This window comes from Myotis myotis, unplaced genomic scaffold, assembly GCF_014108235.1.
Source record: "Myotis myotis isolate mMyoMyo1 unplaced genomic scaffold, mMyoMyo1.p scaffold_m19_p_1, whole genome shotgun sequence".
NCBI classification, from domain to species: domain Eukaryota; kingdom Metazoa; phylum Chordata; class Mammalia; order Chiroptera; family Vespertilionidae; genus Myotis; species Myotis myotis.
This window is the reverse complement of record NW_023416313.1, coordinates 14,171,551-14,243,639: the sequence shown is the minus strand read 5'-3', so window position 1 is coordinate 14,243,639 and position 72,089 is coordinate 14,171,551. Positions and strand designations below refer to the sequence as shown.

The 72,089-nt window shown below is 37.8% G+C and overlaps 1 protein-coding gene and 1 pseudogene across 1 annotated transcript; one reads left to right on the top strand and one right to left on the bottom strand.

The window, feature by feature from the left end:
• Positions 1–14,457: 14,457 nt before the first annotated feature.
• DHX15 (DEAH-box helicase 15) lies at positions 14,458–70,743 on the top strand. Its single transcript, XM_036330187.1, has 14 exons — positions 14,458–14,685; positions 20,937–21,372; positions 26,919–27,112; positions 44,975–45,134; positions 46,396–46,614; positions 52,366–52,533; positions 55,861–55,947; positions 56,886–57,035; positions 57,436–57,544; positions 58,055–58,246; positions 61,082–61,204; positions 65,006–65,196; positions 67,975–68,144; positions 69,583–70,743. Exons 1-14 carry the CDS (start codon positions 14,615–14,617, stop codon positions 69,698–69,700), a joined length of 2,388 nt encoding a protein of 795 aa, XP_036186080.1. The 5' UTR covers positions 14,458–14,614; the 3' UTR covers positions 69,701–70,743.
• Positions 66,825–67,749, bottom strand: LOC118665059 (annotated as a pseudogene).
• Positions 70,744–72,089: the final 1,346 nt, after the last annotated feature.

Genomic DNA, 72,089 nt, shown 5'->3' with positions numbered 1-72,089 from the left:
ACCAGGCCTCTATCCTATATAATAAAAAGGTAATATGCAAATTGACCCTAACAGGAGAATGACTGGGAGTGACTGGTCACTAGGACACACACTGACCACCAGGGGGCAGACGCTCAATGCAGGAGCTGCCCCCTGGTGGTCAGTGCACTCCCACAGGGGGAGCTCTGCTCAGCCACAAGCCAGGCTGATGGCTGCCAGTACAGCGGTGGTGGTGGGAGCCTCTCCTGCCTCCTCAGCAGCACTAAGGATGTCCGATTTCAGCTAGGCCTGCTCCCTGCTGGCAAGTGGACATCCCCCAAGGAGTCCCAGACTGCGAGAGGGCACAGGCCAGGCTGAGGGACCCCCACCCCAAGTGCACAAAAATTTGTGCACCAGGCCTCTAGTCGACCTATGAAACAGGAGATCACGGTTTGATTCCTGGTCAGGACACAAGCCTAGCTTGCGGGCTTGATCTCCATTGTAGGGCATGCAGGAGGCAGCCGATCAGTGATTCTCTCTCATCATTGATGTTTCTACCTCTCTCTCCCTCTCCTTTCCTCTCTGAAATCAATAAAAATATATTTTTAAAAAATTAACAATTTCTGAATATAATTAAATGTCTATTTCAGATGAGCTGCTTTCCGTGAATCCTCTGAAGGTGACCACTAAGTTTTTGTTCTGTGAAGAACTTGTGTACATAAACAGATTGGATGTGTCTCAGTCTATTATAGTAATTATTTTTATGTTTCAGTGGCCTGTGGGAGCCTCTTCAGGTTGGCTTGTGAGGCCATTGGACACAGCCCCGGGGATCTCTGAGGTCACAGCAGAGAGCAGGAAGCTGAGATGCTCATGGCAGGCAATGTGTTCCCTGCCCTCAGTCCTGTCACAGCTGAAATCCCTGGGGCCTGCTGCCTTCTAGAAGAAATGGGATTTGGGACAACCATCTGGGCACTCGATATTACTGGTTTAGCCACTGTTTCTGGACTTTTTTTCACTGGACAAAGTACAAAGTGGAGTTTGCTGGTAAGATTACATATGTCATGAGTTTATACTAATGATTGCAATTCAAATTAAAGACCACAGTGTTTTTACCTAGCTCATTGTTCTGCCTTCTGTCACTCTGAAAAATGTTGGTTGTTGGCAATCCCAACAGAACTACTGTTTACTTTAAGCCTCTGGTATAGCACAGTCTCAGAAATAATGACTCTACACTGTCTTTCACACATGAGATTTCTGAGCTTCAGATCTTTTCCGAAATTCTTTTTATGCCCTTAGGGCATATCCCACTAGGGAAGGGATATCAAATTACTGTGCTTTAAAAGTCACTTTAAATTGGTTCTCTCTGTGTAGCTGGGCCACCAGCCTGATTCCAGGTGGGTTAAGTTCATTTGCTTTCTTTTACTTTTAGTGTTTAGGGAGTGCTCTTTAAAAATGTAAGTTTGATGTATAATTGTGTAAAATGTATGTAGTTTTAACTCAAATCTAAAAGTGAGGTAGATAGTCAGAAAAGTCCAGCATCTGTCTCAGCCTGTGCACTACTTCCCACAGAGGAAGGAAATGGCTTTATAGTTAATAAACACTGCATTGTTTAATTTAGGTTGTTATAGGTATATGCACATACTGTGTCTATGTGCATGTGTATCTCCTCTTTGTTATTGTAGAAAACCACATATACTTCTCTCCATCTTGTTTTCTCATATAATAAACTGTCTCAGAAATCACTCTATCTCCTTAATCGTGACCATTTTAGTGTTTTTAGCCATTGGAGTGCTCCTTCTTCCCCCACCCCCCAACCCCTGCCAGCTTCTCAGCCTTGACTTGGCCAGATGTTTTTCCATTGGGTCGTGTGTGTGTGTGTGTGTATTGTTTATATTTCATTTTTTCTTTTTTTTCTTTATTGATTAAGATATTACATATGTGTCCTTATTCCCCCATTGCTCCCCCACCCCCACCCCCACTCATGCCCTCACTCCCCTGGTGTCTGTGTCCATTGGTTATGCTTATATGCATGCATACAAGTCCTTTGGTTGATCTCTCCCCCTTACCTCCACCCTCCCCTACCTACCCTCAGGTTTGACAGTCTGATCGATGCTTCTCTGTCGCTGGATCTGTTTTTGTTCATCAGTTTATGTTTTTCATTATATTCCACAAATGAGTGAGATCATGTCATATTTATCTTTCTCTGACTGGCTTATTTCGCTTAGCATAATGCTCTCCAGGTCCATCCATGCTGTTACAAATGGTAAGAATTCCTTCTTTTTTACCGCAGCTTAGTATTCCACTGTGTAGATGTACCACAGTTTTTTAATCCACTCATCTGCTGATGGGCACTTAGGCTGTTTCCAATTCCATTGGGTCTTCAAATGCACATTTCCAATCATATCATGTGTCCTCGCTTTCAGGCCATCAACAACACTAGCAGCTGAGATGTTATTTTATAATATCAACTTTTCCCATACAACAGCAAGGTATATGAAAATGTAAAATATTAGGGGCCAAAGATCATGGAGCCATAATCCTGCCTATTACACTGGGCTTCTTAGAAACATTTAACATTTCCTTCTTACTATGCTAATTATTCTTGACTTAAGATACCTGGTTTTGACAGTTGGTTCCTTTGTCATCTTTGCTGGTTTTGGTAGTTGATTCTTCTTAGTTGCCATTACTGACAAGTCAAAGGAGGACACCAGAGCCTGCTTCTCACTCTCCTTCTCAATGTGGATGAAATGATCTCACTTAGTTCCATGTTTGTATTTTTTATTATTTTTATTTTTGATTTTTTGAATATATTTTTATTTATTTCAGAGAGAGGAAAGGAGAGGGAGAGAGAGATAGAAACATCAATGATGAGAGAGACTCATTGATTGGCTGCCTCCTGCACGCCCTCCACTGGGGATGGAGCCGGCAACCTGGGCATATGCCCTGACCTGGAATCGAACCCTGACCTCCTGGTTCATAGGTCGCTGCTCAACCACTGATTCACGCCAGTTGGGCTCCATGTTTTTAAGTAACATTTTTTTGCTGATGACTCCAAAACTTACATCCCAAACCTAAGCTCTAGACACTTGTTCAGTTGCCTACTTGATATCTCCATTTGGATGTCTAATAAGCATCTCAAATTTACCATGACCAAAATAGAACTCGTGATTCATTCCCTCCAAGCCACCCATCACAGTCCCCCCATCTTAATAAACATCCACCCAGTTGATCAGACATCCTATATTCTTCTCCTTTCTCTCTGCAATCCTGAACTTCTGCTGGACAATCCATTAGCATGTCCTGTTGGTGTTGTCTCTAAAATATATCCCAAAGCCAATTGCATCTTATCTGCATTATTGACACCATCCTAGGTTTAGTCACCATCATTTCTCACTTGGGCTACATCAATAACTTCTATACCAGTCTTCCTGCTCCCACTTTTGCCTTTTTCCTCATAGTTGAGTCTCCAACAGCAATTAAAATGATTGCCCACCCAGCATAGCTCAGTGGTTGAGCGTTGACCTGGGAACCAGGAGGTCTCAGTTCGATTCCTGGTCAGGGCACATGCCTGGGTTGCGGGCTTGATCCCTAGAGTGGGAGGTGCAGGAGGCAGTCAATCAATGACTCTCTCTCATCATTGATGCTTTTATCTCTCCCTCTCCCTTCCTCTCTGAAATTAATAAAAATATATTTAACAAGTACAACATAATATTGCTCACTTGTTTAAAATCTTCCAATGGATTTTCATCAAGATTCGTATAAACCCAGCCCTAGCCTGTTTGGCTCAGTAGATAGAGCATTGGCCTGCAGATCAAAGGGTCCCCGGTTTGATTTTGGTGAAGGGCATGTACCTTGGTTGCAGGCTCCTCCCCTGGTCGGAGCTTGTGCAAGAGACAACCAATCAATGTGTTTCTCTTATATTGATGTTTCTCTCTGTCTTTCCCTCTCTCTTCTACTCTCCCTAAAAATCATTGGAAAAATATACTCAGGTGAGGATTAATAATAACAATAAAAAGATTAGTATAAATCCAAACTACTTAGAATGACCGATGGGCCCTACACAGTCTGGCTCCTGTCTCCCTCAATGACCTCAACTTAGCCCACTCCCTGTTGTTCACTACCTCCATCCACTCTGGTCTTCCTTCTTTTTTACACTCATGCTCATGTCCTTTCTCATACATGCTCTTTTCTCTGCCTAAAATATTCTTCCCCAGTTCCTAAAAGGCTGAGTTCTTCTTATCTTGGCTCAAATGCCATCTTCTAACCAGCTTATCAGTGTAGCCTCTCATACTTTCAGCACTTCTAGTCACTCTCTATCATCCTATCCTGTTCTATTTTCTTCATGGCACTCACCAATATCTGAAATTATCTTATTTGTTCCATACTTATTATCTAACCTCCGCCAGAATATAAGTGCTACAAGGTCAGGAACCTTTCTATTTTGTTCCCCCTTGTAGCTTAGCATTTAGAATAGTTCTTGATGTATAGATGGTGCTAAAAAAAAATTTGTTGAAATGAATGCATGTATACATTAAACATTCAAACTTTCTGATAATTTATCAAAAAAATTTTTTAAAAGCTGTTTATATTGAAAATAAAGATTCCAACCATAATATCTTAAATTGAGTTTCCCAGGAAGCAGACCCTGATACTGAGATTAACATACAGGATGTTTATTAGTAAGTGTTCCAGGGATCAATGCCAGTAGAAGGGAAGAAATAGAATTGGGCAGAAAGAAAAGGTTGGCTGTGAGAGTCCCCAAAAAAGCCTAAGTCAATCCCAATAGGAACTCTAAAGCTAAGATAGCCTTTTCAATTTGGCCCAGCTTATGAAGGGGACCAGAATTTATACACCCATGATGATCAGTCATCAGATATAGGCTACCCTGGGAAGGAAGTGTGTCATTGGGGTCATCCACAGACACCACCACTGCAGTAGGTCTCAGTACTTTTAATTAAAACTCATCATCTTTCTCCTCTACTAGCCACCTATCTTACCCTCACACTCAGCAAGCATGTCTGGTGCTCCTGGTCACTTGCCTTGTAGAATGACGTGAACCCTCAACTTTTAAGGGTCTGAGTCCCTGGTCACTATGCTATTCCCAGGCTATAGCTGTGACATGTGTCTTCTACTATCAAAATTGCACAAGAGAGTAAGCACTAAGAGATGCTCAGCTGGATCACCTATGTGGAAAACATATTATTATTTTTGTCACCATTGTATAACTACAGCCTTACCTTCTCCTTGTGACCAGGACCAATTACTTCTGTCAGGCTTGTTCTTTTGCAGTATGTGATATGAACAGTGGATCTCATGGTCATGTGCCTGTTCCAGCACTTCCTTTAATGTTAAGTTCCTTTATCTGACACAACCATATGAAGAATTTTATACTAGAAGGTTAAACATTCTATATGCTCTTGGATAATGGTACTGGCTGAGGCCCTGCATGCAGAAAAGGCAAATCCATAGAATATGAGTCTATTTTTGTCATAATGAATGATTACCCCTTCCAGGGTAAATGGTATCTGATATATGTAGTTAACTTATCACCAAGTGGTTGCTTGATGTCTCTGAGCAATTGTATCATCTTGGGCACTCAGCAGTGATTTTTGTTGCTAGCAGGTTGAACATTCATTCAGGGACCCTTGCTTTTGCATCAATGTATAGCCTCAATCCCAGCTACCAAGGGAACAGTGGTGGATGATATGAGCTACCTGCTCTTGCAGCTTGCTGTGCCTCTTGTCTTACTGTGCCTAGGTACACCTCTTCCATCTGAGTCTACCCCTATATTATGGCTTGGAGAGTGTAATAGAACATAGCTCATAGAGTATGATGCTCTCTGATGGTCATTAAAATGTGAAATAAAGGCCCATACATTCTATGCCAACTTCCATATATTCATCCACATAGTTTTACTGTTGTCTTCATTGTCCCCCAATCTTCCAAGCTTTCTGCTTCCAGACCCCTGACAAGGTGGCCCAGCTATTCAGTACTGCCCATGAGGCACTGTGTGTTATAATTTCAGGCCACTTCTCTTTCTAGACAAAGTGGCTGACCAGGTGGGAGGAGTTCCCCTTACCACATCTTTCAAGACCATACTGAGCAGGGCAGCAGGGCAGCTGTTATCCATTTCTAGCTTACACAAACAAACCATGTTGAGCCATTTGTGAATCAAACTCAGGCTTCTTCCTCTGATATCAACTGATGATCAAGGATCCCCCCATGCACTAAGAGATGCGAGCCAAGCAGTGATGTACTGGTAAATATTTAACAACCAGTTTTCTGAAAAGGAGAAAAATATCTAATTTGTAGCATTATCTAATTTTCATGGTGTAAACGCTTCCACTATGGTCAGTTTCAAACTACCAATGTGATGTCAATGTCCTGAAGGTTTAGCAATGAGTTATCATGAGCTGGTACAGACTGGCTCGAGCCCACCACTAGAGCTGAGGGAGAGGTGCTGTGTGACAGTGGTGGATGAGATGAGCTACCTGCATGCCATCTGCTCTTGCAGCTTGCTTGTGCCTCTGATCTTATTGACATTTAATCCTAGGTGCATCTCTTCCATCTGAGCCTACCCCCACATTATGGCTTGGACAGTGTGATAGAACATAGTTTATAGCGTAGTTCTGGTGTCACAGTCACTTGATGTTCTATGGTGAGGCATTTGTCTTTATCAGGGCCTAGTAGTACTCTAAGAACTGCCTTCTGAAAGGTGGTTAATTCTCTGTTGCAGTGGTATGGCTTTGAATCCTATGGATGTACACTGTGAGTCTCCTATTGGAGCTTGCATAAAATCCACATGTCATCTTTTTCTACTACTGATACCCCTAATGGTCTGCTGGTCTGTGTGCAAGAAGCCAGCTGCTTGCCTGGCATCCTAGACCTGTTACAGAGTCTTTTTCTGCTATGCCCCCCCGCCCCACACACACACCCATGGCATCCTTTGCTGTCACGTGGTATTGAGCTAGAGCAGTACTTCTGGAAATATATTGCTTCCAGAATCTGATGAGGCCTATGTAAGAGGCACTGTGCTGCCTTGCTCATGATAGAAGCCACAAGATGCAGTAATTACTCCCTTATTTTGGAGGGGCTGTTATGGCATACCCAAGATCACTGGACTCCAACCTTCCAGTGACTTCTTGTTCATTTGGTCCATCTAGCATGATGTCATCATTTTACTGGACCAGTGTGATATTCTGTGGGATGTACAGCTGGTCCATGTCTCTTCAGACTATGTGGTGACAGAGGACACCAGAGTTAACATAGCTCTGGGGCAAGGATATAAATGTGTACTGTTGCACAATCCAATGGAATGTGAATTGTTTCAAATTCTCTTTTTGATAGGGATAGAAAAAGAGTTGATTTGTCAGGTCATTGGCCATGTTCATGCTCTTGAGTCCATGCTAATCTGCTCTAACAAAAGTAACACACCTGACATACCTACTGCAATTGGGGACACTATTTGGTTAGGTTTACGATAGTCTATTGCCATTCTCCAGGATCTGTCTGGATTGTGAAGAGGCCAGACTGATAAAGTAAAGAGAGGTATGATGGGGACTACCACCAATCTTTTAGGTCTTAAGGGAGGCAACCATTTTTACCTTTTTTTAATGTGCCAAACACATATATAACATAAAATGTACCATTTTAGCCATTTGAAGAACGCAGTTCAGTGGCATTAAGTACATTCATGTTGTGCAAGCACCACCACCATTTATCTCTAGGACTCTCAGCATCTCATTTCACTCAGCATAATGTCTTCATGGTTCATGTAGTTGTACATGTGTCACATTTTAATTCCTTATTAGAGTTAAATAATGTTCCATTGTATGTATATATCACATTTTCTTTATTTATTCATCTGTCAGTGGACATTTAGGTTATTTCCACATTTTGACTATTGTGAATAATGCTGTTATGAACATGGGTATACAAATGTCTGTTTCAATTTTTTTGACTTAGCTATATGTCTTTTGTCACCTCTGTATCCTGCATTCTTTTAATGGTACATAACAAACTGAAAGTTCATACATAAACTGATAGCCTCAGGTAATTCAGTTTGCAAAAGAAATATAAACAGCTAAATGGCAAGAACTGTCAGGGCTCTACTAAATGTATTGCAGTATTAACAAAATAAAACCAGATTGTTTAACTTAATTTGGAAGGAAATACATCACATCAGAATTTATGATTAAAGATACTTCAGAACAACAAACATTACTAAATACCTCCTGTGTCTAGGCACTATACTTGGCTCTTAGTTCCAATAATGAATATGACAGTTTTCAATGAGTTTAGTCTAATGTAGGAGACAGTCAAGTAAGCAAATAATTTCATTGTAATCTAGCAGGTACCAAATCAATAGGAAATGGTATTTGCTTCATACAGGTAATTTTCTTGAAGACTTGTTTTCTTGAAGGGATGAGTTCCTTATACTATATCAGAAGGTCCCTGTTGGGGTCCAGCCTCAGCAGGTCCAGGGATTCCCAAAGGTGTGGATGGAGTCGGCGAAGAAGGAAGCACATGGAGGCAGCGTTCAGTTGATCAGCATAGCCAGGGTCTCTAGCCAAGTTCAGTCTGTTTCAATTCTTTTGGGTATATACTCAGAAGTGGAATTGCTGAATCATATAGTAATTCTATATTTAATTTTTTGAGGACTCATCACACTTCTTTTCATTGTGGTTTTTCACTTTATATTCCCAATAACAAGGCACTTAGGTTCCAATTTCTCCACATCCTTTCCAACACTTATTGTAAAAATGGTCTTTCACTTTTACTTATTGTAAAAATGGTTTTGATTTGTAGTTATCTAATGATTTGTGATATGGACTATCTTTTATGTGCATATTGGCCAATTCTTTACCAATTTTTTAAGTGAGTTTTTTTTTTCTTTTCTGCCTTCCCTGGTTTTAATTGAGCATTTTATGTGATTCTATCCTATCTCTTCTCTTACCATATCAATTATACTTTAAAAATTTACAAACCTAATTGGCTCAGCTCAGTGGATAGAGCATCGGCCTTCAGAGTAAAGGCTCACAGGTTTGATTCTAGTCAAGGGCATGTACCTCGGTTGTAGGCTTGATCTCTGACTGTGGTCGGGGCACATGCAGGAAGCAACCAATCCATGTGCCTCTCTCACATTTATATATCTCTCTCTGCCTCTGTCTTTCCCCTTCCCTTCCACACTCTCTTAAAAAAATCAATGGAAAAATATCCTTGGTTGAGGATTAACAAAACAAAAAAATTTTACAGATTGCCTTACATTTTAACTTATTTAAGTCCATCTTAAATAACACTATATAGCTTCATGCAATGTACAGGTAACTTAAAATATCCCAATTCCTCTCTCTCATTATCCCTTAAGACTCTGCTGTTATTTATTTCCTTTATCCATTTGCTACAATCACCCAATACATTATTCTATTATTACTTTAGCAATAAACTGTTATCTGTTAGATCAATTAAGAATAAGAAAAATAAAAAATATTTTACCTTCATTTATTCCTTCTCCAGTGTTTTCTACTTGTAGATGTGAGTTTCTGACTTATATCATTTCCTTTTTCCTAAAGCACTTCTTTTAATATTTTTTGCAAGGCATTCTTCATTTCTGTTACAGTGTTTTAAAATTCTAACATTTGCTTTTGACTCTTTTGTAAAGTTTCTATCTCTACTTATATTACCCATCTTCTCTTGTACCTTATCTACTTTTTCCACTAGAGCCCTTAGCATATTAATCATAGTTATTTCAAATTCTCTGTTTGAGCCCTTCTTTGTGGTTTGGCTCCATGGATAGAGTGTCGGCGTGTGGAATGAAAGGTCCCGGGTTCAATTCTGGTCAAGGGCATGTACCTTGGTTGCAGGCACATCCCCAGTAGGAGGTGTGCAGGAGGCAGCTGATCGATGTTTCTCTCTCATTGATGTTTCTAACTCTCTATCTCTCTCCCTTCCTCTCTGTAAAAAAAATCAATAAATTCTCTGTTTGATTCCAATTCCAAATTGATTGGAGTTTGGATTGGAATTAGAAATCTGGCCTTAATTCCAAAATATGTCATATCAGAGTCTGGTTCTATTACTTGCTTTGTCCTTCAGACTTTGTTTTCTCTTGTCTTTTAATCTGCCTTGCAATTTTTTGTTGAAAGCCTGCAGGATGCATTGGGTTATAGAAACTGAAATCAACAGTTGGCTTTATGTTAATGAGGTTTTATGTTAATCTGGATAGAAGTTGGGCTATGTTTAATGTTTGCTGTAACTGTAGGTGCTAAAGTTTTCAATGTCCTTATTTAATCTCCCCCCATTGATGGTGGGTTTTCCTAGAAATTTGTCCTCAGAGTCTCCATCTTACAGCTCTTTCAGCTGTAATCCACTGTTATTATACTGGAACCCTATTGGTGTCTGGTAAGGAGTGGGGAGGGAAAGTGTTATGGTGTTGTAGACTCCTTATTCCTAGGAACATGGCTTCTCCTTTAATCAATGTATTCCAGATCCAAAAACTTGTTGTAGAACCAGTACTAAAATGGAGTCACTTTGAGGACAAAGTGGAGTTTGCCCATGCAGGTGTATTAAAGAGAAATGAAACTCAACCTTACCTAAGGAATTCACAGCTCTCCTCAGAAATCAGCAGAAGACTCCAGCCAATTTCCAATATCAAGTCTGTTCATGCCATCTTTGGATTTCCTTGTTCCTCTGACTCAGCTACCCTGATCCAAACAAGAAAGGAGACCACTAGGCAACCAATCAACTAAAAAGCCAAGTAACTTCTGCATTTGTCCCATAAAAAACTCTTTGCTAGTCTTTGAGCAACTCAGAACTCATTGCTCCAGTAGTCTTGAGTTTTCCAGCTTGCAGGTCAAAATCCTTGCCATGAACACATCTTTCTGCTTTGTTTTACTCAGTGTGCAGGCTTTTGTCATGGTTCAAGCACAGAAAATGCCAGTTTTCATTAGAGCAACTGTTCTCAACCTTTTGATCATCCATTCCTAACTTATTTTGGTTATTCAGATAGAGAACTTGCTTTGATGGTTGCTCATCCAATTTGCCCCAGAGGCCATGTTCTAGTTACCATCTCTAGTTCCTCTGTGGGACAGGGCTCTTTGACTATACTCCCACCTTAAAGCATCCACCTGGCTTCTGATGTTTAAATGTTGCCATGTCACAGGCCCCTATCATCTCTGCTGATCTCAAGGAGCCCACTTCTGAAATGTCATCTTCTGTCTTCATCCTGGACTACAGGGTGAGCCACTGCTGAATTTCTGGGTGATATTGATACCTCCCTCACTAGAAAATTCCTTTTTGCTTTGGTAAGTGGTATATTCTCTGAACTTTCCTGTAGAACATATTCATATGCTGGGTTTTCCACTTTTATATAGGTATTTTCACTCTAGCACGTTCACGTCTTTGAGCTACTACATTAACCACAGAATGTCTGTCATTTCTACCTAACTTGGTGTACCTGACCATTGCTTTTGCCACGCTTCTAGATGACATCCTAAGCATGTTTTCACCATCGCCTGGGTTTCTTGTGTATGTTAAATCAGGTATCCTGTGCTACTGCCAAATTGATAAATTCTCTTATTCAACTTTATGTTCCACCTTCCCCCTCTTCTTTATCCAGAACCTTCAGAATTCATTCCCATGCATACTTTCCTGGCATCTGCTGCTACTTCTTGGCTAGGTTCTACAGCTTCTTTGTGGTTGCTTTCCAATATTATCAGCCCCAGGAAGTCCCTGGAATACCCTATGTTGTGACTTAAACCTAATTATGCCCTGGTGTATCCTGAGAAAGGTGACTTTCTCCCAGAGAGGAGTCCTCTGACTATCTCACACAGAAGGGGAACTAGCTTTCAATAGGGAGGAGTGGGGCATTTTGGCAGGTTCACCAGGTGGAAGGGAATTTAGGGATTTAAGATTTTTCAGGTCTAGCAAACTAAATGTCCCCATCCCATGTGTCAGAGGCCCACTCTTTCCCAACCAGGGTGCTAACCTAACATTTCATGCCTGCCTATGTGGAGAATTTAATCTTCTTTGGAAGTTTCCTCTTGGCCTTCTGCTACTGTTATATTTGAATCCTGGGAATGGCCATCAGATTTCTCTGTCTTCCCACCACAGGAGATGAGAACCTGTTTATGTGCTTCCCTGAAGGTCTTCTGGCTTTCATACTTAACTTTGAATTGCAGATTAATCACTCTCAGACTTTCATTATCTCTCTCCAAAGTATCAAGTCCACTTATCAATACTCAATCAAATTCCAATATTCTTAGCTATTATTCCCTCCATACTTTGACAACAGTGCATGCTCTTTCCAAGTACACCACTGGTGAAAGTTTTAACAATTGATCTGCTTTCTTGTGGCGATTATGTTCTACCTGCCACCAGTGAGTCATTGCCAGCCAGCAGTGGGTGGCCAACTCCAGAATCCAAATCATAGTGCCTGCTTTTTTGGACCATTCCTCGCACCAAATCTTTCAGGTTGGGTTCCATGAAGAGTAGAACCTGAAGCAAAGATTAGTGCACAGAAAGTTTATTAAAGAGTACTTAGGGTCAACACCTGTGGGAAGACATGAAAGTAGGATCACACAGAGGGGGAAAACTGGGCTGTGATGCTGTAGAGGGGCTGGTGGATGGCTCTTCTCTATTCTCGAGACCATTCTACCTGAAAATCTAAGAGGATCACCTAGACCCAGAATTCTGCCCCTCCATAGAGGGAGTGTGAACATCCTGGAAGATTCTGGCCCTTTGTTACCCTTGTAGATTCCAGAAAAGGCAATATTACAGTTTTCTATAGATAAGCACTGGGAACAAGGAGAAAGTCTCGCCACCTTGATTTCAGTTCCTCCTTTACCAAGTCTTCTTGCCACTTATGAGAGACTGATGCCTCTAAGGGTGGAGAGCTTCTACAGGTAGAATTCTAACCTTCCCCCTCATTATCTCCCCAAAATTTTAGAATACTTTATAGTTGTCCTCAAACTGGGAACCTGGAATATTTAGACTGGAATCTGAATTTTATTTTTTTTAAAATATATTTTATTGATTTTTCACAGAGAGGGAGAGAGATAGAGAGTTAGAAACATCGATGAGAAAGGAACACTGATCAGCTGCCTCCTGCACACCTCCTACTGGGGATGTGCCCGCAACCAAGGCACATGCCCTTGGCCGGAATCAAACCTGGGACCTTTCAGTCCGCAGGCTGACGCTCTATCCATGGAGCCAAACCGGTTAGGGCGGGAATCTGAATTTTAATTCTGACTTTGGCACTAACTGGCTGTATGAGCTTGGGCATGACCTGGGGCTCAGGTTTACTCATTTTAAAATGACTTAAAAAGAGAAAAATCAGGTGGCAACTCTTTTCTAGGTTTACAATTCAGTGTTTATGTATCATGACCTCTGATAAAAGTCAATATACTGTTAATTAGGGTAGAAAGTTGTACTGTATAACTGAAGTTATGTCACTTATGTCATAAGTGAAGATACTCACTTTTCTTTGTGCTGACTTTGAAATGTGGTACAAAGATTTTTTTAAAAACTCTTTTATCAGCTACAATATTAAGGGTGTATTTAACCTTAGCAATTGCCATTCTGAGGATTGGATACGATCCTGTTTATGGTCTTCCCAGGCATCTGAACATTCATTTTCCATACTACATAGATCACCCAGCTTGGGTTGGTCCACAGATCCTTTTCTTGTGCATTTTTTTTTTCTGGGGATGAATGCAATTGAGCAAGCAGATAGGGTTTCGGGGAGAGGTCTACAAAAGTCATGAATCATCTTACCCCAAAAACTTGCTACGACTTTAGGGACAGCTCTAATGGCTGTGTGACTTCTGAACCTTCCCCTGGCTTAGAGTCCACATCCATAAAATAATACCTATCTTGCAGGGTTACTGTAAGAACGAGGATAGAGGTAGGGTTAACATCAGGGCAGTGTATTAAAAAAGCACACGGGGAGGGGCGGGGAAGCCAATTATGTCCTTACTACCAATTTCCTCTATTCCATATTAATTTAAAAATATCAAGAGGTTGAGCCTATGTAGTCCGGATCGGGTAAAAGAAAAGAAGGGGGGAAAAAAGGGTTATAGCTAGTTTTGACATTTTTCTCAGCTCATTTTCTTCACTGCAATTGAGAGTGTCTCGTGGGCGGCTTCAAGTTCTAGAACTGGAGTTATAAAATAGCTGGGTTCCAGTCCCGGCTCTGCCCCTTACCAGCTGCATGATCTCGATTGGTTTCTCAAACTCTCCTAATGCCAGGCTACTCCAGATAGGTAGGATTTCCTAGCTGGGACTGAGCATTTTCCTCTCTCAGTTTCCAGATCAGAGGGACGTGAAGGCCTTCGGGGATGCTCCGGCCCAGCACCCGCTCCGGTGCCATAAGAGCCTGGAAGAGAAGGAGGCCAGCGGAAGGAAGTAGGGCGGGCCTGGAATTCCCGCCTCCGGAGCGTGCGCGCTCACGCACGCACGCACGCACGGCACGCTGCGGAAGCGCGTACGCAGGCCCAGCCCTCGTCGCCGCCGCCATTTTACCTCCTGGTTCCGGCCGCACGGTGTAGGCTGTTGTAGCGGGAGGGGTGGGGGCCCTCCAGAGTTAAGTAGCTGCCGTCGACTGTGCCGATAAGGCCGCCGGCTTCTCTTTTTCACTTCCTTCGCAATCGCACGCTCGAGGATGTCCAAGCGGCACCGGTTAGACCTGGGGGAGGATTACCCCTCCGGCAAGAAGCGTGCGGGGACCGATGGGTAAGCCAGGCCGGGGGCGCGAGGCAGCGGCTCGGGCTTTGTTGGGCGTCCCGGCGGGGAGCGGGCCAGGGCCAGTTTGGCGGAGTGGGGCCCGGAGCTCGGCCCTTTGTTTCCCTTTGGGCTCGGCTTACTAGCGGCGGGTCGGGGAGAACGGCGCCACTCCGGGCACTCGGCCGGGCAAGGGCGCGGGGAGATGTGTTGCGCTGCCACCGCCCGACCCAGTCAGGAGGGTGAAGAGGCCTGTGGTGGCCACGAGGGCGCCTCTCTCCCCGGATTGAGCCAAGCAAGAGTCGCTCGGAGGGGAGCGGGCGGGAGGAAAGCGCGGACCTCGTGGCCTGGGTTCCCGGGTGAGGCCTGACGCCCCGGGCGGGGCTGGGGGTGGGGAGTGCGGCGGGAGTATTGGCTTCCGAGGGCGTCAGGCACTTCCCGGGCGGAGCGGCCGGGGAGAGGGCCGCGGGGGCCGGCGGGGGCCCAGCCGGGAGAAAGGAGGGCGGGCGGGAAGTGAGAGCCGCGCGTGGGTCCTTGGTGGCTGGTGTGGGGGTGGCGGGAGTTGAGTGAGGCATGCGGGCGGGGCAAGGGCGAGGAGAGGGCCTGCGGGGAGAGGGGAAGACGTGGAGTTGACCCGAGGGGCAGGGAGGCTGGTGGTTCGGGGCCCCTGCTTTCACACTTTGGCGGGAGAGCGCGTGCCTCCGTCCATTCAAACCGTACAAAGTAGGCACTAGGCAAACTTCCGCTTTCTGCCCACGCTCCCGCCATCTCCTTTATTTCCTGCCTTGGCCCAAACAGTGGCTGTTGGGCATTCCTGGGATAGGAACTAGAAGGCATCGTTTTTGCCCATAAGTTCTTTTTGATTTCCACCCGTCCCGCCTTCGTTCTTTTGAAACAAGAAGACCCTTTGCAAAAAAAAATGTTTTTTAGTATTTCTGGCAGAATATCGCCAGTGGAGAGTTTGAGAGTGGAAATACCACAGAGACTCGTGGTGTTTCAGATTCCTTTCCCCTTGAAAGGTACCGATGAATTTAACAGTTGGATCAAAATCATTTCTTGTTCAGCATGAGCTTTTGTTCCTGAAGTAAAGGTATTTATTTGGATAATTCAAGCGAAAACACAGAAGTCTGGGTATCCAACTACTTTGCATAGTTTTAGGTTTTATTGTTTGTATGTGTTTCAGATCACATACAAACCTGTTTCAGGTCATCTGTGTAACTTTCGTGAGTTTTTGTTCATCCAAAGCCGTGTCTAGAGTATAAGCCCGGGCAGGTTAAGGGTGTACGTTTTGACACCCTCCCTTATATTGGATATTGGATACGGGAAGCAGAAGTATGTAGCATTTTAACCTTGTACATTTCTTAGTTTACAATGTTAAACTTTAGTCTTTCTCTCTAGTCTGTCCCTCCCCCCAAAAACACACACAAAACTTGAGAGTATTAGAGCTGCTGGTCATGGACTGTTTAGAATTGGCAGTGATTTTAAAAGAGAGTGCAGTCAACTCCACTTCAGGGATGAGAAAGGGAGACCCAGAGTTGTTAAGGTGGCTTATGCAAATTTACACAGTTCACAGCCGGATTTAGATCCTTGATTGTTTATTTTCATTCTTAGCCTCTTTTTCTATTACAGCACACATACTATGACTAGTTAAGAGTCATTAAAGCCTATTTTAGGGACATTTATGATGTGGATCAGTAAAGTGGGGAACACTTGGTTTTTGGTTCCTGTGAAGCAAAATTAATTGTCATCTGGCTCAGATGCAATTGATGTCTGTCTGTATGTGCACCATTAAAATGCTTTTCTTGACATTAGTGGTCCCATTCTACATGGCTTGCTCCCTTTCTCTTGCAGAACAGGTATCTTCCTAGGTCAAAGGTGGTGTGACCTTTTGGTTGACTCCCTTGGTTATTATATGACTTCTACCTGTAATAAAGCCCAAGTTCTAAGATATTTTGGAGGGACATTTGTATAGTTATTTCTGTGTCACCTGAATATCATCTCATAAAACGAATTTTCTTTAGCAGTGAGCTTACCACGTTTATTAGTGCTCGGTTTTCCCCCCTGTATATTTTATAACTTAAAAGTCACTTTTGCCCTAGCAGGGATGGAGTATCAGCCCTCGGACTGAAGGGTCACAGGTTCGATTCTGGTCTGTTGCAGGCTGGATCCTTGGCTCTGTTTGGAGTGCATGTGGGAGGCAACCAATCGATGTGTCTCTCATATGGATGTTTCTCTCTCCCTCTCCCTTCCACTCTCCCTAGAAATCATTGAACAAAATGTCCTTAAGTGAGGATTAACCCCCAAAAAATCGCTTTTGTTGACTGTCGTGCAGTCTTGGAGATTTTTTTTTAAGCCTTGGTATTATTAGCAGTTGGTTTTATCTGAGAGGGTACACTGCCAAACATGGCTGTACCATTTCCCCAGTACTGAGAAGGGGAGGTGATTGATTCAGGGGAGATTTCACTCAGATTCAAGCTCCCAAACTATATACAGGATGGGGCAAAAGTAGGTTTACAGCTTTGAACATGCAAAACAGTTTATTCTTGTATTACTTATTAATTATTGTATTATTTTCCGTACAAAAAACTGTAAACCTACTTTTTCTCCATCCTGTATAGCTTTATTTATTCCTGGTATATTTTAATTTCTTGGTCAGGTGGATAAGTTAAAGGTTTATGATATAAACTGACCTCATTTTTTCCCCCATCGTCCCACAAATTTATACATATAACCGAAAAGACAACCTACTGTTGAAGTAGGGGGGAAATTTTTTGAAAATAGGGACATTTTTCACTCTGATGTTAGTTTTCGATATTCTTGACGAGAGCATTTTCTGTTAATTTTGGAAATGTGGAACAAATATGCTAATAATATCTGTAGAGTACATACTGTTCTATCGAAACTATTCTAGATGCTTCATATATAAAAACAGCAGTCACTACAATCTGATGTAGGTGAGATTAACTTGCTCCATACATGAAGATATAAACAAAAAGGCAAAGAATGCCATGAAATTTTCATCTGTCTTTAATCCTTTGATGAACTTTTAAAAAATATTTCTGAATATTTGTTCATAAATATGAATTGTAATATTTAATATCAGTGGGATGTTTCAATATATGTTTTTATTTACTTAGAAATATGTCAAACTACAGAATGGGACTACATTAACCTTTTCATTGGCTGCATAGTATTCCACTTGTGAAGGTGTGTCATAACTTGCTTAACCAATTTCCTGTTCTTTGATGCTTTGGTAATTTTCCAGTCTATCATTTTGTAAATGAAAAGTATGGTGAACATCCTATGTGTACATATTTGCACACTTACATCCTTAAGAGAAGTTCCTGGAAGGGAGATTACCATATTAAAAAAGCAATGTTTGTGTAAAATAATTCTCATTTTGATTACTAGTTCATATCTCCATTAGCAATATTCTAGTACCTGTTATTCCATGTGGAATTTTAACATGTTATTGTAAATTTAAAAAAAAATACCTTGAATGATAAGCAGTATTTCATTTAGTTCTTGAAATACCCCACAGGGCATATGAGTAACCACTTTTTAAAAAGGAGGAAATAAATAACTGGTCATCTAGTTAGCCTAAGTGCTGAGCTAGGATTGAACCGAGAGAGTACAGAACCACCTGTTCAACAACTCATATTTTCCCCTTGCCAGTATTGTGGATAAGTGATTATAAAGCACTGTTTTGATAGTTTTAAAGCATTATACCTCAACTAGTATATCTTCATAACAGTGAAACTCCTTTATAATAAAAGAGCCTAATTTGGTCTAGCCATGTTGGCTCAGTGGATAGAGCATCTGCCAGTGGACCAAAGGGTCCCAGGTTCTATGCCCATCAAGGGCATGTGGTTTGCTTGCAGGCTCCTCCCCACCGGGGCCCTGGTTGGCTCGTGTGGGAGGTAACCAATCAATGTGTTTCTCTCACATCAATATTTCTCTGTCTTCCACTCTCTCTAAAAAATCAGTGGAAAAACATCCTCATGTGAGGATTAACAACAAAAAAAGTGCCTAATTAAAATAAAACTTGCATATGAGCAAGTCTACACATACTTATGAAGCAGTGGCTTTGAACCCTCAACTGACATTTAGTTTTTATTTTTCCTTCCCCGTTGACGGTCAACAGTTTGAATCATAAGCAACATTTTGAGGTGATTTAATTTGCCTTCTGCAGCTCAGTGCTTCTTTTACTTTTATATCCCAGTTACCCCCATTTCATTTAATCTTTGTGCCTTCAGAATGCATTTTGTGCTTAATAGGTCCTTTAAAAACATCTTTGTTAGCATAGATATTACTGTAACAAAAAGGTGATAATATGATTTACTTTGTCCATCACTCTCTGCTCCCATATTTTATAACCTTGAAAGGTCAGGTCCATATGTTAAGTGCTTGGTGCTGTGCTAGATATATAGGAGAAAGATGTTAAACTTTATATTGTAGCACCCCCACCCCCAGCGACCTGTGGAGTGCTACAAATGTGAATTGTTTTTACTTAGATCAGTTGTTCTTTAAAGATTCTTTTATGTTCTGTGATTTTTAAAGATATCCAATCTTTGGACCATTTGTGGCTACAGTGCTTCTCATTTTGCTGGGCACGTTTCTTTTATAAACTTCCTCATTCACATTTTGGGGGCAATATAAATGAGCACCTTAGACCAGGGGCAGAATGAGAGAAGCAACGAAAGGATAACTAATGGAATGTTTCAAATATAGGCTAGGAAGCTCAAGATTTGAATTGATACTTCATCTTGTATGTTTATTAAGATTTCCTTTGAATTCCTTTTTGTGCCAGATGGAATGAGAGAATTTCATCCCAGGTTATATGTCCTGTGTTGTGCATTGGGATATATGTATGTGAATATAAATAAATTCCCATGGAATAGACTCTATCTATCTATCTATCTATCTATCTATCTATCTATCTATATAAAGCCAGTGATGGGAACGCCCTAACCACCGTTGCTATGATGCCCACTGCCACCAGCGAACCGGCTCAATTGGGGGGTGGCAACCTCCCGCATCCCCTCCCCCCAGCTTGACCACACCTGTGCATGAATTTGTGCATTGGGCCTCTAGTTTTTATATATTTGGGAAGGACGAGATCAGATTGGCTAGTTTATTTCTGTAATTGGGGAACCATCCTTCCTCTTTGGTTTAGCATTTTAGCTGTGTTCTACGGGGTGGGGGGTGGGCATTACTGTTGCCCAGCTGATGTGCTGTTACAGAGAATTAATGGTCTTGCACTCTGCTTCTGACAATCAGGGTGTAGGAAATTTGTATGTGTTGTGTGTTATGAATAAGGAGCAGTGACATATCTAGTGGCTTGTGTCATAGCTCCATGTGGTCTATTTCAAGTCTAGGTCCAAACACCTGTGGCAAGTTTGTCTACCATAGGACTTGGTCTGAAGTAAACTGGATTTGTAGAATGAATAAGCATAAATTATTTCTAAATTACTGTGTTAGGGATCCTCTGTAGTAACTGGAAGTAGATAGTAGAATTGACTATTTAAAATTGGTCTAGTTTCATATAGTGCACATCTGTATAATTTTAAATAATGTAGTAGTGTACATAAGTTTACAAAGTACTTCCAATGTTTTACTATTGCTTTAGGGATATCATGCAAGAGTAAATGAAACAGAAGAATAAAAAGTGTTTTAATTTTTCTTATACGGCATTGTATGCTTATTGAACAAAATTGGGGAAATGCTGAGAAGTAGAACCCATACTTACATTACTATAATGTGAAGTGGAATTGTCTTTGTGTCTACAAGCAGTATTCTTGCTAAATTTTGAACATAATGTGTAGTGCAAAAAATACCTTTTTACATACTTGAAGAAGACTCTGGGAGTTTGTGATATCATCCTTTCTTTTTATCTTTTTCTTTTTTTTACCTGATTTGCTTCTACCTTTTCCCCACCCCTGCCCTCAGTATTGAACTTCTACCTAGAAAGGGATTTTATTTTACTTGCAGAAGACTGAGTTCTTGTGTTATCTGATGGCTAAAGGTTGTGAAGAGACTGTCCCTTAACAGAATTTGAGGTGTCATCAAGAAAGGTGGAAGGATGTCTATACATTGGTTATAAGTTCTTTTTTATTCTGGTACTTATGTAATTCATTGAGTTTTATATCAGTGTATTTATTTGGTTGTTGCACATTTACTTTGTGAATATAACAGTGCTGTGAACATAAATTTTGCATAAAATTCAGAATGTGAATTCTAAATTTTTTTCTTTTTTTCTTTAGGAAGGATCGAGATCGTGACCGGGATCGGGAAGATCGGTCTAAAGATCGGGACCGAGAACGTGATAGAGGAGATAGAGAGCGGGAGAGGGAGAAAGAAAAAGAGAAGGAATTGCGAGCTTCCACTAATGCTATGCTTATCAGTGCTGGATTACCACCTCTAAAAGCTTCCCATTCAGCTCACTCAACCCACTCAGCACATTCAACACATTCAACCCACTCAGCACATTCAACACACACCGGACATGCAGGACACACATCACTTCCACAGTGCATTAATCCATTTACCAATTTGCCCCATACTCCTCGATACTATGATATTTTAAAGAAACGGCTTCAGCTCCCTGTTTGGGAATACAAGGATAGGTTTACAGATATTCTGGTTAGACATCAGTCCTTTGTACTGGTTGGTGAAACTGGGTCTGGTAAAACAACACAGGTGAGTTACTGTAAATCATGCTACAAGTTTTGTTAATTTTTAAGTTTATTAAATGATGTTTATTTGATCCTCCTGGTCATTCTCATTGTCTGCTGCCTGGTAGGGTATCTTGAAAAATGGCTGCTTTGGTGTTTCATACTTTTTAGTGACTTTCAGAGTGGGAATCCAGTAGGGAGTACCTGTTTTCCTGAATCTGTAAGGGGAAATAGCATTGCTGTTTTGTTTTTGTTTTCTGGTTTTGTTAACATTAAGGATGGCAGAGTGGTGTTCTCCCTCCCACTTTGACTCTGGGGTAGTACAAATTTGGGATTAAGGTTTATTTTCTAGTGCTTGGGTGAAGAAATCTGCACCTTTGAAATGGTTTCCACTTTTGTCATTCTTGCTTTTTTCTTTGCATTGATTTATTTGTGTTTTGTTTTGTAATTGTTTTGAACCATGTGATTATTATCTATTTTTAAAATGGAAGAGCTAAAGTTAAAGTCTCTTTACTCCTGACCTCCATCCACCTAGATACACACACACACCCCTAAACACTTAATTAGTGTCTTGTTAGTAATATATCCAGGACATTTTCAAACATGGGTGAACCATTTTTTTTTTTTTTCCCTGCTGGATCCATGTTATTGATATCTAGGCTACTCTAATGGTTGTTTTGTATGAGCAAGTATTATCTGTAGGATAAATCCCAGAAATGGGAATTGCTGGGTGAGAGGATTATTTGTGTAATTGTGATATATAAAACCAAATAGCTTTCTATAGGTAACATATCAGTTTACCTTTCCATGAACATGCATGACAGCATATATGGGAAACCATTTGCTTGTTCTATTGAACTTGAATCTGATAGGTGGAACATGGTGTATTAGTATGATTTTAATTCACATTTTCTTGCTAAGATTGAGGTTAACCATATTTTCATAGGTTCTAACCTGATCCATCAATTAAAAATTTCAACTTGTAATTCCTGGCCATTGTAGAAAATTTGGAAAATTCAGGGAAGTGTTGAAATGAATTTAATGATTACTTATAATTATTAATATGTTGTGTTTCCTACTGGCCTGTTTTCCATGTTATGTACCTATGATGATACATGTTTATATTTAAGCATACTGCATGTACAAGTTATCCTTATTTTAAATTACATATGCCACAAATATATCAGTTTGAGTATTTCATGGAGGCATTGAAGGCCACAATAGCAATTAAAGTAGGAAGCTTTTATTAAAATCTAAGCCAGTGGTTCTCAACCTGTGGGTCGCGACCCCTTTGGGGGTCAAACGACCCTTTCACAGGGGTCGCCTGAATACATCCTGCATATCAGATATTTACATTACAATTCATAACAGTAGCAAAATTACAGTTATGAAGTAGCAATGAAAATAATTTTATGGTTGGGGGTCACCACAACATGAGGAACTGTATTAAAGGGTCGCAGCATTAGGAAGATTGAAAACCACTGGGCCATAGTGATTTTTCTTTTTAAATGAAGGAAAACTTAGTGTTGATATTAGGAACTGAAACTGTTGGTTTATTTTTATCATCTGATAGAAATTTAAAGAATTAAATTTTAAAGAATGAAAAGATACAACTCTGAAACTTATTAATATATAGTATTTTTAATCCATCTAGCTTATCTCATTTGCATAGTATTAACAGCACCCATTTAATTAGTTAAAGCCAGGCACTGTGTACTTGGTGTGTATTACTTAAGTTTTTCAACATTTCTGCAAGGAAGTTGTTAATCACCATTTTATAGATGAGCAAAATGAGGCTTAGATTTATGAGAATATTAGGTTTAGTGGATTTCCCTGGGTTACATGGTAGATTTAGATGAACTCAATATTTAACTTTTTCCCTTTGTCTCACAGCCAAAGTTGCATTTATTTCATACTGCTATTCTGTGGTCTTTTATGGTTAAATTTTATTTCAAAGATGAGTTTCTGGTGGTAGTTTGTGTGTGTGTGTGTGTGTGTGTGTGTATTTTAGATGAGTTTCTTTAGCAGTGTAGAGAGGTCCAGTCAACTCAAAACAGGTTTATGATTATTTCGATTAATTTTTTTGCTTTTTTAGAGATTTAAAATATTTGGATACTGAGGATTGCAGGGCATTTGGGGAATTTGAGGGGAAACTGAAGAGTTAAATAATGAATTTCACCCAAATGCTCTTTGGTATATTCTTAGTAAACTCAAAACCATTAAGAGTAGTCAGCTATTTTTTGTTTATCTTATTGTGCCTAGCAGAAAAATGAAACTCTCCAAACACAATTAAATAATGCCTAACTTGATTGAGACTCAATAAAGACATTTTACATTACAATCCAGTATGCACATGTGGTTCCCATATATAAGAAACTAAAGCTAGTTCAGCTAAGGGACAGTATGAGCAAGGGCATAGGTTTAGAGAATGGAAAGCATTGTATGCCCTGGACAGAGTGTAGGATGTTTAGAGTGGGGTGCGGTTGGTGAAACTGGAGCAGTAGGTTGAGTCTTAATATATCTTGCTGTAGATTGAGGAGCCATCAGCTTTCCTTTCCTTTTCCTTCCTTCCTTCCTTCCTTCCTTCCTTCCTTCCTTCCTTCCTTCCTTCCTTCCTTCCTTCCTTCCTTCCTCCCTCCCTCCCTCCCTCCCTCCCTCCCTCCCTCCCTCCCTCCCTCCCTTCCTTCCTTCCTTCCATCTTTATTATTGAAAGTATTACATATCCATCAGAGCTTTATAATGACAAGGATTTTTACAAAATGTCTTGTCTGGTAAGAAGGTTGATGACAGACTGTGTAGGAGGTTAAACAAAATTTTGACTCTGTATGGGGTAGTAGAGTGGAGAATTGATAGCTAGGAATTAAGTTGTAACTTTTTATTAAGTAGGGGGCCTGGGAGGAATTAATAAATATTTGGAGGAAGGTGAAATAGTTTTGGTTTTAAACTTGTTTAATTTGGGATACCAATAAAATATTCTTCAGGTGGAAATGACCACTAGGTTAGAGTTAGGATTGACATTTGATGTATTATAGGTAGTATTAGAAGTTAGGAGAGTAAGACCACTTGATATATAAAACAAGAAGACTAGAGGGTTGGGGATCTGTTTTTAGGAAGGAAGGAGCTGAAAGAAAGGAATAGTTCTAAAACATCCGAACCCTGGTGTGAATAGCCAGTAGCCTGCATATTTCAGGGCCTACTTCCTTTCTCAATGCTATTCTTAGAAATATGAATAGATGGATTAACTTAGCGGTTCTTCAAATATTGTCTGGGAACCTGTGAAAGTCCTTGAAGCTGTTAACAAAGTTCCTGGGATTTTATTTGTACACTTAACACTCAAAACAAAAGTATTGCAGAACATTCAAAATAGAAGCAGATAAAAGAATCCAGCCATCTTCTGTTAAGCTAGACGTTAGAAATAAGCAAAAATGTCAAACATGTATTCTTGCTAGACGTTTTTTGCTTTGGAAGATGTAGTTATTTTTCACAGAAAATGTTTATGCTAACGTGGGGTGAATTTTTATTAGGAATTTTAACTATTTCATTTTAATTTCCTAACATATAAATCTATTAGTTGTTTGGCATCCTAAGTTATTTTAAGAGTATAAAGAGTTTCTGAGATCAGAAGTTTAAAATGGCTGAATTAGCCAAAACTGTTTATATTTTAATTTTTAAGTGGGAGTAAGCTATCTATTTCATTGGGGTGAATTTAAAGAATCTATGAGTATTCTTGCCTTAAGAATTTTGAAGTAATTTTAAATAGCTTTAATTGACCAGTGAATTTTTTTTTTTTTCATTTTGTTTGGTTTTCTGAAGTGCTTTTTGTGTTTGTGAGAGGCTTGCTGAAATGAAGATGTATCTATATATATAAAAGGCTAAGCGACCATCCAACTGGTAGCTATGATGTGCAATGACTACCAGGGGGCAGATGCTCCTGCAAGATTCTCTATCTGTCTGCCTATCTATCTATCTCCTTGGAGGAAAACCACTTAAACTTTTTGGCCTGTGGATTTACAGACTCAGAGAGCCACTTCTCTTGTAGTTCAGTATTTTCATTCATTTAAAATCCTTTAAAGATACACATTTCCCTGGCTTGTTTGGCTCAGTGAATAGAGCATCGGCTTGAGGACTGAAGGGTCCTGGGTTCAATTCCACTCAAGGACACAGGCCTGGGCTGCGGGCCGATCCCCAGTAGGGGGTGTGCAGGAGGCAGCTGATCAATAATTCTCATCATTGATGTTTCTCTCTGTCTCCCTCTCCCTTCCTCTCTGAAATCAATAAACATATATATTTTTAAAAAATAAATGCATTGTTGTGCTTCTAGAGAAGCAGTGTAACCACCCCGCCCTCTTTCATACTATTTGTCAGTAACAACACATCCCAAAATTACAGAAGTAACCTAACTAAACCATAATAATAGTACAGCAATCAGTATTCTTCAGGTATTATTGTACAAATTCAATATCAAAAAAATCCTCCCACATGCATTTTTTTTTAGCATTAGAGTTTGATGGGTTTTTGAAAGCTTTGATGGAGACCCATCATGTCCTTGTATGATCAGTGGATTCCCATTTAACGTAGAAAAGTGCTTAGAGTTTTCCCATGTGTTGTTGTTTTTTCCAAGTAATGAGTGAAGAACCATGAAATTATAGACCTAGTAGCTTTTATTGATGTTGAAATAGGGAGGAAATGCCCTGTTCATGGCAGTCAACCAACTTGTGCTTGCTGGTTTTCCTTCCTTTCCCCTTGGCTGCCCTCCCTTCTTCAGGGAAATGCTGCTGCTGCTTCTCTAGGTCCTGTTCTAGTGGACAGTGACTGAAATTGGCTTTTAGTACGTTACCTAAGGTGTTGCCGTTTTGCATACCTCTCCTAGATTCTGCTGGCTTATGAAACAAATTGTGAATTAAGTTAAAAGGTAACAGCTATATAATTATAAGTGTATGTGATTTCTAGTTTCTTGCATTTTGTAACTCAAATTGTATAGGAATTCAAGTTATAGTTTCTTTGATTTTTCTTTTTTTGAAACTAACCTTTGTTATCAAGTAGAGTTTTTCCTTAGTTGGATTTTCCCCCCAGTAAATAGAGAAATGGTCAGTGGTGGAACTGTTGACATTGTACAGCAGGGGTGAGAAACCTTTTTTCTGCCAAGGACCATGTGATATTTATAACATCATCCTTGGGCCATACAAAATTATCAGCTTAAAAGTTAGCCTGCTATATTTGGTCAAACATGTAATTAACTCACCCCTAATACCTTGGCAGGGCCAGATCAAATGATTTTGAGGGCCTGGTGCTGCTGTGAGCCGCATGTTCCCCACCCCGCTGTAGAGCATATTCAGCAAAGCCTCAGTGGACCTAGTCTACTCGGGAGTACAGTTATGTCAGTGTTAGTCAATGACCCTTCCTTGGCTTAGAGTGCTCATACTATTATAAGTTTGAGTCATAAAAAATAATTTGTGGTGTGCCTAATTGAATTTTGTGTTCAATTATTCGAATGTGGTAAAGTACTTAATGTTAAATATACTTGATATGCAGGCAGAGTAGAATTAATTTAAATGTGAAATTATTTGATAGATTCCACAGTGGTGTGTGGAGTACATGCGATCATTACCAGGACCCAAGAGAGGAGTTGCCTGTACCCAACCCAGGAGAGTGGCTGCAATGAGTGTGGCTCAGAGAGTTGCTGATGAAATGGATGTGATGTTGGGCCAGGAAGTTGGTTACTCCATTCGATTTGAAGACTGCAGTAGTGCAAAAACCATTCTTAAGTAAGTACTATCTTTAAAAATGGACACTTTCTCAGTTTTCTGGTAGAGTCTCAAGTCACCCAAATTTAGAGTAGTCCACAGTAGACCTTAGACTTACTAGATAGCATTTTTATTATAGACTAGAGGCCCGGTGCATGAAATTCATGGGGGGGGGGTCCCCTCAGCCCAGCCTGCACCCTCTCCAATCTGGGACCCCTCAGGGGATGTCCGACTGCCGGCTCTCACAATCCGGGACTGCCTGATTGCCCCTAACTGCTTCTGCATGCCAGCCTGATCACCACCTAACTACTCCCCTGCCAGCCTGATCGACGCCTAACTGCTCCCCTGCTGGCCCGATTGCCCCCAACTGCCCTCCCCTGCCAGCCTGATCACCCCCAACTGCCCTCCCCTGCCAGCCTGATCACCCCTAACTGCCCTCCCCTGCTGGCCTGATCACCCCTAACTGCCCTCTCCTGCTGGCCTGGTCACCCCTAACTGCCCTCTCCTGCTGACCTATTCGCCCTCCCCTGCTAGCCACCTTGTGGCGCCCACCTTGTCACCACATGGGGGCAGCCATCTTGTGCGAGGGTGTGGTGGTAAATTTGCATATTACCCCTTTATTATATAGGATTCTGTTTCTTGGTTGTAATACATGTTCAGTAGACATTGAAGTTCAAAGGTTAAATTTTAGTTGGTGCTGAATTTTAGGTGAAATTTTGTATCATTTAAATGTGATAGAAAAATAGACATACCTTAGTAAAGGACAGTTACTTTTAGAAAGAATGATGTGGGATGAAATATGATTTATTTAGGGGAGAGGGCTTTTAATGTTAATTATACAGCTATTACCACACATGTTATGAACTAAAGGGAGAAATCTTTTGTTCTGTAATACACTCTTGGAGTTTCCTCAAAGTCCTCATTCCTCTTCATTATTGCATGGTACACGATTGACTTCCATATTGAGCTTTCTAACATTTTATTTAGCTTTCTTAATATTTTGCTTTCTTCTTAACTTGCATTCTGCATACGTTGTGATATATGTTGCTTGATGGTAATTCTTTTGAAAAATCTTTCCCCTTTATTGCTCTGTTTATTCTGTATATATTTGACATTTAAATCATTTTCTAAAAATGATTTGTCACCATGCAATCTTCCCCTAGAGGTTGTTTGTAAAAGACAATTTTGGAACACATTATATAGGCAGTAACGTGAGTCTTTGATGGCAGAAATATCTATAATGTTATGGGAGGGAACGATATATATCACAAATTTTTTAATGTATGCAGAAGTAGAATAGTGTAATGAACTTCAGTGTATTTATCATGAATCTTTAATCATGGCCAGTCCTGTTTTATGCATATCCCAATCCTTTCCTATCTCATAATTTGAAGCAAATCCTAGACATCATACTGTTTCCTCTGTAAATATTTCTGTGTATGTCTCTCAAAGATAAGGTTTTAAAATATAGTAACTGGTATCACAACTTACATTTTTTTTCTTAATCAAAATACCCAGCTAGTTTCTTTGATATATATTTTTTATTTTATTAGAACTTGAGATTAATAAATTTGGTATCATTTTAATAGCAGCTGAACTTTTGTTTACTTAAATCAATTTGTCTATGACCTAAACCTTCATTGAATAAACCTTTTAGTCTAGTGATAATCATAGGCTGTGGTTTTATATTACTTAAAAATGTGATAATGTCAAGGACTTGTAGATAATAAAGGGCAGCTTTTACTCATTTTTAGGAGGAATACTCTGACATTTGCTTCACTATGCATTGGACTTTTCCCTGCCACAGTGGAGCAGGGAAAACAGAATTTGGAAAATGGGAAATGAGAAAGTTATATGCAGTATTGGGAGAGAGAGAGAGAAAGAATGTGTGTGTAGGAAGTGGTGGGCTTTCAAAAGATGTATGCTTGTGAAAGAATCTGGTTCCATTACTAGATTAACAAGTAACAGGCTTGATAGCTCCAAATGAAGGTGTTTTTGGCATTGTGATTATTTTTTTAATGGAATGGTTTCCAGAGGGTAAAACTAAATTTAAAAAAAAAATTTACTCCGGACGGGGTAAGGTTATTGGGATTTCTTTTCAAATCTTCTGAAGAGCTAGAAGCTAACTTAGCGTAATGTCTTTAAGTGATGTTAAATCCTATTTAATAGTACTGGTCTAGTGGTAGTTTTGACTAACCGTAATGTTCCATCAAAAGTAGTGTTTATGAATCCCTAGATATATTCTATATTGTCATCTATTAACTCATCTTGAGAACATAGATGTTAAAAACAGTTAAAGCCTTAACTAAATGAAGATTGGCTACATAATTAGGTAGGAAGAATGAATACATCAGATAACTATCAATACCTTCCATTAGCTATTTTCATATATAGGTTTTAAATATTTATGTGAAGCCTTTAATTTTTTTTTACCAAAGGAGGATGGTAAAGAGGACTGACTTCTGAAGTTTCTGCCTGATGGACTCAGAATTTAACCATTATCTTTTTTTGATTCATGTTTGATGATAAGTACTATTTGTATAAGTTTGTTTGAGAGTACTTTAGCTAAATTAGGTTCTCTTTAAGTCATCTCTATATAGATTAAGGGTCCAAAGATAGTTTCTTCAGTGTTTGGGACACTATACAAAAATTTTAGGTTCTAGGTCTAATATTGTGTCATTTTCAGAGGATTGGTTCTAGGATAAATTAGCGCACACTGTGTTAGAGTTAGAGTAGCCTTAAATAACTATCCCTTCCCCACAGGCAAGTTAGTTTGCAAAATCACCACTGCTAAATGGTTTTTATGTTTCATTTATTATGTACTTGTCTGCTCTCATCTTTTTTTTTTTTTCTGAAGTGTTTCTTTTGCCAACTTGGAAATTAGGAAACATACAAAAAACCCAGTGAGGTAGCCAAAGAAGAGCAAGACCTGTCAGAGAAAGATAGCCAAATTTGAGACTAGTCAGATAAAAATATCTTAATTTATTTTAATGGAAGAAGAGGTTGATAGACTTTTACAGTGGATTTTAAGAAGCACTTTGTAGTTGCAGTTATGACAATAACTTTCATAAGATATTCTTTTTTTTTTTTTTTGAGGGAGCTGATAATTCTTTAGGGAATAAAACAAGTTTGATAGTCTTGAACCTTGTGGAAAACATCACAATATTTGAAGTTGTTAATTTGATAGTTAATTTCACTGTTATTTTAGGTGATGCTGCCTTTTTTATTTTTTTACCTGGCTTTAAAATTACTGCCCTCTTTTTTTTTTTTTTTAAATATATATTTTATTGATTTTTTACAGAGAGGAAGGGAGAGAGATAGAGAGTTAGAAACATCAATGAGAGAGAAACATCGATCAGCTGCCTCCTGCACATCTCCCACTGGGGATGTGCCCGCAACCCACGTACATGCCCTTGACCGGAATCGAACCTGGGACCCTTCAGTCCGCAGGCCGACGCTCTATCCGCTGAGCCAAACCGGTTTCGGCACTGCCCTCTTTTTGATATTGAGGGAACCCTATAATTTACTTAGTCATTTAGTCAGTTAATACTGACTATCTCCTGTATGTCAGGCAGTGCTAGGTACAATAAAAAGTAAATCTGGTTCCTGTCTCCATAAAGCAAATAAAAAGTAAATATAAAACTTTAAATTGTGAATAGGTGTCTGAAAGAAAACATTGGGGTTCATATGAAATAATGATTTGAGAGCACAATTTAGGTTGGGGAAGAGGAGAATTGAAAGTAATGGTTTGCTAGAGTAGGGGTTGTGTTACAGGGTTCAGAAAGAGCTTCCTAGGTTGATAGAACAGCATTTTAAAAAAACTATTTGAGGGGGGTAGGGGAAAATAACCTTTTTATTTGAGAAGGCTATTTTGTATATTTTAAGTATCCAACTGGTTTGTGTAAGATCAGCACTCCATGCCAGATCTCTTTTGAGATATTATAGACTGCTTTTAGATAGTATGGTGATCACAGACTGGCCTCTCCCTCTTGGAGTATAAACTCTTTGGGAACAGTGATTGTGTCTGTATCTGTGTACTTGCTTTGCACACAGAACCCTTAAAAAAAAAATTCTGGAGAATGGAAGGGGTAACAGTGTGAAATTTGCCAGTTCAAAATAATGGGCTGGGAGTCTTTCCAGCATAATCATGAAAAAGGGGTAGATTTTTCATGGAAAGACATTTTCCCTAATTTGTTGAAACATCTCTTGGAGAGGGTATGGTAGTGTGATTTGGTATACATAATTTGCCTTTTATTTTGAAGGTTTTGCTTTTGAGTATCAGATTCATTTCAATTTTGGAATCTGTCACAAGGCTAAGGACCTGATCTGGGGTAAATGTTTATGAAGCAAAATGTGCTGTATCTCTCTGGGAGGACACTTCAGGACAAGCTTCTAGATACTCAAGAAACGTTAAAGATAAGACATGGTTGAAATTTATAATTGACAGTGAGAAAAGAATAGTCTTGGATTTCAAGGTGTGATGAGTCCCTTGTAAAACTTGAGGGATAGAAGTTTTGAACAGATCAGCCAAAGAAATACTACTCATACAATATGGATTCGAAACTTGTAGAATTTTTTAATCTCCAAAAGCCAATCTAGGCAAGAAGATGAAAGGAATTTAAAAATAAGGGTCCAACGTTTGGGACACAATACATAAGTTTTAGGCTCTACGTCTAATATTGAGTCAAAATAAGAGCCCAGGGCAACACTGCTACAATAAGGGGCTGGCTGGTACAGAACCTTTAAGGTTGACATTGGGGAGGATTATCAGATATTGCTACAACAGATTCTTTGGGGCCCCTGGAAACAACAGTTTGAAGCACCAACTGCATATGGCCTATGTAGAGATTACAGCAATCTCATTTAAAATAGATGGCTTACGGAGAGAATCAAAAGGAAATAGATCCTAGAACACAGGCTTCAGAATCAGTGCCTGGTTGTGTGCCAGCTCTGCCACTTATTAGCTGTGATCTTGGCTACATTAATGAACTTCCCTGTGCTTAGTGCTTTTTCAGAATGTGGAGCTAATAATTATTTCATAGGGTGGTTCTGAGATCAAATATGTTAATTTGTATACAGCCCTTAAAGTAATTCCTGTCACCCAGCAAGTGCTAAGACAACATTGCTACTCTGCTGCTGCTGCTGATGGTAGATTTCCGTTGTGAGAAGTTATTAGATCTTATTACCCGTTAACTTAGTTATCCCAATTTATTAGAAAGGGGTTTATTAAACCAACTTCGTGAAGTCCTTAGTGAACTGCCCTCCCCTGCCGGCCATCTTGTGACCACATGGGGGCGGCCATCTTGTGCGAGGATGTAGTGGTCAATTTGCGTATCACCTCTTTATTACATAGGATTAATTTTAAGCTAATTTATTGAACATCTGGTAATTAGTGGTAGGCTTTGTTTTAATTTAAGTATAGCACTGAAGTTAAGGGTAGTTTTACTGGATATTTAGAAAGGGATTGGGTGGTAATCACTGTCCTCCCTCTAGAATTAGAAATCTATTGGCTTATGTTAGTTTATAGAAAGCTAACTTGATTTCCTAAAGGACTGCATATATTATTACACTAGAGTCCTGATGCACAAAATTTGTGTATGGGTAGGGTCCCTAAGCCTGGCTGGCCATCAGGGCCAATCTGTGGAGTGATCAGGCAGGCCCCTGCTGGCACCCGCCTTCGGTGGGCTGGGGTCTCTGGGCTGGGGGCAGCTCCTGCGTTAAGCATCTGCCCCCTGGTGGTCAGTTCGCGTCATAGTGACTGGTCATTCTGCCGTTGGGTCGATTTGCATATTAGGCTTTTATTCTATAGGATAGGATTTGACCTTCGTGCTTATACTTAAGCCATGCAAGATATTAGTTATAGAAGGCCTTTTGTTTAGAGTGCCAATGTCTTTAAAAACTGTAAAACAACCTAGCTTTCTGTAAATTCTCTTGTGAGGATGGTTAGGCATTTTCTTCAAAACCTGTGAAAATTTGAGGACTGGATAGTAGGGTGGGGTTGTTTGGTTGGTATTTTGATCCTCACCAGAGGATATTTTTTTCCATTGATTTTTAATATAAGGGGGGGGCGGGGAGAGAGAAACATCATTGTGAGAGAGACACATCAGTTGGTTGTCTCCTGTACATATGCGTTGGCAGAGAATCTAACCTGCAACCCAGGTACTTACTTGCCTTTGACCAGGAATAGGTTTGTGGACCAGTGCTCTGACCACTGAGCAACCCAGCGAGGGCTGGGTAGTGTTTTGAGGGAAAAATAATTTTCTGTTCTTCTAACTCTGAAATACATAGAATTTTAAAAATTCTATTTTTAAAAACATCTTTATATTTATTTGTTTTTTTGTTTGTTTGTTGTGTTAATCCTCACCCAAGGATATTTTTCCATTGATACTTAGAGAGTGGAAGGGAGGGAGAGACACAGAGAGGAAAACATCGATGTGAGAGAGACACATCAATTGGTTGCCTCCTGCATGTACCCCAACCAGGGCCGGGCAGGAGCCTGCAACGGAGGTAAATGCTCTTGACTAGAATTGAACCTGGGACCCTTCAGTCCATAGGCCGACATTCTATCCACTGAGCCAAACAAGCTAGGGCCTGAATGTATTTTAATTGTTTAAAGAAATAAAGCTGTGTGCTTTTACTGCTGATGTTAAGCACTTTGACTAAGAATCATGAGGTGATACACACTACAAATGTGGTTTGGTATTTTGTCTACTTTCTTTTTGTCCATTTTTTGTTGTATTAGGATGCATTAAAACATTGCAGATTTCAATTTATTCAAAATAATATATGTTGCCTTTCCATGTGACTGTTTACATCTACTAGTTTGTTCTCATTGTAAGTAAGTTCTTATTCCTATAGTGAGATTAGTGTTGCCTCATACTGTAATGTTTTCCTAGGAATATGTCATTGAACTTGAACCTATGTACTAGTAAATCTTAGTTTATCCTTTACCAATGAAAAGAACATTAAGTATATTAAGAAACTGTTACTAGTGTCACTGGCACTTTGCCTTGGTTGGAGAGGTAAACTGTGAAGCATTTAAGAGGTAGTTTGAATGTCATATGCATTGGAGTAGCATTGAGACTTTGATAGCAAGATTAGGTTTTATTTATTTTTTAATCTATTGCTTTATTGATTTCAGAGAGGAAGGGGGAGAGAAAGAGAGAGAGAGAAACATCCATGTTGAGAGAATCGTCGATCGGCTGACTCCTGTACCCCCCCCCCCCCCACACACACACACACACACTTGGGATTGAACCCATAACCCAGGCATGTGTCCTTGGCTGGAATCGAACCTGGGACTCTTCAGTCTGCAGGCCGACACTATCCACTAAGCCAAACTGGCTAGGGCAAGATTAGGTTTTAAATAGGGTAGAAGTTTCCATGCTGCCTTGGTTTATAGTATGCTTAATGTCAGTAATTTTTTTCATAGTATCCTCGGTCTAAAGAAATAATTCAGAATTCAGTCCTAACAACTTAAGTATGTATGTTCTAACAACTTAATAGCACTTTAAACAAATACCAAACATAAGTTGAAAGAAGAAAACCCCAATATTTTAATTTCATTCTTAACCACATTATTTACTAATGTGATGTCTGTGCCAGTGGAACACTGCAATTTCTTAAATGTTGGAATCAGATTGGGCACTGCCACCTTTATTTTCTGTACTGATTTTTGTCTCATACAGTTGACCCTTGAACAACATGGGGGTTAGGGGTGCTGGTCTGTCATGCCCATGTCAAAAACTTGAGTTGTTCCTAGGTATCCACAGGGGATTGGTTCCCGGACCACCATCCCCACAGATAGCAACAAATGGCGTAGATCACTGTATATTGTTGGTCTTCTGCATCCGTGGACTCCCAACCTCAGATGGAAAGTAGTGCAGGAATTTATTGAGAAAAACCTGTATAAGTGGATCCATGCAGTTCAAAACTAATTTGTTCGAGGGCTAGCTGCACTTTTCTTTTTAATTAAAAAAATTTTTTTAATTTAGATTTCAGAGAGGAAATACCACCACAGCATATCACTTGCCCCTTCCAATTCATCCTCAATCCAGGAGCCAAAATGACCTTTTAAAAACACAAATATGACCCTCTTTAAAGATCCTGTCACTCTTTAGTGATTTCCCATAGCTCGGGAGTGGTAGGGAGTAGTAACACCCAGACAGTATAGTATGATTGGATCTAATACAATTTTTTTTCTTAATATGTTCTTAGTGATTTCAGAAAGGGAGAGGGAGAGAGGGATAGAAATATCAGTGATAAGAGAGAATCATTAAATCGGCTGCTTCCTGGCATGCCCCCTACTGGGGATCCAGCCCACAACCTGTGTATGTACCCTGATAGGGAATCTAACCCATGACCTCTTGGTTCATGGGTCACACTCAGCCACTGAGACATACCAGCTGGGCAGCTGTACTTGCTTTTTAATCATAGCAACTGTCAAAAGTCCAGCTTTTCAAAGATGACATCTTGAAAAGGAATGTAGCATGATACACAATTAAAAGTCTGAACTACCTCAAGCTAGTCCTGTGGTATCACATGTTGAGTATGGGAAACTAAATTCCTTTGAATCTTTAAGGGCGCTGAACATAGTTATTCTTCTCTGGAAATAGGCTATCATTTAACAAATTGAATGCATTTTCTTTGTACCTTAAGTAACCTGTTTATACCCAAGAAAGTAGCTTATTCTCTTAACTGTGATGGTATAGCCTACTACACACCTAGGTTATATGGTATGTTTGGTCTGTTAACATTTTTATGCAGTGCATGACTACATATATCTCAAGGTTGTACAGCAATCTAAACTCAGATTGTGCTGGGGGATTATACGTAAGCATCCTTGAAATCTTAATATTGAACGACAAAGGTCTTGTTTTTTAAAACTGCTGTATTCACATGGATCAGGTTTGTGAAATTGTCCTAACTTCATAGACCTATATAATTTGAGAAATATAGTGCTCTACCACCACAGCAGGTATATAGTGTTAGCCATTTTAAATCCAAAAATAGCTAGATAACTTCATTTTAAGCTGACATGTATACTTAGATGATCAATTTTTTTGGTACCTGTGGCCGTACAGAAGTAACATTGGAAGAAATTGTTTTGAATGAAGGAAGATAATTTGATAACTTTTATCTGTAGTTACTGAATAAGTATAATATGGTCACTGTGACCATGTTTGAAATTGTTTTCTTGTTTTGGTAATCAACCATTTTATAGTGTTGACATTGTGAAGGAAGGATGGTTAGGGTGCTTAGTTTTACCACATTTAGTAGTGAAGAGAGCTGTGTTTTAAAATTCATTCTACTATACGAAGTCTGTCTTCTGAAATAGTTCTTGATAAATGAAAGCTGTTTTAGCTTTGTCATTCTTCTGTTTCTTACTGTCATTCAAAAAGTATTTTACTGGTAGGAGCTAAGCACAAAAATATGTTACATGGTAGGGAAAACAAAAGAATAATTATTTATTCTGGTTTGGTCATAGTCTTTTTCAGAAGTCTTAATCTATTATAACTTTGAAGAAATAATGAAATGCAAACCTATTTGTGTAGGCATTTTAATGTGGGTGGCTTTTCTTTAATAGAGGCACTCGTGATTTGACTGGATTGCAGTAGCTTAACCTAAAACCTTAGTGGTAAATAGGAAATTTATACAAACCTCAAATATTTTCTTTTTTCTTTTTATCAATCTATTGATGTAGGACCAATGCCATTTCCTGAATGTGGGGCCTTTGTTTGGAGTTCCATTATGCAGTAAGATGTCTAGTTCTATTTTATGTGTTTTTATTGATTTCAAAGAGAGGCAGGGAGAGGGAGTGAGAGATAAAAACATAGATGAGAGTAATAGCAATCAGAACATCAATTGGCTGTCTGCTGCACATCCCCTACAGGTGATCGAGCTGCAACCTGTACGTATGCCCTGATCAGGAATCAAACTTGTGACCTCTCAGTGCATGGAATGATGTCCGACCATCTGCTGAGCTAAAATAGTCTAGTTCTTAAAGTGAAGTATAAACTTCAAACACTTGCAAAATACACAGGTGTTGCTTTTCCGGAATTCCAGAACCCTTTCACTTTTTTATAGTTACCCTCATCCATTTGATAGTTTTTATGTGTGTGAGACTCATCTTTTTTAAACTTTTCTGAAGCATACAACTTAGGATATGCAACAATGTTTTCCTGTGTTAAGTTTGTTGCTTCATGTCAAATATAATTAATCCAACTGGTAGGGATAGAAATGTAGCTATAACACTACAGTATGTTTTATAGAGGGTAAGGTTATCTCAATTTATTAGGTGAAAGTTAAGAGTGTAGTACAGAATCCTATATTGAATACTTTCCAAGTGCCAGGCAGTTGGTATACTAAGTGCTTTATATACATTGTTTTGTTTAACACTAGCCACCATATTCTCATTTTACAATGGAGCATTAGAGAAGTTGAACTTGGTCAAGGTCAGACAACATTTTAAGAAAGCAGGAACTTGAACTTATGCAACAAGGATGTCTTAAACCACTGTATGTGTTGTTCCTTTCCATCCACATTCCTCATGTCTCCATGCAAATCTCTGTGTATTTGTAAATCTGTCCTAGGTAATAGGGAAGGCAGTAAACCTAATTACTCAGATTAAACAATGCCAGTCATTTATAATACTAGAAGCCTGATGTACGAAATTCGTGCATGGTGCGGGGTTCCCCTCAGCCCAGCCTGAACCCTCTCCATCCAGGACCCCTCGGGGGATGTCCAACTGCCGGTTTAGGCCCTAAATTGGCAGTCGGACATCCCTCTCACAATCTGGGACTGCTGGCTCCTAACTGCCTCCCCCCCCCCCCCCCTTTGCCGGCCTGGCCCTGTGCACCCTCCTCCCCCCCAGCCAGCCTGGATGCCCCCCCCCCCATCCTGGTTACCCCCAACTGCCCCTGCCCTGCCCCTGCTGGCTTGGTTGCCCCATGCAGCCTACTGTTTGGTCGTTACTGGTACTGTGACAGCATCCTGGACAATTTGCACATTCCTCTATTATTAGTATAGATATACTTTTTAAAGCAGATGCTGAGAATTTCTTTGCATCATGCTGAGGCAAGTTTTAGATGATTTAAAAACAGTTTTGATTTATCTGAATATTTAGTTATCCAGGGTAACACCTATACTTTGAAAGGTAACCAAATCTTAACAGTATTGGAATAGCACTTCATAACTAGGATTTTCAGAAAAAATTAACTTCAGAGTTTATAGCAGGGCTGTTTAAAGACATACCGCTCCTGCCCTGGCCGGTGTGGTTTAGTTGGTTGGGTGAACTCCTGTGCACCAGAAGGTTGCAGGTTTGATTCCCAGTTAGGGCACATGTCCTGGTAGAGGTCTTTGAGGCTGGGCGGGCGGGGGGCGGGGGGGTAGGAGGATATTTGTAGCTCACAGTAATTCCCTCTCTAAAAATCTTTTTTAAAAAAAATACAAATGGCTGTTGGTTTCACTTACATTGAATTTTAGGGATTGTTCTAGAACAATAAATATAAAGTTGTCTCATTCTTTTTAATGGCTGCATAGTTTATTTAACTAATTCTATTGATGGATACACAAATTTGCAGTTTTTGTTATTAATAATTGCTGCTGCCGCCCTGGCTGGTTTGGTTCAGTGGATAAAGTGTCAGCCTACGGACTGAAGGGTCCCAGGTTTGATTCTGGTCAAGGGCACAGGCCCAGGTTATGGGCTCGATCCCCAGTGTGGGGCATGCAGGAGGCAGCCAATCAATGATTCTCTCTCATCATTGATGTTTCTATCTCTCTCCCCCCCCTCCTTTCCTCTCTGAAATCAATAAAATATATATATATATAAATTGCTGCTGCCCTTAGTACCTCTTAAAACCTTATACGTATGCTGTTTTTCACACATACACAGTTGTATAACTGAAGTGAGTTTATTACAAATGAAATTGGTTGAGCCAAAGGGTATGTTTGAATTTTATTAACTCTTGCCAGATTGCCCTCCATAGAGATTTTACCTACTCTGACCAGTAAAAAATGAGCAAATGGGCATCTGTTTTTGTACCCTTGCCAACATTGTGCTGTGGAACTTCTTTTATTTTTGTCATTGTCGAAATGAAAAATGGAATCTCATTATTGTTCTACTTTGCATTTCTTTTATATGAAATTGGGCATCTTTACATGTGTTTATGAGCCCTTTGTATTTCTTTTTGCAATCTGAGATTTTCTTTCCAGAAGTTTTGCTGCCTGGTTGACAATCATTTGTAAGGTTCTATTTAAAATGCATCCCAGCCCTGGCCGGTTTGGGACTTGGCAGTTTGGGATTTGGCTTAGAGTATCGGCCTGCAGACCAAAGGGTTGTGGGTTCAATCCCTGGCCCTGGGGTGTGTACCGGGGGCAACCAATCAATATTTCTGTCTCTCTCTCTCCATCCCCCTCCTTACTCCCTTCCACTTTCTCTAGAAATCAAAGGAAAAAATATCCTCAGGTGATTATAATAAATCGATAGATAGGTAGGTAGATAGATTGCATCCCAATGACATAGAAGGTAAATTTGAAAAAATATGTGGAATTATAGGATTGATTAAATTTGATGTCTTCCTATTTTTTGCCTGTGTATGGTTGCTTGGCCTTTTTCTTAATGATTTGTAGGAGCTTTTAACAAAATTAGCATTCTGTATATAAGATGCAGTTTTTGTCTAGTTGGTATTTTGCTTTGTTCATAATACAGGGGTGGGCAAAATAGGTTTACAGTTATGAGTACACAAAACAGTGTCTTCTTTTTATTTTTAATTTAAATTCCTTATTGTTAAAAGTATTACATACGTCTCCTTTTTCCCCTCATTGACCTTTCCCTGGCCACTCCCACCCCCTAGCACATGCCCTGACCCCGCTACTGTCTGTCCATTGGTAATGCTTATATGCATGCATACACGTCCTTTGGTTAGTCCAGCCGTGGGCAAACTACGGCCCGCGGGCCGGATCCGGCCCGTTTGAAATGAATAAAACTATTGAAAAAAAAGACCGTACCCTTTTATGTAATGATGTTTACTTTGAATTTATATTAGTTCACACAAACACTCCATCCATGCTTTTGTTCCGGCCCTCCGGTCCAGTTTAAGAACCCATTGTGGCCCTCGAGTCAAAAAGTTTGCCCACCCCTGGGTTAGTCTCTTACCCCCACCCTACCCCCATTCCACGCTCCCCTGCCTTCCCTCTGAGGTTTGACGGTCTGTTCAATGCTTCTATGTCTCTGGATCTATTTTTGTTCATCAGTTTATGTTGTTCATTATATTCCACAAATGAGTGAGATCATGTGATATTTATCTTTCTCTGACTGGCTTATTTTGCTTAGCATAATGCTCTCCAGGTCCATCCATGCTGTTGCGAATGGGAAGAGTTATTTCTTTTTTACAGCAGTGAAAAGTTTATTCTTGTATTATTCATTACTAGAGGCCCAATGCACGAAATTCGTACAAGGGCCTTGGCCCCGTCCCCCGCCCACCACCGCTGTGGCGCGGGGCTTCTGCTGCCTCTGCCTCGGCCCCCGCCCACTGAGGCTTTGTCTGGAAGGAAGGATGTCCAGAAGGACATCTGGTCTAATTAGCATATTACGCTTTTATTATTATAGATCATTAAAACCTGCTTTTGCCCACCCCTGTACTTCATGCCATACAGAAAACTTGAGTTTTATGCAAGTATTTAATTAACAATTTTTTTTTAATACTCACGCAAGGATATTTTTCACGTTGATTTTTAGAACGACAGAAACACATAGATTGGTTGCTTCCCATATGAGCTCTGACCAGTTCCAGGGATGGAACCCTCAACCCTTCAGTGTGTGGGCCAATGCTCTAACCATTGAGCACGCTGGTCAGGACCACAACGTATTTTTTAACATGGGATTGTGCATCATACCCTGCTCAAGATTTTAAATCTCTATATTTTGGTATTTTGTTTTAAACATCTTTGATAAATCAGGCATTTGGGGGGAGGTAAGAGGGATTTAAGAAGGCTCTCCCCCTCCCACTCTACCCCACTGCACTCCACCCCCCTTCACCAAATAGCATAACACTAAGTTACTGGGGATTGCTTCCCCACATGGACAGTTTTTTTATTACTCATACTTTAACATTAGTCAGTATCATTTTTAAAGTTATGAATAATATATGGTGTATTTTAGAATTTATATGGCATTCATTTAGGAAAACATTTTTCACCTTTCTGCGGATCTTTTTTCCTTTCATTTATGAATTTTTAGGAATCAGACAACTTGAGCTGTTTAAAAAAGTTATATATAAATATATGAAACACAAAACTATAAACAACACATTCGTAGTGCATAATGTTTTATCATGCTTTATTTATATTACAGTTGGTGATGTTGACTGGGGTCAGGGTTGGCTGTTGGCTTGTAGTTGTACTATGCCATCTGTGTGTGCCCATTGCAAAAATACATGAATTGATACTACTCAGCACACTGGGTTTCTTTTGGTTTCTTTTTGTTTATTCATTAAACAGTTGTAGTTGGAAATATGAACTTGTTTTGACTTACTCCAAGGATTTTGTTTGTTTGTTTGTTTTATGTGTCTGCTTTGCTTAATCTACATCTTGTTAAACTTGATTAATTTAGACTAGTGCTACTCAAACTTTAGCAAGCATCAGAATTACATTAAAGCTTATAGCACAAATTGCTATGCCCTGCCTTTAAAATTTCTGATTAAATAGGTCTGGGATGAGGTCCAAGTTTTGTATTTCTAGTCATTTCCCAGGATATGCAGATGACTTCTCAGTGAGTCTTTGTCCCAAAAGAGTGAGAAAAACATTGGATAATAGGGTACCCAGAAAAATGCAGACTTTGGCCATCCTAAGCAATTTTTGTTTACTTCTTTATTATTGAAACTTCAAAATTATATAATTACAGTTTTTTTATTGTAACAGCCTATTCTTGTGACTCACCCCTCAGACTGGGTAAATTATTTCATTACTACTATGAAATGTAGTAAAAGTTGACTTAGGTAAAGGCAAATGACTATGGTTTTTATAGGACCACCAGTACCTGGTTCTGCCTTTTTTTCTGTGCTGTGTCAGGTCCCTTTGTTTTTTATTTGTTTTTTTAGCAAAGGGGTTCATGCATCTAGCAGTACAGAGAATTATCAGCTTTTGCTATATATATAAAATACACACACACACACACACACACACACACACTCTAGAGGTGCCCGGTGCACGAAATTTGTGCACCTGGTGGGGGTGGGGGGGAGTCCCTCAGCCCAGTCTGCACCCTCTCCCAGTCCAGGGGCCCTCAGGGGATGTCTGACTGACAGCTTAGGCATGCTCCTGGGGCCTAAGCCGTCAGTCGGACATCCTTAGTGCTGCTGTGGAGGCAGGTGAGGCTCCCGCCACCACTGCTACACTCACAGCCCTGAGCCCAGCTTCTAGCTGAGTGGCGCTCCCCCTGTGGGAGCGTACTGACCACCAGGGGGGCAGCTCCGGTGTTGAGCAAGACGTCTTCCCCCTGGTGATCAGTGTGCATCATAGCGACCGGTCATTCTGTGTTCGGTCAATTTGCATATTAGCCTTTTATTATATAAGATGTATATGTATGTATGAACACACACACATATTTATCCGGGACTTTCAGGAAAGTGTATTGTAGGAGGGGTCTAAGATTGGAATTGGTGCACTGGTACCTAGTCTTGGTAAGTTATTGAACTGGATTTGAGACCTTAGAAAAGTTAACTGCTAATAATTCATTTTTCTTTTTTTTTTTTTTCACTGTAAAGGCAACCAATTCGTATCTTAGAGAGATCTTCCAGCTATTACAATGTCATTTTTCCTAAAGCTGTCTATTATAAAAATGGCAGTCTTCTCATATTAACTTTGATTAACTTGTGATATAGTACATAAGTAGCATCTCAGTGAATTGGATCTCCCTGGTTGATGATCAATTAAACAATGAGAAATATCCAGGAGTCTGTCTCTGGAACCTAGAAGTAATAGGGTTCAGGCTTATGCATAGTTGTTAATAAAACAAGGAAAATAATAGTGTCATTAACCTAATTTATAATATTTATAATCTACCATTTGTAACATTTTCCTTTGGAAAAATGTAAAAGAATGAATATTTGGGTCAGCTCTGCTTTTGAATGCCTCTATATTGTGGTTGTCTGAAGCTTGAATGTGAGAGGGTAAAAGATCAAAGTAAAGAGTGGCTTTTTAAAAATGAGTTTTAAGAAGGAGTTTTCACGTTAAAGTTTGATACTTTATCAGTTGTGACCCTTTCTCACATTTTTAATATGTGAAATTTGTATTCATTTTATAACCTATGAGGGTCTTATAAACTGTTGGTTGTTTGGTGGTTGTCACTGCCTGTGAATTCTTGAACTTGATGTAACTATACGTATTGTCACTTCAGTTAAGTAATGTACATATTTCGAACTACTTGTTGAGTTACTTGCTAATTAAAATGCCTTCAAAAATATCACACTCAGATTCCATATTGAAATAAATAGACTTGGAAACCAAGCAGCAGGTTGTACTTTTCATCATATTTAATCAAATATTTGTTGTTGGAAGAGTGACCAATTTTTTTTTTTTCTGGCCATGAAAAGCAAGTCAAGAGCTTTGTTTAATCTAAGGAAGTTACCTACAAGAAGATGAAGCTATTATATTTTGCTATTGAGATAATGTGCAAAAAGATTGTTTAACATCTAAGACAGAAGAAATTACTAAATTTTCTCAAATACATCAAAGACAACTAGAGACTGTAATGTAGTTGATTCATGCTACACTATCATTAAGGCATTGAGTCATAATTTAATTGACATTTTTGCTTTCACGGTCTTAATATAAAATAAGTTTGCAGATAATGCTGTGTCGATTCCAGAAATGTGTTCAGTTGAAATAAAGAGGATTCATTTCTCTTGTACATTGTCAATTTGTTGAACTTACTGCTCCAACAGATGGCATCAGCTAAGAATATCAAGTTGGTCCATGAAAGATTAGGTTAGACTAATTTGTGAAAAATAGAGCCAAAATAGTGAAGTCATAAATGATGACTTCAGATTTTATACCGCTTTTAAATCCATAAATAAAATCATAGATTTATATTTAAAGGAACAAACTGTGACATCGGCATTTGCAGGCAGACTTTATGTTCGGGCACCAAACTTAAAGATAGTTGTTTTGTATTAGTGACAGTAATAGAATGGAATGGACAGGTGATGGCTGACCCATACATACAACCATTCTGCAAACCACCCTTCAACTAGTTCCTGGATTCCATACTAGCTGACTTCTTTTGAGTCACCCCCTAAGCCTGGTTTCCCTCTCTTTGGTTCATTAATCTAGCAGGTGTACATAGCTCTTCCATATACTGTATATTTGTCAGCATTTCTTTGTTACTAATGCTCTTTATTCCGTGAGTGTATTTTTGTGCTTCTTTATAATTGCTTTATTGAATTGGGTCAGGCAGGAGAGAGATGGTAGACTCATGTGCTCTCTTAGCCCTTTTGAACTAGGAGCCTTTTGTAGTGCAAGTGGAGAATTTTAAGGGTTTTAAAGAAATGCACATGTGCATGTAGTAATATATGCTTCGAATTTTGCTTTGGCATTTGTGTGAAACCATGTGACCATTATGTTTTGTATTCAGATGTGTTTTCTCCATGCATTTCAGTATTGCAATCATACTTGACGAGGTTTGATAATGTATAGCTTGTTTGATATACACTGTAAATTTTTTTTCTTAAAGCTTAATTTTGCAAATGATTATGAAACAATAGCACATTTGTTTTGGGCAAATTTTGACGACCTGCTGTTTTTACATTTCATTTTTATGTCACAAAGTTTAGTTCTAAAATTCCCTAAGTGAAACTTGACCAACCACATTCTTTGTGAATACAGATACATGACTGATGGGATGTTACTTCGTGAAGCTATGAATGATCCCCTCCTGGAGCGTTATGGTGTAATAATTCTCGATGAGGCGCATGAAAGGACATTGGCTACAGATATTCTCATGGGTGTTCTGAAGGAAGTTGTAAGACAGAGATCAGATTTAAAGGTAAAGTAATTTTTTTACTCATTTTATTCATTAAGCATATGTGTAGATATTGCTGTTTTTCTAATCTACTTTGCTTTGTCTTCATTTTAGATTTGAACTATACTTCTACTTTTGAGTAATGTATTTTTAAGCCAAACCTTTTCAATTTCTAACCCACCCAGGTTTTTTTAGGTTTGTTTATTTTTTTTAACGATCTAATAGGGTAGTTTTGTAACCCTTCTGCTCACCCTGCCCTTTATTAAATACAGAGATCTCTAAGGATCAAATCTTTATCCATATCCCAACACAGTGCTGGTGAGTGGGAATAGCTACAACCAGAACAACCCACTTCTTAGAAATTCATTTGCTTATCCTAGTGTGTTTGTTCTTTCTGTCTGTTATACCAGTTGTGCTCTGGCCAGTTTTACTATGTTGATAAGGGCTTAAAACTGACTAAATGTTCTGACTTTTTTTTTTTATGTCTGAGTATGTTTTTCTTATAAAAACTAAATTATGCTTTTAAAGAATGCATTTGAAAAACTATATGAATACTACCATTATTGATTAAGCTTTATGAGTTATTGAAGTTTTAGGGAGAAAGTCAAATAAACATCAAGTAGAAATTAATTCTGTAGTGTAGAATGTTTTGGGGGGGGTTTCTATTTAAGTACATTTTTAATGAGTTATATAATGTATGACTTACATAGAAGGATGGTAATTACACAGTCATGCAGATCTGCACCTGAACAAACTTTTGTAGTTGTGGCTTTTAAAGAAGGAAACATGTTTATTTTAGGAATCTATCAAGGAAGTCATGCTTATTGAAAGTGATTTGGAAGAAAGGATAAAGTTTATACCTGCCACTGATTCTTTTTGTTTTTTCCCATATGCAAGGTTCTTGTGTTCTGTTTTAGTAAATGGAGCAGTAATCATACCACATATTAATTATGCCTTTTAAAAATCCCTTTTACATATTAGGTGATTTTATAAATTTTTATTTTTAAGGTATTGCTTCATGAAGATAATATTGTAGTCTATTTATTGGATATCAGGTTTAGGTCTCATTTTATTAAATGTAAATAGCTTACTGTAGCTCAATTTTACTGTATTTGATTTTTGTAATCACAATTTATTGGTATGAAGACTTGTAGATTTTTTATAACTGATATACATTATGTAGAACAGGAAACATTACTTGTTTTTTCTTTAAAACCACATTAGAATCCTTGACAACTTAAGATAATTTACTGTTTTGTTTTTGTGTTTTCTTTTTTTTTGTCAGGTTATAGTTATGAGTGCTACTCTAGATGCAGGAAAATTCCAGATTTATTTTGATAACTGCCCTCTCTTAACTATTCCTGGACGTACGCATCCTGTTGAGATCTTTTATACTCCTGAACCAGAGAGAGATTACCTTGAAGCAGCAATTCGAACAGTGATCCAAATTCATATGTGTGAAGAAGAGGAGGGAGATCTTCTACTTTTCTTAACTGGTCAAGAGGTATCGTCATTATTTGCTTCATTATTTAGCCATTGGCGTATTACTTCTATATGCAACAACTTTTAACTTAAGAAATTGGCATATATTAACCATTTTTAAATCCCAACATTAAAATTATTTCTCCAACATGATTGTATTTATATACCTTTTTATCCATGCACTCTTAAGAATACTTTTTTTATGCTATTAATGTTGTGTTCTAGTTATCCTAAGAATGTTAAGTGCTTTCAGAATGTCAAGATTCAACAATTTAGTCTTGGTTTTGGAGAGATTCAGATGGTCAGTAGTGTGTGGTAATTTGCACTTTTACTGAAGTATGAATTTTAATCACAGCTGATGTGAAATCAGGTTATGATAGTTATTTAAGCTTGTGAGGAAGCTCGGGTAACTTAGGTGCCCATCCACAGTCCAAGAATGTTTTTGTCGTCTTCCACATACTTGCTGAGGATTGAAAGGAATCACTGAAATTTCTTATTTGGAATTTACCTCATTTTAAGATGAATTGTAGCCCTGGTGGGTATGGCTCAATTGGTCAGGTCGTGTCCAGTGTACAAGGTTGCTGGTTCAATTCCTGTTCATTGGACATTTTTTAAAAATCTTAAATAGTATCTGTATAAAATGGTTTTTATAAAGCCTTTTAAGAAAGTTTTTTCTTAGAGCTTGTCATTTGCTCTAATGGGCTTTGTGAATTTCTAGAATGTGCTCCTCAAACTAATAAACATGCAGCTCACTTAGAAAACTTGCAGATTCTGATTCAAAGGTCAGGTGGGGCCTTAGATTCTGTATTCCTAACAAGCTTCCAGGTAATGCTGCAGTTCTCAAGGGATAAGTAGAAAGGTTCAAGAGTGAGCAGTGCTGTCCCATTCGAACTTCAGTACTGGGGAATTTGTTTTTTTTTTTTTTTGAGAGGAAGTATTTTTTTTTTAAAATATATTTTATTGATTTTTTACAGAGAGGAAGGGAGAGAGATAGAGAGTTAGAAACATCGATGAGAGAGAAACATCAATCAGCTGCCTCCTGCACATCTCCCACTGGGGATGTGCCCGCAACCCAGGTACATGCCCTTGACCGGAATCGAACCTGGGACCTTTCAGTCCGCAAGCCGACGCTCTATCCACTGAGCCAAACCGGTTTCGGCGTGTTTTTTTTTTTTTTAATATATTTTTTTGTTTTTTTGGTTTTTTTTTTTTTACAGAGAGGAAGGGAGAGGGATAGAGAGCTAGAAACATCGATGAGAGAGAAACATCGTTCAGCTGCCTCCTGCACACCCCCCACTGGGGATGTTGCCCACAATCAAGGTACATGCCCTTGACCGGAATCAAACCTGGGACCTTTCAGTCCGCAGGCCGACGCTCTATCCACTGAGCTAAACTGGTCAGAGCTGGGGATATTCTTATCTGTGCTGTTAATATGGTAGCCACCAAGGACATGGCTTTTGAGTATTTGAAATGTAGCTAGTGAGGAGGGACTGAATTGCAGTATTTTAGAATTTTAGTTAATTTTTAAATTTAAATATCTACATGTGCTGCCCCCCTCTCTCCTGTTTGTTTTTGTATGGCTACTAGTTAAGATTTGCTTTTACATTCTTAAAGAGTTGTAAATTAAAACAAGGAATATGCTGCATGCATGGTGTATGGATACAAAGCCTAAACTATTTTGGCCCTTTATAGTGAAAGTTCTGACCCTTGTTCCAGAACATTTTTGCTCAAGTGTGGTCAGTGGGTTGCCTGCCTAGGGGAGTAGAGTTTGCTAAAGCAAAGGAGGTTTTTGACCCTGTTCCAGACTTGCTAGAACAGGTGAAGTTTGAGAGTGAAATACAGGAATCACATCTTCCACAAGCTTCTCCAGCCATTTTATATTTCCTTAGGTTTAAAGTTCTCTTTTCCAGAGAAATGCTTTAGTGGCTTTGGTACGTTATTGCCACCACCTAAACAATGTTGAGGGAAATTGCCCTAGTTATCTCAGAGGTCTGCTGTGTTATCGCCTGTCTCCACTAGAATGTGAAGTATTAATTTGTGTTTGTTTTGATAGGGATCCTTGGTATATAATATTTGAGTAATCTTTTTGTCCATTTCTTCAGTATTGTCTTATGATTTATAATTTGTGCCCTAATGGCTATAGTTTCTTTTCTGTAGAGTAAATTTTTTCAACCTCAACACTATTTATGTTGAAGACCAATTAATTCTTTGTTGTGGGGTGCCGTGTGCGTTGTAGGGTGTTTATTAGACTATCTGGCCTCTACCCCTAGATGCAGTAACACTCCTTCCCCTGATTGTCATAACCAAAAATGTCTACAGACTTTGTCGAATGTTCCTGGAGGGATTAAAAATCATTCTTAGTAAAGAATGAATCATACTTGTTTTTTGGGAGGTGGGGAATAAGATGTGTTGCAAATTCAGTTTTTTACAGATAAACCTCTGTTAACATTAGTCTTCCTTTCTATGCATTTTGAATGAAAGAAATTTTGTATATTGTGTAAGCAAGAGTAACAAATGCTTTTTTGATGGCATATAAACCATATGTTGTTGAAGTATTCATTTTGTCCTTTTGTGTCTGGTCTTTATAGTTTCTCACTTCTTCCAAAATGCATAGCATATTTTCTTAAATGACTACTGAAAATAATTATGTTCAGGTAACCAAGCATATTAGAAATCTATCAGAAATATCATATGTCCTCATGGTGAGGACCTGAAAGACTTTTATATGAGTTGACTAGAGGCCCGGCACATGAAATTTGTGCATGGGGGTGGGGTTCCTCAGCTCGGCCTGCACCCTCTTGCAATCCGGGATCCCTCTAGCAATCCGGGACCGCTGGCTCCTAACCACTCACCTACCTGATTGCCCCTTAACCACTTGCCTGCCTGCCTCACCGCCCCTAACCACATCTGCTTCAGTGCCTGCCTGCCATGGCAGCTGCCTCTGTCTTGCTGCCGCTCCCGTGGCTTCATCCAGAAGGTCATTCAGCTGTCCAGTCTAATTAGCATATTACACTTTTATTATTATGGATATTTTGTGCAGTTAATATTTTGGGAACTTTCCTATAGCTCGGGAAGGGAAAGGAGCAAGCTCCATGGTTTTCAGTGTGTTCTAGAGGGGGAGTATAATATGTCTTCCAATAGAGTGTCATGGTAATGCCAAACTAGGTTTATATGTGCCCTTTAGGTGACTAGTCTTGAATACCTTTGGGGAGAAAGTAGCAAAGTAAATGTACTTTGTTTCATTGATTGTGTATAGTAGCACTGATTTAAAGATATGTAAAACTAGAGGCTCGGTGCAGAAAATCGTGCACGGCAGGGTCCCTAGGCCTGGCAAGCAATCAGGGCTAATCAGGTTCCCTGCCTCCTCCTTCCCTGGCTCCCTCAGCGCCCCTGCCACCGCAGCTAGTCGCCTGCCATGTTCTATACCGCCGCCTGGTGGTCAGCGCAGATCATAGCGAGCAATCGAACTCCTGGTTGAACTGAGGGGACAATTTGCATATTAGCCTTTTTTTATATAAAATAGGATAATTATTCCTCCTGTTCTTGACCTTTTGTTATTTTTTCTTAGTTAAATGGTAGATTCTGGGAATTCCTTATTCATAAATTTGAATAGTATCCATAAAGTGTATCTCGTGAAATTTTAAAATGATTTTTTAAGATCATATTAAATTACCATTTTGAGTACTTAAACAATAGTGCCTCTGTAATCAGCTGACTTAATTTGGAAGAGACCAGTTTTAATTGGTGAGAGGTTGGGAAAGATTTGAATTGTAGAATGTTTTTTATGTTCTAATGCTTAAAATTGGAACTTATGAAGTCTTTGGGGAGCTACACTACTGAATTAGATAAGGATGTAATTGAAAAACCAATTGTTTGTAAATGCATACTTGAGGATGTTAAAACCCTTCATTCTTTAAGCAACATTCTTTTTAATTTTGCTTAGTAAAACATCTTACACATCTAGTGAGTTCAGATTCTTTATATTAGTGTTGTCCAAATTAATTTATACATGATCCTTTTAGAACTGAAAGTCTTTTCTCAAATCAGATATTCATGTCTGAAATTTCAGTATTGCTCATTGCTCATGACTGAGCAGATGGTTGCTTTATGTTGATGACTTGAGTTTTGTGGTCTTCTGAACAGTGTGTCAACTTTATCAAAGTTGTATAAACTTTAGAAGAAAATTTTATTGCAGTTAAACTTAGTCTTTAGAATCTTGTTTATTAAAAACATCAGTGGTGTATAGAGATGTCTTTATAGTCCATGAAGTAGTGATTTCATTTTAGCTCCACATATGCTTGGTAGATTAAATAGTCCATTCCCCTCAAGTAAAGTTGGAATTATCTTCTTGTTAAAATTCTAGAATCTGCAAATGTACAATTTGGCGCACTTAGCTTTCTAATATTGTATATGAAATCTGGTGTTTGGTGACTTCTAACAACTTATTTTCTGTCCAAATATATGATTAAATTAATAAAGTTGTGACTATTCAGGATATTTGCAGCCATTTTCTCTTTTTTTATTGTAGAAAATCTAGTTTTGCATTTATATTCAAACTTTTTGATATGGAAGATATCTAATTTTTGTGTTTGCATACCAGCAGGGAGCATTCTAATCTCTATACAGCATTTTAAAACAATACTTTTTTTAAAAAAAAATTGTTTCATTTGTTACATTATTTATCTTTCAGTGAATAACATTCTTTGATTTTCTTTTCAAAACTTTAGGTCTCAAAGGGAACTATGAACATCAAATCATTGATAGTTTTCTTTGTCATAATTTTCAAGACTATACCTGTTGCTTAAGAAAACTAGTATGCTTGAAATGATCCAAAAAAATTTTTTTAAGTATTTAAGAATTTTGCATGCTTTAGCACAAAAAGTTGCACTTTGACTTAAAATCATTTCAAGAAACATTCTAGTTTGAAATAGTGAAAATACGGAATAAGTTTACCTGATAAATTTTTTCTTTTGTAAAAATATTGCCTTTTGAATAAAAGATAATTTTTTTATAAGGATAGCTTATGATTGGGTCCTTCACTGGACAGGTTGCCAAATCATTTGTTCAACATACTTCTGAGTTTAACTGAATTAATGGTTCAGTGAAATTTAAAACACATTTCCCTCCTGATTTTTTAACTTCCTTTGCCAACTACTAGAGCCTCTACCTACCTTACCTTTCTGTGACTCTCACACTCTCAGTATTCAGTGTGTGTCCTCACTTTAAACCTGGATTTGAATGCAAATGTATTGAAATAGTTTTCTGTGGTGGGAACATTTTTGAAGGTGCTCTAAAGATATTTGGGTTAGCCTAGTTCTTAAGTATGTTGATACTGTAAAAGGTGTACGTTCTCATTAGGAACAATGAAACAAATCTTCCATATAATTGCATTATGATAACAGGACATTACAGCCTAATTGGCTTCTTTAAAAATCTAGCACATCAATTTCTTTTAGGTTGTGAAGATTGAAAAGGTTATGACTGCAGTTAAATATTCCTAAGTGAGAAATTCAATTTTAGTACAATTTGTTGAGAATTAATTGGGACATCCAACTTTGAGATAAGGGGTGTGGGATGCCAATAAGGCAGTTGTATGTTTGTTTGGCTACAGAAATCAAAGTTTTTAAATTACTTTAGAAATCCCAATGAAATTTGCTAAATTAGTTTGATTACTAAATTGAAAATATGCCACATAGAAATGGGATTGTGATAAATACTTAAATTGTTTTAGGGTGTATTTGTTTTGTTTTCAGACTCAAACTTTATTTTGTAGGAAATTGATGAAGCCTGCAAGAGAATAAAACGTGAGGTTGATGATTTGGGCCCTGAAGTTGGTGACATTAAAATCATTCCATTGTACTCTACACTCCCACCTCAGCAGCAGCAACGCATTTTTGAACCTCCGCCTCCAAAAAAACAGAATGGAGCAATTGGAAGAAAGGTAGCATAGAAGTGCTCTGTATAAACATTTTATGTATACTATGAGAATTGTCTTTGAGAGATCAAACCATATTGAATTACAAAGGACTAAGTTATGGGTGATTGAACTGGTTTATACACTACAAAATAATCTATAGTTCAAAAACAAATAGGAAATACAGTTAGATGGAATTTTGTATACCTCTTGACCTGAGAGAAAGAGCAGAACTGCTTTTCACCTTAGCAAATGGGAGGTTGGCTAGGGTGAGTTAAGAAAAGAGGAATATGGCCAAGTGCTGTCTTTCTATTAAGTTACATGGCCAAAGCTAAGCATTTTTTCTTCGGTGCCTTGGCTTCTGCTTAGAATTTTCTTTAAGGTCTAACCAAATATGTCCACAGGTATGAATTGTTGATTGCACAGATCTCTAATAGTAGCACAAACTACACTGTATAAATATGTGGGTTTCTTGAGTGCCATAATTGTGGATCTTACTGGTGTACAGTCGATTATGTTCCTGGCACTGGAAGGGAGCAAGGGTTTTCCAACCCTGTTTCTGGGTGTTTTATTGGGGATGGGAAAGGGATCTGAGTTTTCTAGTTTGAAACAGTACAGCCATGCTTTTGTATTTTAACACATGGTCACTCTAATAGAGTCTTTGAAAATAAGATTGTGTTGTTTGAAAAGGATTGAAAACCACTAGAAGGAAGGTGTTGGCTGCCTTTTTTAAGAGCCCAGTCATTAACTTATATGATAGCTGCATGTAGACTTGAGTTTTAAAGTTTCATTTTTTAAAGTAGGTGTCATTACTTTCATCACCTTGACAGATGATTGTCAAGGATTAAGCTTGGTGTATATAGTTACTAACATCAAGAACAGACTAGGTCCTCATGGTATTATCTACTACAAATTTCTTGAGTTTTATATGTGTAGAAAGAAGTCTAACTTGAAATATTACTCATTTATGACGTACTTGTCAAATTTGGTATCTACTGCTTTTCTTATTTATGTGTTCAGAACTAACAGATCCACAACTCTTTTTGCTATATTTTTTCAATTTTTATGCTAATGTTTTCAATGATTATTGACAAATTACAGATTAATGAAGATATTTAACTATATCATGGCTAATTCTTTAACATGGCTCTATAAAAGTTAAGTGAACCAAAAACACTTTTTAATTGAAAGAATTACTGAAAGGATATGCAACACCAGCCTAGTGGAAAATGAATTAACAAAAAATTGATAGGGGGCCCAGCTGGCGTGGCTCAGTGGGTGATCATCAACCAGGAGGTCACAGTTCGATTCCTAGTCAGGGCATATGCCTAGGTTGCAGGCTCGATCCCCAGTGTAGGATGTGCAGGAGGCAGCCTATCAATAATTCTCTCTCATCATTGATGTTCCTATCCCTCCCTCTTCTTTCCTCTCTGAAATCAATAAAAATAATTTTTTAAAAGTTGATAGGGGGAATAAACCAGTTTTGTGGGGTTTTTTTAGTTTTTCATGGATCAGCATGAGTAGTGAGCGCCATAAAAATAGTCCGATGCTAGCTTCATTATGTTGAACCTTCCAATTTCAGAGTGTCTCCAGAACATGCTAAGATATATTTCTTTTTGTTAATTTATGTGCATACTGAACTTTGGGGGGGAAATGAAGTTTTAAGGAATACATTTAGTCTGTAACAGTTTTCAAGTTGATTTGTTGACTAAAAAGTACTAATTCTCTGTGAAGCTTTTAGCTTTATTTTATATTAACAGAAGTATGTAAGCTAGCTATTTTGTAAACATTTCTGTAGACAAGAGAAGTTAATGCATCCACCAGGCAAGGGATTTTTCTTCTTTGTGCATTTGGCATATTTGCATTTGTTTTAATTTTACAATGATGCTTTTATTTATTGTTGCACGAAATTGTCATATAGCAAGATTTACTGTTGTCTTTTCATGTAGTTCTCTTCATTCTGTTTTGAGTTACTTTGAGAAGTGTGGGTCCACACTGATTAATCTTACTTTACAGGTGTGCCCTTCTTTGCACTGTTAATTTAGGTGCCAGTTCAATGCATGATACATTTTGTAGAATCTACAACTTAAACCCATGGAGGAAAATCAGTTATTTAAAGCTAGTCCTAACTTGCTTTTTGTGTTCTAGTAAATCCTAAGAATATTGAGGAAAATTTTTCACTGGAAAAAGAGATTCTACAGCAAGTGATTGTAATACCTTAGCTTTTAGTTCAGAATCAAAGCTAAGGGTCACAATGGCACCTCATCATCCATTGATGGTGCTTCTTTCAGCTAAAGCTACAGGATTTTTTGCTGGAAATATTTTATCTCTTGGCATGAGTCAAATTCATCTTGAGGTTAAGAAGAGCATTGCCATAGACTTCCTTGGATGATCCAGAGAGAGAAGGAGGACTTCCTTGGCAATTGATACATCATTCTTATTTTGAAGAAGAACACTTGAAGCCCATGTTTAAGGGAAAGTGAAAAATTTTTATAGAAGGATAGTTCATACGGGAAGATTTACTCATCAAATCATATTTTTGGTGCTGAATAGGGAAGCTGTCTGAAAGGAGGTGGGAGGGATGCCAGTTTCAGCTCAAGATAGCTGAAACACACTGGTCAGGCACTACCCGTGTCTAATCTTTCTTTGCAAACTGTAAAAGCTATAAGAGCAGACTATCTATCTGATTTATCTTCTAAGTTTCTAACCAGTTTCCCAAATACATCTAAAATATAACAAAACACAAAAAAGCAAGCTATATTTGTATGTAGATTCTTTAATTAAAAAGTTCAACTGGTTCTTAATAATTGCTTTGAATGCAGTGGTATATTACATGTTATCTTTGAGAGTGTATATTTACCCAAACATCTATTGTTGATTCTCATGATCTACCTGTTCTTCTTGTATTATAATTTGAGATTTTTCCCTACATGTGCCATTTTACTTAAAATGTTGAGTTGAGGTTTGGTGATAGAAAATTTCCTTTGTAAATATTGAAAGATGTACATGTGTGGAGTAGGATATTAACCAAGGAGTGTTCTATCAGGGAGATAGTCTACATGGTAAACTGATACTGTTTTATTGGTGATTCTCTTTTTATGGTATGTTTCTTTTTGAATATTCAAAATGTACTAGCTTTTGTTGAAAAAGAAAATTGCTATGATGAGATAAATGAAATTTTGAATTGTTAAATTTAAGTCTTTTTATAACATTGGGCATTGAACATCAAACCTTATTTCAAGTTTATTTACTGGATTGAAATGTGATGTTAGTGAAAGTTAATGGCTAATGTTACTGTCATTTGAATTTTACTTGACTTGTAATAAAACTTATATACTGCTTATTTCTAAACAGGTAGTTGTGTCAACTAACATTGCAGAGACATCTTTGACAATAGATGGTGTTGTATTTGTGATTGATCCTGGATTTGCAAAACAAAAGGTACATGTTTTAGTACAATAGTCATATACTTTATAAACAAATTAGTATAAGCTTAACAGTAGTTAACTACCCATTTACTGGCTGAAATTTACTTTTTAGACTTTTTAAAAATAATCTTTAGAAGACTGCATTAAGAACCTTTTGTATTCTATATGGCTCTGAAAATTAAGTCCATTTTAATGTTTACTTTTAGATTTTTTAAAAGGTTTTATTTCTCCTTAAGGTTGTATTTTCTTTGTTTCTATATAAAAATGGTAAGTGTTTTGGTTTGTATGTTTATTTAAGGAATATGGGGGTACTAATAGTACAGAATTATCCTTGCAGATCAGTTACTTATCAACTAAATTAGAATTTTTATGAGACGACACACCTAGTAATAGTACTAAATACCAAGTACTTTTGCCAAGTGAAGTGACTCAGTAAATACCGTATGTTTTATTATTCAAACACATTTGATTACATTTTATGGGTATGATTGAGAGAATTCATTGTACATAGTATTCATATTTTTGATGGAAAACTTTCCCTTTAAACTGAAAGCATGTAACTGACTTGGACCAAGTTTAAAATATTTTCTTGATGCCCACTTTGAACATCAGGTGTTGGAATTGACGGATTCTTTTTAGGCAAAAGTCTTCAGCACTATTCACTATATAAGGGCAAGGTAAAACTGGTAGAAATGAGATTTTTAAATTAGAAGGAGTAAAGGTGATCTGTGTGTTAGATAAGAGCTTTTCCATGTTAGCTTGTGTCTCTCAGAATGATGGAGTCAGAAATGGCTGAAAAAAGTTAAGGTAAAGGATGACAGATTCTGTTTCTGTGGAAGCATCAATACTATGTTTATTTTGGGATTAGCTGTGGGCTTTGGGTACTTCCTGTAGATCACAGTTTTAAGTTTAATTGAAGAATCATTCTGCTGTTTATTTATGTTCAAATAGGTGTACAATCCTCGAATCAGAGTTGAATCCCTTTTGGTGACAGCTATTAGTAAAGCTTCAGCCCAACAAAGGGCTGGTCGTGCTGGACGTACCAGACCTGGGAAATGCTTCAGACTTTACACAGAGAAAGCTTATAAAACAGAAATGCAGGTAAGAGATTTGCTGTATCCTTCCTTTGTGTTTGGAAGTTAAGCAGAACTTGTTACCAGAAGAAAATTGCTTCATGTATTTCATCTTGCCTTTTGGCACGATACGCTCCTTAGTGTTTTTTTTTCCTGATCAGATTTTGTTTCATCTAGCAATGCAACTCTTGTTACAGTTTGAAGTTGAGGTGGACAGCAGCACTAACACTTAGAGTACCATAAAGATAGTTTACAGAAAGTGAATGCTCTCAAGTCTGTTCCACAAGTATGTTTCTCATCTGAGTCAGTGGTGTGGAAGTAATGTCAAAGTAAATAGCTAAGGAGGAAGAGAACAGATATGTTGTGTTTTCTGGAGCAAGATGATTAAGGAATATTTAACAGAACAAACATTTTTTGTTTTTTGCTAGGATAATACCTATCCTGAGATTTTGCGTTCTAATTTAGGATCAGTTGTGTTACAGTTGAAGAAACTTGGTATTGATGATTTGGTGCATTTTGATTTTATGGATCCACCAGGTATGCATTCTCAGTATATTTCATCAAATCTTATGACCAAAATTGGCTGACTTGCTCTGTATTCTATTTAGTACATATATTAAAAACATTTTACCTTTTCTTCCAATAAGCATCAAACTAAATCCTATGTGTTAGCATTAAAACTAAAAGAGTGACAACTATATAAATCAATTTTTTCCCCCCCTTCAGAATAACTAAATTATCCTGGGAATTATTGACTAGGCATGAAAATGAGAGAAATTTTCTAATTTACTTTTTAGAAAAAAAATAATTTGGTGAACACATTGTTGAATGAACAGTTACTGATGACTATTTTAACTACTATACAGGAAAGTTTTATAGTTCCATATGATTCATTGTTTGCTAGATCTCGGTAATTGAATTTGATGACAATTTGAGTTTTTAGTTTGGTCAACTATAGAATGAAAAGGCTGCTTATAATGCCTTTTACTTAGTCACACTTTTGCTTGCTGAAGGCAGCTTGACTAATAGATTATCTTTGCCCCCTAGCTCCTGAAACTCTGATGAGAGCCCTAGAACTTTTGAATTATCTGGCTGCTTTAAATGATGATGGAGATCTGACTGAATTGGGATCCATGATGGCAGAGTTTCCTCTAGATCCACAGCTCGCTAAAATGGTTATTGCAAGTTGTGACTACAACTGTTCTAATGAGGTCCTATCTATTACTGCTATGTTGTCAGGTAATAGAGGGAAAGGAACTAAAAAAAACCCAGCTCTTCAAAGTTTGGGTGGACTTCACTTTTGGTTTTGTTTTTTAATATTTAGTATTATAGTGCATTTTATAGATGGTCTTAAGGAACTCATTTTGTTTCCTAAATATCTTGTAAATAGCTTTATAATTACATATAGTATTTAGAAAAGTAAAGTAAGTCATTGTGCACAAAATAGAGTAAAAACATTGGCTCCCTTTAGTGCAAATAAAAACTGAAATAAGGAAAAACTAAGTCTGAGCACAATTGTAACTGAGTTCTTTGGTAAGTCCATCAGTTTTGCGCTTTATTACTGACAGTACGAGAAGAACTTTGTTCTATACTTCGCACTATTAAGTCAGCCTGAGACGAACCCAAACTATATCTTTTAAAGTAAATTTTTTCTACTTGTGTACATATGTATTTCTGTGGCAGTCAAAGATGAATTTCAAGCTTAGTATCAAATAAATAGAAATAGTAATGTATAATTTTAGCTTTAAGATCTAACCTGATAATTCTTTTACTATGGAAGACAGACACTTGATAAAAGAAATATACATGAGATAAAATTGTTAATTTTGAAAATTGGAACATTAAGCAAAATAAACAGTGCTGTTTTAGTAGCAGTAAAGCTTAAATTCACAATTGAGTAATAATTAGGAAGTTATATTTTCCAAAAAGAAGAAATATTTTTATATATAAAGGAACACTGATTATTTTGGTTATATGTAAGTTTTTATTCTACTAGTTTTAGTACTGGGAAGAACTGACTTCCAGTCATGGAGTGGTTTATTGGTCTTAATTACAACTTAATGCCTCAAATAATTCAAAATGTTATGGAATTAAAGAATAAATTGAAATTTTTTCTAAATATAAAAATTTTGGCCTACTACAGATCTATGGTATATTTTAATGGTGTGAAATTGTTTTAAGAACTAGCTAAAATGTTTTTTGCAGAGTTATGACTGATCAGACTCAGAGCAGATGGGCAGGGCAGTGTATTGAATCATTTTAATTAAATTGTAGTCTCACTTGCGGAGGTGGTGGTAGGTTGTTGTCTGCCTTTCTTATTATATGTTGTTTGATAGATTCTTCCACTGTGCTTATCCCAGGATTTTAGTTTTTAGATCAAGAACAGGACAAGAGTTATCAGATTATTTGTGTATTTACTGTATACTTATTGTTACCTATCTAGTTTTTATTTTTCCTAGTTCTCTTATCAGGCATACAATTACCATTGAGTTAATATTAGTCCCTTTAAAAGGTGGTCATTGTGATGCAGTTGATAATCTTCCAACTACATGTCTTACTTGTAATAGGAATTCTACGAAACATAGGGTTTACTGGCCGTCATCTTCAGCACATTAAGGAAGTGAATATTTATGTGCAGCAGTTATTAAGAATGGCCTTTGGGGGTGGGAAATGTTGAAAGGCAAGGAAGATGTCATGGAGCAAAAAGATTGCTGAGCTTGGAATGCTTTGTTTTCCATTAAAATAGTTTCTGAAGTTTATAATACAAATCAGGTCATGGAGTGCTACTTATTCCCACTAACTGGTAGCTAGTTCACATTAACTTTCACAACTATGCGAGGTTTATGTACTTTAATGGATTACCTTGCTTCAGTTACATTAAGCAAGACTTAATATTTACTGTGATCATGTGTCTTTGTCTCTCTTTGGCTTCTTTGGCATCTTTTTAAAGGGGAAACTGTATGGAAACAAGTAATTTGATACTGTATATGATTTCATTGTCGGTTATTCCCATTAACTTCTATCTGAACTGATAATTATTTGAATTGACAAGGTTTTAAAAGCTTTAAAAATGTGTTGACAAAGTCCCAAGCTGTTAAGTATTTTTATTTTCATATTGTTTTTATGACTATGGAATTGCTAAAGTGAATTAAGGAAAGTTGTATTTCAAAAAATGTAGTGCACGCTTTGTAACAACTTCAAGTTTCATGTGAATTAATATTGAGGCTCTAAACACTGTAGTTACACATTTTGATGACCCTTGAAATAATGACTGTTTCAGACTAATTGTCAACTTTTTAAATACTGGATTTTGCTTTTATATTGAGGTTTTGATTTAAATAACTTTTTTTTTTTTTTTTTTAGCTTGGGACTTTATTTACTAATCTTTTTATTAAAATGCTGGAAAACTAGGCTGAATATTCATCCGAGCCTTTTTGAATTTTCTTAATTCAGAGGCGGTTTAACCTTCCACCACTACTGCTATCATCAAAACCCAAGATTTCATGATATTTTTTTATGTTACATATGCTTCTGCTCACCGGTGCTAATAGTGATACCCACCAGTTGGTAATAGCCACAGCACTAGGGAAAAAATTAAAATAGAAATGTGGCAGTAGACTGGTTTGAAAGTTGTTTTTAGCCCTGCAAGTGTAGCTTCATAACTTTAATAGCCATTCAGTAGATTCATTGGATGGCCTTTTGAAAAATTACATCTAGCTAAAAGGCTATTGACACCATAATTCTGGTTATTGGTAGAGCTATCAGCACTGGTTTTTTGAAATAAGTTGAACTTTCTAGTATCTTGATGGCCTTCAGAATAGCTGTTTTGATGCCTACTTTTAGATCTAGTTAAAATAATCAGGTACTCTGTAGCTTTGCAACCCTCTTGTCTTACAGATGTGGTTAGGTGTTGATGTACCAAATCAAGGTAGTACAGTCCAAGATGCAGTTGGAGGCCATCCTGCCCTGCCCTATGCTCTGTGAACTGACCTAGCTAGGCCTTGTTCCTCTATCTGTGAATGCGTGACTCATCGATATGGGCGTTTGTGTTGGGCCCATACCAACCTTGTTTAGTCCCACAGTGTTTTGTTCGCCCCACGGAGGCCAAGAAAGCTGCGGATGAGGCCAAGATGAGATTTGCCCACATAGATGGAGATCATCTGACACTGCTTAATGTATACCACGCTTTTAAACAAAGTAAGTGTAAAACAGGCTAAAGGTACTTTTTGTCCAAATGTCATGTGCATCATATATGTCTTCATCTCACTTTCATATATTTGAGACAACTTTACATTGGAAAGCCAGAGATACTTTTTAGAAAAACTCCTGACTAGCATTTAAGATAGAAATTATCTTTTTTAAAGTTTTGCTTTTATCAGGATGGGAGGGCAGTTACAGAAAGCAAAGTTCAACTTTTCAAGATGCATTATTATTATTATGAGATACCATTTTCTTAACTGTAAAATTGGCAAAGGCAATTAAAAAAAACACAGCTGTGTACAAGTGGGTTTAGTGGAACAATCATACAACAGAAGTTGGAATATAAATTGTCATCTTTGTGAAAAGCAATAGATAGATCTTGTGTTATCAAGAACTTTAAGAAATTCACTCCTTGACCCAGAATTATCTTTTAGTATCCTGATATGATTAAAGAATTTTAACCAGAATTATTTAAGATACTTTAAAAATGGAAACTACCTAAATGCTAACCAGTAGAAAGATGATTTAGTGATTTATGCTATAGCCACATGATATTCTAGCTTTAAGTCATGTTTTCAGGCAATTTTTAATGACATGAGAAGCATGTTATAGTTACTTGAAATTGAGGAAACGTAGTAATAATGAAGTTGATGCTAGATGCTGTTGTTGGTATGCATCATTTTTAAAATTAGATGAGAGGAAAACCTAAAAAGAAAAATACAGAAATAATAGTGACTGTTTTTGAAAGTGTTTGATTTCTACATATATGTAGGCCTACCCTGTTGGATGACAGGCAGTCAAAGACATCATCATCACCATTACCAAAAATATGGGGTTCTCAGTCATGCTGAGTTTGTGGTTTCTGCTAATGTTAGATTTTTAATTTATAACATTGGTGTTCACATTTTACACCTCTTGTTTTATTTGTAACTCATTTCTATTATCTCATGAGAATTCTATTTATACTTCTAAAGTAGTCTGTTAACTTTGGCACCTCTCTGTAGGAGTGATGGTGAATTTACTCATCTCAGGGTCCAAAAAGTGCTGGAGGGCCAATATGTGGAACAAAGAGCATAGCAGCCAAGGTTCTGCACATCTGTGTTTTACCTGTGAACCCTGGTATGAGCTCGATAGAATTGATGGTGTCAGGTGAGAAAAAGTGTGGAACCCTTCTCTGCCCGGGTCTGACAAATTAGGGGCAGGTAAGGGAGGTAAATGAGAACCCAGGAGATGGTCAGTACATAGTTTACTTCAGAGCATTTATTTTATCCCTCTTGTGCCTGAAGTATTAGAAATGCATACTTTGAAAGATTATCCCTTATAGGATAGGTCAGTTTAAGAAATCTCTCTTGTTGTTGTGTGCCAAGCTGTATCATACTGGTTAATACAGCGTGACCATCAGACACATCACCTACTCACAGACTGACACCTGCTGTAAAGGGAGGTCTTTGAGAAGGAGCAGATTCACTTCCATCATGGTTCTCAAAATCCTTTGATAGTATTAAGATACTGTTTTAAATGGAAGTTAAGATTTCTAAAGGAGCAGATGGTTTCTTTAGCCTATTATTCTCACAAGATATTTTAATTCTTTTAAAATGAAGAGATTCTATTATTTTGTCATTAACTGTACTAAATGAAATTAGGAACTTAAGATTTAAAACTGACTAGTTCTTTATGCTATTTTTATACTTGGGAGACTTCTGTGAAAATATTTAATAGTAGATATCTATAAAAGCTTTTTCCTACTTTTAAATAGGACTAGCAGTTAGAGAAGTGTCATGAGTTAGAATTACAGCATGCACTCAGAAGTGCAAATATCAAACTCCTAGATATATTTGGATATTTCATAATTACTGAATTTGGAATGTTTTCACTAATTTATTTCTAAATGATGCTATATTGTGTTAATTGAAACAATAAGTATATTTGAAAAATAACAAATATATTTCTGTTTAGTCAAGAGGGTCTATTAGATGCAATGATTGATTACATAGTAAACCTAAAATTCATCTTAATACTATTTGTTTATATAACACTTGAAAAACAACTGGATTTGAGTTATTTTGCAACGCCTTAATTTCTGTGTGTTTGTATGATTTCCCTCTGAAATTGTTTGCATTAGATCTTAGGTGTAATTGTAGTTTACTGAATTGGCAAGAAATATATAACTAGAATTGTTTTAATAAATGTTTCTTTTATCCCTTCCATTTATCAAATTATTTCTCACAAGTTTAGATAAATAATGTCTGATAGTTCTGTATATCTTGACAACCTAAAGCAGGGGTGGGCAAACTTTTTGACTCAAGGGCCACAATGGGATCTTAAACTGGACCGGAGGGCCGGAACAAAAGCATGGATGGAGTGTTTGTGTGAACTAATATAAATTCAAAGTAAACATCATTACATAAAAGGGTACAGTCTTTTTTTTTTTTTTTTTTTAGTTTTATTCATTTCAAACGGGTCGGATCCGGCCCCGCGGGCCGTAGTTGGCCCACGGCTGACCTAAAGTTTGTTACTCTTTGTGTATTCTAAAACTTTAGAACCTCAGAAAAGCTATACTCCAAAGCGTAATCAACAACACTTTTCAAAAGTTCCCGTTTTTATTGCTTTAGTTTCGACATTGTCATTGCCTTTGAGCTTGTTACAAAGCATCAACATGAGCAAAAATACCTCTAAAGCGTACTTTCTCTCTGTTTCATCTGGACATATTCAGTGCTTTGTTTTAAATGTCAGTAGGTTCAGATCGGTACCTTTTATTTCTCATTCTAGATGAGTTAATTAATGGACATTTTAACACTTCTTCAATTTAAAGATCCATTTTACTACCCCTCGTATTCTGTTTATGAATGTGGCTGCATTTTATAGTATGTAAACATTTATTAATATATCTGTTATTCCTCTGAAAAACTATTACGAAAATGAAGATTATAATTGATAGAATCCTAAAACCAAGGAGAAAAGAGTATGTCAAAGATTATTGTATGTCACAGTAGCTGGAGAAGGAGCAATGCGGTTCCAATTCTTAGGTCCCCCAATTCCCTCCATTTTGTAATGACCCTCAGGTTTATTTTTCAAAGGGCCTCCTTGTGATTGCCTTTGGTGTATAAAGATGTTACTGTATATTTTCATTATGCTACAGTTTAACTCTTAGATGAGCAACACGAGGTTAGTGGGAAGCTTGTCAAGGATTCATCAATGGGGAAATTCCTTTGATAATAAATACCTGTAGCAAAATTACTTAGACGTGCTTAAATATAAGCCTTGCTTATTAAATGTGAGTGGGGGTTCCTGATATCCTTGTAAACTTTATCACTTGCATTTTAAACTGTGTCCAACACTAAAAGGCACATGGGTCACAATATAGTGAAGGATTAAGAAGTACAACCAATTGATGTTTCTCTCCCCCTCCCTTCCTCTCTAAAAATCAGTAAAAACATTTTTTAAAAAAGAAAAACAAAAAGAAAGACATGGCATTTTACCAAATTTTTTCCACTCACCCCCTCTTTGTCCATGAATTGGAAACAATAACTCAATTCATTAAAAAAGATTTATTAAAAACATCATTGTTTTGTCATCCAATCACCTAAAACTGTTTATTTCTGGTTTTGACCCTCGCTACGGGTTTTTAGTAAAGTGGTAACATTGTGATTCATTTATAAAGATGATTTGGGTAAATCCCTTTTCTGGGTTACTTTGGTTACTCTTTATAACAACTTTCCTGTTTAATTAGAATGATACACCTGTTTGGATGATTCATGTCTCTTCTTCCCCCACCCCCCTTTCTCTTCAACTTTGTAGATCATGAATCGGTTCAGTGGTGTTATGACAACTTCATTAACTACAGGTCCCTGATGTCAGCAGACAATGTTCGCCAGCAGCTATCTCGAATTATGGACAGATTTAATTTGCCTCGTCGAAGTACTGACTTTACAAGCAGGGACTATTATATTAATATAAGAAAAGCTTTGGTTACTGGTTATTTTATGCAGGTATGTGGAAAATACAGGAATACAATATAAATATTTGCATAATATTGCTTGTTTCCCATAACAGCCCTTTGAATCTACTTAAACACAAGTCAGTTTAAGAAAGCCTATGAATATTGATCTTAAATGTTATGTCTAGAGTCTCAAATGAACTAGTATACTAAGATATTTTATGTGTCTAATGAATTACAAATACTCTAAATGGCAAATTACCAATTCAGTTAGGTAAAAATCAATTTTAGAATTACTTCTTTATTAATGGAGTGTTTTTTATACCAAATGGATATGTTGGCTGTTTTCAGGTGATATTAGCAGCTATTTACTCAATGTAAATTTCAACCCTTGACTTTGATAAATGTATTAAAATTTCCTTGAATCTACATCACCATTGGAGGCATATCATCGTAACAGTACTGAAAGGAAGTAGCTGTCTGGATGGATCCAGAAGTATAGTTCACTTTCTTCCTCATGTAGAAACTGATCACTCCAAAAGTTCAAATACTCAAACAGTATAGATCATTGGTATTTATAACTAAGACTTTTGGGTGTTACAAAAGCCAAAAATATCTTAAGCAATAAAGATGAAATAATTTTAAAATGTTTCCCTTAGTTTTAAGTGTATTATATTGGAAGCTATAGGAACTGAAGTGAAACTTTTCAGGCAAATTTAGTGAACATTTATTTTAAGGAATTTTAAAAACTCAAATTTTCTGGTGATAAAAAAGCACAATCAAATCAGTTTATTACTTGGAATGGTATTGATTTTAATCTCTTCTGTCTCCTGCTTGTTTATTCATTCTCTCTTCTGCTATGTCTGTTTAGCAGAATGTGGCTGATATTAAGGCCATATGTGCTCAATAAATAAAATGGACTTAAAATGCAGAGTCCAAATAAAAGCAAATTGGTGCTTTGTCTATATTTGAATTCAAAGTAAGTGTAAGAATGTTTATACCAGCATCCTATGACCGGTTGCTATGATGCGCACTGACCACCAGGGGGCAGACACTCAACACAGGAGCAGCCCACAGGCCCCAAGCCAGCTAAGGCGGGTGCCAGCAGGGCCCCCCCCCCCCCCCCCCCCGATTGCTCTGCCAGTCACCTCACAGATCGGCCCTGATCGCCAGCCAGGCCTATGGACCCTACCCATGCATGAATTCCGTGCACCAGGCCTCTAGTCTTATTTTAAGTACTTATGCTTATCAGAGTTAGATGAATAGAAGAGTTTAGTATAAAAATTCTCCAAATTTTTAACTGCATTCATAATATGTACTAGTATATACTAGTGTCTTTTTTACATGTTCTTAAATTTGCTTTTAATAATTCAAAGAAGATGGACAAAGCCATATTCAAGCATTATTAGAAAAAGGGTATGCATCACAGTAGCTTGTCAGTAGGTGCTTACTAAATATTGATTGAAATTGAGTTCATTTTATATTTATTAATTTTTATTTACACTGTTATTAGCGTTCTAGAATTGGAAGGGACATAGTTATCTGCTTTAGCATTTGTTAAATATTAGATGAGAATCATAAATCAATGTGTTTGATATTGGACAGAAGAAATATCGGCAAGACCCACATGCATCTTCTTTTTTACCCTTTGTTTTTCTGATTACTCAAAAGTTGTTTTTATTATAGTATATTGCCTGGGACTGATGGGATGGGGTGGATGTGACAACCATTTCCCTGATTAGCATTGGAGCCTATCTCCATAACCATGAGTGTGTTAAAGGTGCCAGTACTCTGCATCATGGTTTTCCCAGTTCTACCCATTGGCTTCCAACCCTGCATTCCAATTTTGAGACAGGAAAAGGTGCCTCAGCTGCCATGCCTGTGGCATAGCCCATCACAAAGCTGGTCTTCAGGCAGTAGAAGCAGCTTGGCTGCAACTGTCCATAGGGACCCAGGACCACTGCCAGCTCAGCTCTACCTTTTTCTCCAGTGTTATGTCTTCAGAGGTACTTTTTGCTTCTCCTTTTTTACTCTTTATATTTCTACTAGAGGCCTGGTGCACAACATTCGTGCACTTGGGGGGGTGTCTTTCAGCCCGGCCATGCCCTTTCCCAGTCTGAGGTGCCACGGAGGCAGGAGAGGCTCCCACCACCGCTGCTGCACTTGCCAGCTGTGAGCCTGGCTTCTGGCTGAGCAGCGCTCCCCCTGGCGGTCAGTGCGCATCATAGCAACTAGTTGTTCCACTATTTGGTTGATTTACGTATTAGGGTTTTGTTATATAGGATTTTAAATGTGAATCTTCTAGCAATTGCTCCATCTACTCCATAGTTGTCACCTGGTGCTAAAGAACCCACTGTCTATGGCAGGGAAAAGGACTTGATAGTATATGTGTCAGACTCTCTGGCCCATTGGATCCCTGTTGAAACTACTCAGCTGTGCCTGCTCTTCTGGTGCAAAGGCAACTATGGACAAATGGGCATGCCTGTGGTTCAACGAAACATTATTTATGGACACTGAAATTTAAACTTTATGATCTTTCTGCAGTACCAAATGTTGGTGGATTGTTTACCCCCTTAACCCAATTACTTAAAGGTGTATAAACCATTCTTGGTTGACAAGCCTTAAAAATACAGGCAATGAGTGGCATTTGACCTGCAGTACTTTGCTCATCCCTGCTTTTATCAGGCAGTGATAAATAAGGCTAGCCATGGAATAAAAGGCAAAAGGTGAGGCCTGCATGCTAATTATATATATGGTAGCTTTACACCACTTTAGTTTTGTAACTAGCATATCAGAAGCATTGTATTAATTTACTGTGTTTTGGTTTCAGGTGGCACATTTAGAACGAACAGGGCATTACTTAACTGTGAAAGATAACCAGGTGGTTCAGTTGCATCCCTCTACTGTTCTTGACCACAAGCCTGAATGGGTGCTTTATAATGAGTTTGTTCTTACAACAAAGAATTATATTCGGACGTGTACAGATATCAAGCCAGAATGGTAAGCAGCATCTTTTGTTCATTAGCTTTTGTTATGCATTTTGCTCTGAATGGAATCTGGCTTTATTATAGGAGAGGCGTTCTTCCTTTCTCTCTTTAAAAATATATATATATATTTCAGAAAGGAAAGGAGAGGGAGACTTAGAAACATCAATAATGAGAGAGAATCATTGATTGACTGCCTCCTGCATGCCCCACACTGAGGATGGAGCACACAACCCAGGCATGTGCCCTGACCTGAAATCGAACTGTGACCTGGTTCATAGGTCTATGCTCAACCACTGAACCAAGCCAGCCGGGCTCTCTGTTCCCTCTTAAAGGAACTTCGTATTCTATATACTTCAGTGTGCAGTTAGTGGCATTGATTTCATAGTAAGGTTGATCTCTTAAAATCTTTGCTCTGCTAAGAGGACAGGGGGATTATTGGTACGCAGATGGGCAGGATTTGGAACCAAATATAAAAAGCTACAGTTGACTAGCATCAAGAGTGTTTTTGGAGCCGTTCTCCTGCTATTGTGATTAATTCAAATTCCCCAGTTCCAGAAGTCAATCAGTCTTTATATTTTATCTGTCCCATTGTAATTGGCTTTCAACTATTTATTATTTATATTTTGGTGCTTTGGGAGCTAAATAAGCAAGCATAAAAATTATGCCTGTCTTTGTATCTTAGCATACTTGATTTTACAAAATGTAATCAAAACTGATTGTGTTATTTTAAGCAAAATTAGCACCCCCACCCTTTGGGTGTGGGTGTTTTGGGGCTTTTTTTCCCCTCCGGGAATCCATTCAATAATTTATGATGGCAAACATCAGCCAAGAATGGTGGGACTGAAAGCACTTATTTAGTTGATGTCACTTTGCTATATATTGTGAGTCTTCTTTCATACAGTGATTTATGACTTTTGACACTTAAATTGTATAGGACATTACCATTTTATCTTACATGCTTTGTTGAGAAAAAATTATATGGCTTAACATTAAAAAGATTTCAGTCAACTGTATTCTTTGGGGTATCGACTTATATTTACATGAAAATGTAAATGAAAAGATCCAATCATTTGAATACCAAGATGTTTCCTTTATAGGACCTGTATTACTATAACCTCAGAGAGATTGGTTAAAATAGTGTCTAGAGTGAATAAATGAATGCCTTTATATTAATATCTTTGAAATAATGTAAATAAAGGGTGGGGTTTTTTTTATCTTGATTTTTATTTTTAAGTTTATGGAAAGTCCAACATTAGAAAACTTAGAGCTTACTAGAATTACACATTGCTAAAAGAAGTTTATAAGGATTTAGGCAATTTATAATTTCAACATTGATTTGGATTTATAGATTTGCCTAAACCAGTTTATTCATGGGCAATTCTTATCTTATTAGCACTCCAGAACTTTAATTCAATGTTAATTTGGTAATTTTTTTACTCTCCTCTGGACAGGTTGGTGAAAATTGCCCCTCAATATTATGACATGAGCAATTTCCCACAGTGTGAAGCAAAGAGACAGTTGGACCGCATCATTGCCAAACTTCAATCCAAGGAATATTCACAGTACTGAATTCAATGCTTAGAACTGAAGTTATTCAGAGGACAGCTTTAAAAGATGAATGAACTGAAAAGTTCGAGTTGTGCTCTTCACGTTGGTTCAATAATGGCCTTTATTTGAAAGCTTTTTAATTTTTCTTTACAGTAAATATTCCATTCTGATTTCATAAATTAAACATTTATGCCTCCCTTTTGTGTTGACACTGTAGCTCATACTGGAAAAGTCGATCAATGTTTTGCAGTTTATTGAAAGTAGTTCTATATATAACAATGTTATAAGCATTTCTTTAGAAATGGTTGAAAATGCTTCTAAAATGTGATTATCGACCATGGTATGCATGATCGTTGTAATTGTTGACATTCCTTTTTAGAAGTTGTGAAATGTTACAACTTGTGCTTATGTAGACACAATCTTCTGTCTCAGTACAGAGGCACTGACTTCAATAAAGTCTATTTATACTAATTTTGGTCAAAGTACTTTGATACATTTGTTTTAGTCTCTTTAAGTATATGGCTTCTTTTCTTCCCAAGTGTGGGCTTATTTAAAAAGTGTAAGTATACTCTGATTACATATTTAGCATCTTCCCACAAAGACTACTCTTTAGATAAAGTAGTCTTTAAAGCAATAGTCTTAAACACACAGTTTTGCACTTTATTAATTGATTAGGATCTGATCTAATGGGATAAAGTATGTGGTTTTTATTCAAAATTGGATCCGAAAAGGAGAGATTTCTCTTCATCTTAAAGTGCATTTCATAAGTTTGATAATTTATTATTTTTGTTAACCACATTTTTAGCAAATCTTTTTGTTAGAGCAACAATCCAAGCACTATACTGTGGAAAAAATGTTTATTTGTATTAAATTGATAGTAGGGAATGATACTATATGGTAGATCTTGGTCTTGGTTTCCGTATTGGGTGTTTTTATGTGATGTACAAAAGTAATTAGTATAGTGTGTAAAATGTGCATTTGACTTTCCATTACTGTAACAGGCAGTAGACAAGTTACAAACTCTTTCTAAACCATAAATAAAGTGTTTGGTGTGACCCATCAAAGGGTCTGTAATTACTTCCTTTCGCATAAGGACTAAGTACTGTACTCATTAATGCCTGGATACCCTTCTTCAACCTCTCCCCCTTTAAAAATATTTAAATGTTAAAGGAAATTTATAAGTGTGTGTATAGTTGGAATTTAAATATACTTTGAAGCATAAATCTAGTATGTGATTTGAGAGAGTTAATTGGGCAAATTAAAGAGTATTTCAGGCTACTGACGTACTTTTGAGTGTAGGTAGTTGTTACTAAATGATGCCTGGTGGCTTAAAGGAGTTAATGTGCTTCTGTAAGTATCTGGTTTTTGTTCTGTGCAACAATTTACATGCTGATACAATATTTTAGATTACTTTTAAATTGGTTAACATTTTATCCTACATTAAGTATTGGCAACATTATCTGCTAGAGTTTTTTAGAGTTAGGTTAAGAAAGTACTTGGTCAGACTTTTTCACCAAAAGTCAGCTCTTGTCAAATTTATATGTTGCCTACTCACTGTTTCCAGTTTTGCAAGGCTGGCCACATCTGATCAAAACTGGTAATTTATTATTTTGTTAACCACATTTTTAGCAAATTTCTTAATCATTGATGTTATTGGCAAAGCTATGGCTTTAAAGCACATGTTCTGCAATCCCTTTGTTTTATAGATTTGGCAACTGATTACTAAAATGGTTACAATTTCCCATGTTCACATAGGTGGTCACAACAAGAAAATTAAATATTTTCTATAATGTGTAGAAAATTGTTTTTGAAGATTTTCAGAAAAAGTCTCTCACAACTTAAAACAGTAGCTTTGATTGTGATTATATGGTAAGGAAAGAAGGCCAGCAACAATTAGAACTTTTGACTGTAAAAGTTGAGAAAGTAAACACAGCTTAGGGAGAATAGGACAGGATAAAATATATCATGTAATCGGGTCATTTAGCCATAATCCAAAAAGCCAGAAAGTGTTCTCTCAACTTCTTTATGTGGCCTATGACAGTCCTAAAATTTAGGGTTTATGAAGTACCTACAAACACTTGGGATTCTCTTCTGAATAACTTTTAACGGCCATCCTGCTGCCCAGATACTTTAAAAAAGGCCATTACTTTGGAAGACAGCTTAATAGTTCTGTTAGAAATGCTGAGCTAAAATCTGTTTCTAATTCTTCCTTCCAGAGCAAAGTTAGTTAAGTAAGACTGTTTCACAACGCCATTTAACTGTCACCTTCCTTTATTCTTACTTAGGCTGAATCACCTGTTTTCCCCTCAGCCTCCTCTTTGATGTGGTTTCTGGATATCTTGAACTACCTCTGCCAGGCATTCAGCACTGTTGTCTAAAATGGGCAGCGTGCAGTGGAACTTATAATTCC

Bases quoted from the DNA above. Each gene is read 5' to 3' on its own strand.
- DHX15 (XM_036330187.1), top strand. From the start codon at position 14,615: ATGTCCAAGCGGCACCGGTTAGACCTGGGGGAGGATTACCCCTCCGGC. The intron at 27,113-44,974 runs GTAAGTACTATC...TTGTGAATACAG, and splicing joins AGTGCAAAAACCATTCTTAA to ATACATGACTGATGGGATGT. The intron at 57,545-58,054 runs GTATGCATTCTC...TTTGCCCCCTAG, and splicing joins TGATTTTATGGATCCACCAG to CTCCTGAAACTCTGATGAGA.